This window comes from Gobio gobio, assembly GCF_949357685.1.
Source record: "Gobio gobio genome assembly, chromosome: 14".
Taxonomy (NCBI): Eukaryota; Metazoa; Chordata; class Actinopteri; order Cypriniformes; family Gobionidae; genus Gobio; species Gobio gobio.
The window spans coordinates 12,061,280-12,133,368 of record NC_137107.1 but is presented as its reverse complement, the minus strand read 5'-3'; the positions used below and the strand labels follow the sequence as shown (position 1 = coordinate 12,133,368).

The following is a 72,089-nucleotide window of genomic DNA, read 5'->3' as shown; positions in this document are numbered from 1 at the left end:
GTGACGACGAAGCCGTGAATGGAGATCCTCGGAATTCCATGACGTCAGCATGAGTGCGTCGGTACAGATGAAAATGATTGTCTAAACAAATGGCTAATTCCACCAACTCATCCAGGTGCGAGGGAAAATCACGTGCAAAAATCTCATCCTTCAGCTCATCATTCAAGCCCTCCAAAAAGCGTGCCGTGAGTGCTGCCTCATTCCAGGTGGCAGATAAAGTCTTAAAGTCAATCGCATAATCGGCTGCGGAACGCCCTCCTTTACGAAGAGACGCCAGCTGGCGAAAAGCCTCGCGACCAAAGACAGAACGGTCAAACACTTTTAACATCTCCTCCTTAAATAAAGCATACTGATCACAGCAATCAGCCCCCACCTCCCAGACTGCCGCTCCCCAATCCCAAGCTCAGCTCGTGAGAAGGGACACCACATACGCAACCTTGGTGCGGACCACTTCATACATAACGGGCTAAAGAGAAAACACCACCTTACACTGGGTAAGAAATGCCCGGCACTCGGTAGGCTCACCGGAGTAACAGGGAGGATTGTTGATGTGAGGCTCGGCTGCATGATGCGTCCCAGGAGATGAGGGCTGTTCTTGACGCAGGTGGTGTAGCTGGCCGGTCAAATCCGTCACCTGGGCAGCGAAAGCATCCACGGTGTACTTGGCGGCAGCTAATTCATCAGCATACCTGCCCAGTATAGCTCCCTGCAGCTCGACCGGAGCTGCTGTCAGAGTGCAATCTCCTGTCTGTGTGACACACACACAACTCGTACACACAGAAAGCCACTTCAGACAGTGCTTGAACAGACAAAAACACAAGATTATGACTTTCTCCTTCTTTCTGCGGTAGGGAGTTTCACTCTGGATATCAGCGGTCCGTTTTCCCTTTAGGGACGAGGACCTCCTTCCCCGTCTGTTGACAGCAGGGGGCCTCTGTGTACTTTTTGACTTCACTGGCCTTCATGTCATGGATGTTGCGGCGGGGCATACTCCAGCCACATAATCAAACCTCCGGTTCCAAGATACTCCCATAGGAGTACATTTTGAAATTCACTGCCGCAGCAGTGCAGTGGCGAGAGCATCCTATTCAATCTTCTACAAGCCCCAAGTTGTTCACACAGCAGCAACAAATGCAAGCACATGCTTTCAAAAAGCAGCAGAAACCCGCTCATAGCTCCACATGGTGGACATAGTAGGAAGAAGCGTTCCAGCACAGCTCATGCAGAAGGCCTGTTAAATATCATTGCCACAGTTAATTCATGACTCCAGGTTGACTTTAAATCCTTAAGCATTTTTTATCATGCTAAAGCCAACTTGCTGTCCCAAATTTATTCTGCACTTTTTGGGGGGTATATCAGAGCTCGAGTGAAAGCTGCTTCATCGAGCCCCTCATCAGTGGACAGCAAGCAAAATAAGTTTAACCTAATATATTAAGATTATATGGGCAAAAGAACTTGTTAAATAATAATAATTTTTTTTAAAAACAATCCAGAGTACAACTAATTGAGCACATATTACTGTTTTTCCTCATTGTTTGTCACATCTTTTTGAAGTTGTAAACTGTGTCCCTATAGTTATTTATTTTGCAGCATCGGGACTTTCACAAGAATGTCTGAAATAAAATTCAGATGTAGCTAACTGCAATTTTTAATAAATATTTTTAAATGTCTGTTTAAATGATGTTTTAATCATTTTTCATACTTATTTTATTAAGACAGGATTAATTCTATTAAAGGAATAGTTCACCCCAAAATTTTAATTTCCTGATAATTTACCCAATGCCATCCAAGATGTTCATGTCTTTCTTTCTTCAGTTGAAAAGAAATTAAGTTTTTTGAAGAAAACATTCCAGGATTTTTCATCATATAATAGTTTTCAATTGCAACCAAAATGCTGAAGGTCCAAATCAATGCAGTTTCAAAGCGCTTCGATGGGCTTCAGAGGCTATGCGTGATCCCATATGAGGAATAGGGTCTTATCTAGCGAAACGATCTGTCATTTTCTAAAAAATAAATAAAAATGAATATACTTTTTAACTTAAATTGTTCATCTTGCACAGATCTGCGAGGTGCTAAGGATGACGTAATCACGTCGGAAAGGTCACGGCCTTTCGCAAAAAAAAAAAAAAGGTAAAACAACAATATCGGACGATTTTGAAGTTGAAAATTTAGTGTTTTTGGTAAAAGCCGTTTGTATTAGTCTTCACACAAGCGCTTTGTAAAAACGGGGGTGGTACTTCTGCATACGTCTAGCGTTACCTTTCCGACATGATTACGTCATCCTTAGCACCTCACAGAGGTGCACAAGATGAACAATTTAGGTTAAAAGGTATTATACTTTTTTTTTTTTTTTTTAAATGGCAGATCGTTTCGCTAGATAAGACCCTATTCCTCATCAGTGTTGGGCACGTTACTTTAAAAAAGTAATTACTTATAGTTACTAGTTACTTCTTACAAATAGTAACTGAGTTAGTAACTGAGTTACATCATTATAAAAGTAACTAATTACTAGGGATGGGTCGCGATTTTCGAATATTCGATTAGTTATTTAATTATAGAATATCGAATAGTATGTGCGATTATCGTCCCAAAAAAAATCCCCATGTTGTCGGTGCTGATGTGGTGCTGACGCGTTCATGTAACCAGAGGCGCTGCCAATAACGCTCCTAAAGCTGCCAGTCAGCTCTCAGGGTGTTTTATACTGGACACGTTTGCTGCGGTCCGAGTCTGATTCTTCCCTCCGCCTCCGCAGTGTTGGTCTGGTTTCACACACAACTTGAACCCTGGTGCGTTTGCGTTCATCTTACGTCATCACAAACGTGCACGGGCGTGATAGAAAACAGAACGCGGGTCAATATATTGGGCTTTTTTCAATTAATTTGGTGCTATTATGTGCAGCTGAGTAAACGACACTTGGGTTTACCGTATGTGTATCGCTTGAAGGCGGCTTTGCTGCTTGCAAACAGACTCTTTTGAGGAGACGGTGAATTGCCATTAATTTGCTGCCCTGATTGCACTCTATGCGCTAATACACTGCAGGCTCGCTCTCGCGATCGTATCTCAGCTAAATCATCAACACTATCATCTCTTACGTGTATGTTATTGAACTAATGACATTGTAATCGGCTAAAACGCATGCGCTGGTTACTTTCTTCCACAACAAGTGCGCACGTACCCGAGTGTTGTTTGCACATTCACGTGAATCACGGCTCAGCTCCGAGAGCAACCGAACTCCGGTTGTGTGTTCTCGGGTTCGGTACCTCAGTGCACACCAAGCTCTGTAGGTAAGCTTTCACATTAGCAATTTTTCATGCTAACCGTGCGCCATTCCGAACTAAAATGCCAGAGTAAAAACGCCCTGAGACAACAGAAGAATAACACATCGTCTCACGCGCACGCTGTAGACTTGTGGCATTTATCAGGTAACTTGGGGCGATGTCACATTACAGTCATATGTTTCAGCATGTTACAATAATATGGCTTGAGTTGATATAGCCTATTCCCTAATGAATTAAACAGTTTGTTATCCTACAGAATGAGAGTGTGAATGGTCTCTCTCTCTGTTTATGTGTGTAGCCTATACATGCGTGCATGCGGGGGAGGAGTTGCGATTTTCGAATAAAAATCGAATAATTCCCAGCGATCTTCGAATATCATTTTTGCTTGAAATGCCCATCCCTACTAATTACCAGGGAAAATAATTACTGCGTTACTTTTTTTTTTTTTTCAAATGTTCAAATATGTCAAATAACTTGGATGCCCCCAAAATTAGATATGTTAAATGAATGAATTGGACACTAAATAGAATAAATTATTATTATAAAACATTGTATATTAATGTACACTATTGTAATGTTGCTATGGGACAATGTGAGAGACACCTATCAAATTCAATGCATTATTGTAAATATTATCAGTAGGCTTACTATAGTGTAAATATTGTATAAATATTATCAGTACTATACTTTCCTTTGGTAGTGAAGCTCACGTTATCACCTGGGTTTTTAGCCACTAGTTTTGTGGCATATGATTGTAGCGCCCCCTACCTGTCTTTACTGTCATTAAGTAGTACAGCGCTCCAGATTCATTAGCTAAATGCCTACAGATGTTGAAGTTAGGCCCCTCTGAAGTCACAATGAAAATACTGTTCTTTCATAAAGTTACTTAGCATTAAACTCTATCCCCCGGTTTCACAGACAATGCTTAAGCTAATCCTAGACTAAAATGCATGTTTGAGCTGTTTTAACTGAAAGAATCTTGCACTGACAAATCTTAAAATATGTCAGTGGCATTGTTTTGTCTCAAGATGCACACCAGTAAGTTTTTTTCTTGGGCACGTTTATAAAAGTTACTTAAATGTCCTAATTGAACTAAGGCCTAATCCTGGCTTAGTCTAAGCCCTGTCTGTGAAACCGGGCCTATATGCACCCAAGATAAACTGGTACTTATAAAGCTATAGAAAGAATACAACTCTGGTAAGAATAACAAAATGTAAATGATTTAATTAGAAATAGATAAAAAAAAAGATAAAATATAGATGAATATCAGAATGTTGAGTAATTCACACTTTCACATTTATAAATCCCCAAAATAACAGTATCACACTGATAAAACAATATATCAGGTAATATAAATGACTGAAGTAGTCAATATGTCACAAAACCACTCAAAAGGACATGAACAGGGTTAATACACTGGAATTAATGTATTAAAAATGACTCCCAGAGAGTATAAAACGTCACTCCGAATATTACGTATTTGCAGTGCACTGAATGTTATTAAAATGAACCAATTGGTATACCAATATTGCTATAGGGCTCGGGCGTATGACGTCATTACTTTGCGTGGCGGCCATGTTGATGGCCTCATTTGCTGCTACTCGGACTACTGCGCACTGTTTATAGACGTGCTCCCTCTCAGTCGTGTGTCTTAATTTGGCGTTATTATTGGAAACCATGGTAAACCGTTGCTGTATTGTGGGGTGTAACACTAGATCACATAATCGCCATGGGAAAAAGTTCGAAAATTGATTAACTTTCCACCTCTTTCCTGCTTGGAGACGCAACCACGGAGACCAAGTATCCGAGGTAACAAAGAGTCGTCGGCTCGCTTGGATCGCGCTTGTAAGACAAACTGTTACCTGGGGATATGGTGTTGGCTGATCGCGGCTTTGACATAAAGGACAGTGTGGGACTTATGTGTGCCGAGGTAAAGATCCCTGCTTTCACAAAAGAACGCTGTCAGCTGGATGCAAGAGATGTGGGGAGCACAAGAAAAAATGCCCACCTCCGAATTCACGTGGAAAGGGTGATTGGAACCGTCCGCAACAAGTACACTATTTTGTCAGATAAAGTACCGATTCACATGGTGTTGCCAAGCAAGGACGAAGACATGACATTCCTCTATAAGAGTGTGTATGTATGTTGTGCTCTGACAAACATGAGCCCTAGCGTTGAAATAAAATAAATGTGCATTAAATACAGCCATAAGTGTCTGTTGCATCCATACCCACAATCTTCAAAATAAATATACTTAAATCAATATAATGTGCAAAAGCAAGAAGTGTCACACAATCGCAATAACCGTATAATGTGCAAAAGCAAGAAGTGTCACACAATCAGATATTTTTCAGTGTTTATTTGCAAGTAGTGCAACCCGAGAACACAGAACGGTGCAGAATGCTTCAAGGTAAAAGGTTAACGTTACATAGGCTTCATGGTCTGCAGCTCCTGAACCCATCCATTTGTGAACTGCAAATTTCATATGAATCCAAACCGTTAATAGTTCCAATTTTGTCCATATACCGGTCCCTGGCTTCCCTATTTAACGTATCCCGGTAAATTCCACATCCTTTTCGGGATTTTAACATAGTTTTTCTTTCTCCCAACTCTGCTTCTCCTCGTTCAATTTGCTGTATGTTTACATTCGCGAGGCCATCAACATGGCCGCCACGTCCCAGAATGCAACGCAGCGCCCGAGCCCTATTAAATGTTGTGGGCCCACACACTCACACCAGTCATTCACAACCCACCCCGTTGCAGGCCTGAATCGTAGCTTGTGTTCGTGGTGGCCGGGAAACTGAAAATGGCCTCTTCACTCTCCTGAGCACAAATCAAATCAATAAAGATACCTCACTTTACACGGGCACCCATACAGCGAATCCGGAATCCTGTAGGTGGCCTCCAGCAGCTCTGCGCGCTCTCCTCCTGGTCTCGCGCTGTTCCTCGCTCGCTCTCGCTCTCTCTCTCGCGCCGCTTTGCGCGCTCGTCCCCTTCAGCCGACGACACGCACCTCCCTCGTAGCCAGAGGAACCCCAAATAACGCGGGTATTTGGGGCGCTATCTGGTCCTCAATGTCTCCCTCGTTATTTAATACCACAGCGTGAACAGTCTTTAGTCATAGGGTCTATCAGCCGTTATATTTATAACAGCGCCGTCAGCGATCGGCAACACTAAACAACATATAAAATGGCCGCGATAGACTGGATTACAGGCCGCGATGTTAAACGAACATACCAGAACTGAGTAACAAAACAAAACACTTCCACTTCAACACTTGTGTGTCTTACACAGGTCACTATACACAATTTTTATATATCGATGATTTATCGACTATAAACACTTTTATTCACCGCAATCTCTCAGCGTCACTCTCCGATCGACTGCACTTTGTCTCTCTTCGACTCTCCCGCTCACAGCCCCACGCAGTCTCACGCAGTATCAGAGGCGGGACTTAAAACTCTCATAAACCAATAAAACAAAGGAATACCTAACTTGTTGGTTAAAACCACGTTTTACACATGTCCATAACAATCAAACTTGCTATAAGATCACGTATCCTTAAAGGCAAACATACACACAATATATCAAACGTGAAATTCACTCACATTAAAGTTCTAGATTAGAACCAAACAAAACAAATAAATCTGAAATAAGCCCATTAACTGTAAAACTGTATTCTACTGGGTTACATGATGATGTGAGGCGCTTCAGAATCACTTGCCACCGGCGTGGAGAGACTCTTTCTTCCTGGGCATAAGTTGCACGTTACATAAATATTCTTACCTTTCACTTCAACGAGGGAAAAGTAGCGCTTATACTTACAGTTTGCGAAAGCTACCTTTGAAGTCGTTGGACCTTCGCTGAATGTGTATATGCGTGTGTGTGTGTGTGTGTGTGTGTGTGTGTGTGTGTGTGTGTGTGTGTGTGTGTGTGTGTGTGTGTGTGTGTGTGTGTGTGTGTGTGTGTGTGTGTGTGTGTGTGTGTGTGTGTGTGTGTGTGAACCATAGGCCGTGAAAAAAATAGGTGTGAACTCAACCTATCAACTTCAACCTTGTCTCCCACCCACCAATCATTATCAGTTATGTGTACCACCGCACCCACCCCCAACACGCATGGCTGGTGCGCACGCACACGCACACGCACACACACACGTTGCCTCACACGAGCCTGTTCGGATGAAAAGCCCTTCAGTGAGCTCAATTATAGTAACGCGACTAACGCCGCATTTTTTTCCCTCAGTAACGCTAACGGCGTTGTAACGGGAGAAACAGTAATTCGTTTGATTACTCGTTACTGAAAATAATAATTCCGTTAGTAACGCCGTTTATCTGTAACGCCGTTATTCCCATCACTGTTCCTCATATGGAATCATGCAGAGCCTCTGAGGCCCATCAAAGCACTTTGAAACTGCATTGATTTGGACCTTCAGCATTTTGGTTGCAATTGAAAACTATTATATGATGAAAAATCCAGGAATGTTTTCCTCAAAAAACTTAATTTCTTTTCGACTGAAGAAAGAAAGAAATTGTACACTGTAAAACTTTTCGCTGTAAATTTACAGTAAAATACTGGCAGCTGGGTTGCCAGCCACTTACTGTATTTTTACAGAACAACTTCTGTAAAAAGCATTTACAGTACTGTGCTGTAATTATCAAATACTGTATCCTACTGTAATATCACATAATTTTACAGTATTAAAACTGTTCTCTACATCAATACTTTTTTAAAATACATAATTAGAAATATTATACTTTAGAGTTTCATAACAGTAGTCACAATAGGAAATAGAAAACAACATTCTTTGGGGTTTAAAACATTTATTAAAAAAGATTAAGATAAAATTGCCTGAAATGTTTTTTTTTGGCACAACATGGCCAGTTTTCTTTGAAGTTACTTTTCCTTTCTTTGTTTTTGATCCACGTTCTGGATTGATGTCAAGAAAACGTCTAAAAAAAACAGAAGAAGAAAAAATTATTACATTTATAGATTAAATGTTACAGACAGAAAGACAGAAAGACAGACAGAAAGTCACCAGCTATCTGTTTTAACGAGTAGTCTGTTTGGATAAAATTAAACAACATGAAAAGATGCAATGTTGAATCTTGTGATTAATAAAAAAAAAAAATTCTGCACTGGTTACACTGCACAGCTTAACAATATCATCCCCTCATCAGGTCGTTAATCAGGTCCCATCTAAGTATCATTGGAAATGCAGCCATAAATGCAGCACATTGCCAGAATCCCTTATGACTTCAATACTTTAACTCAATTGCAAGACTACGTGATAATGTTAAACATCATTTAAAATGTGTGTTTGAGCGGTCTTAACTGAACACAACTTGCACTGACAAATCTTAAAATGTCCGTGCCATTGTTTTGTCTCAAGATGCACACCAGTAATTTAAAAAAAATGACATTTTTATAAAAGGTGCTTAAATACCCTAATTTTACTAAGGTCTACACCTGGCATAAAAGGATAGGTCAGTCAAAAATGAAAATTAGCCCATGATTTACTCACCCTCAAGCCATCCTATGTGTATATGACTTTTTTCTTTTAGACGAGTACAATAGGAGTTATTTTACAGTTTTTCTCAGTCGCTTTGGTACATTTCTCGAAACAAACTCACAATTTGCAAAACAGTAAGTGCATTTCTCAAAACAATTTGTACAAATAGCAAAACACCATGGATAACCTGCAAAAGCCAGTCTCTTGCTCAAAATCCTTAGTTCATCTCTCAAAAGTAAATATCTGTGTCAATGAACATGTCAGTGCCATCAGAATGACAAGTCCTTATGTCATTGTGTACGGATAAGACAGTCAAATTGCTTAGTCATATTGTCAATATAACAGTGTACTCTAGAGGGATGTTCTGATGTAAATATGGCTAAAGTTTTGATTACAATTATTGTAAATTGTAGGTTACACCTTAGTGGATGTGGGAATTTGATTGCAAGAAACTGGATAAGATTCGCATATACGCTTTTACTGTTTTGTACTGTAATTTGTTGACAGACCATGTCATTACGATACAGAAAGGAAAAGACAGCACTGCACAGCACAAAAAAAAAAAAGAAAAACAAAAGTGGAAATGTGAACGTCTAACGGAAATGTATAGAAATATCCTTGACATATTATTACAACTTGTTCAACCATTTTGCATGTAAAGACTTATGCTGTGAACTAAAGCCTAAATGTTGTGAGGGGTGAGACTATTCAACAGAGACCCATTATAATACATTTTGATCAACATGACATAAGCAACTGATAATGTAGAAAACAACAGAGAATTGTGCATAATCATTTGCACGGATGTACACAAGCATTTGCAACTTGTTCAAAGAAATGAGAAACTGCTTTTTTGATGTGCACAAGTGACACAATGATGTGAGAATTGAACAGGTACTTTTGAGAATTTCTATTCTGATCTGAGAAATGTACCAAAGCGACTGAGAAAAACTGTAAATAGTGGACAGCACATTCCAGGGCCCAGTTTATGGCTGGGCCCCTCTCTGCCCGTAACAGTAGACAAAGGTTTGCTACATCTTGATTGGATCTTGGTGGACGAACACAAACAAACTGTCCAACGCCATCAGATAAAGATGCTAGGACAACAGCCAGACACCTCTTAGAGGCCAAGAAGAACAACTCTAGTACCAAGTCCAGTAAGGACAGGACAGCTCATTGGTCCACATGCAGTTTCTGCCCTTCACCCAAATCCCTAATGTCCTGGTTTGTGACTGCTATAAAAATTCCACAGGACACAGATCTTTGAATGATTCGGTATAGAAGTCCTTTCTCCATCTGGATCTTAGGACTCTCCCTCTGAAGTATCATAAGGACAGTATCTTGTGTTTTCAGATCAGACCAGACAGGGACTTCCTAGCCTCCATACGTTTCATCACAACCCCAATGGCTGGATCACCTCTTTGAGCTTTTATCAAATCATCTCTACTTAACTGTTCAAGTGGAGCAACATTCAAGTGCTCGTCAAGAGGTCGCCATCCACATTACTTCTTCCTGGTTTGTACTCTACATCAAAGTCATAGTTAACGCAGCAAACTACCTATGGCCTGTGGCGTTAAGTTTGGCAGTTGTTAGCACGTATGTGTGAGGATTGTTATCTGTCCTCACTGTAAACTTAGCACCATACAGATAATCAGGGAACTTATCCACGATGGCCCATTTCACAGCAAGGAATTCTAGCTGATGTATAGGATAATTCCTTTCCAACTGACTCAGCTTTCGACTTGCAAAAGCCATGGGATGGAGACCTTCAGGATGTTAATGATTAAGCACTGCACCTAACCCATCGCATCCACATGTAGGATGTCAGGTTTGCCTGGATCAGCGAAACCTAACACTGGGGCATTAGTGAGGCAATTTATGATCATCACATGGTTTGTCCCTTCTTGCAGCAAGGGTTCTGACTCTTTGAAATACTGCTGCTTCTCCAGGAACACAGTACGTCTGGTCAGGATGGATGGCACAATCCATCACTCCTGCTAGCCTGTTAGCCAGGGTTTTCGAGAGCAGTTCAAGGTCAACTTTCTTGAGCAGGAGGGTTAACACTGCTCTACAGCAGCTGGCCTTCGGCCAAGCTAATTTCACTCAACACCTCCACAGGTCCACTCTCAAATCTGACCAGAAAATTCCACTGGAAGGCCATCAATGCCCAGTGCCTTTCCAGACTCCATTCCTTGGAGTGCCTTGTACAGTTCTCCCATGCTCAAAGCACCAGAGATCTCAGCATTGGCTTCCTCCAATACCTGGGGTATTGGAGGAAATTAACTGTATTAAGCGCCAAGTTTATTTTTATACAAGTTCTCATGAAAAATAACTGCTCTTTTACGAATGTCAGCAGAGTCTGTTAATAGTCCTCCAGACTCTGAACGAAGATCATGAATGGCTCGGCTCTGACCATTCTGTTTCTCCAAGTTGAAAAAGAACTGGAGGGAGCATCCATCTGGTCCACACTCTGGAACCTCGACCTGACCATAGTCCCCTGTGTTTTAATACCCAGTAAATTAGCCGACTGTGACTTTTTATTTAACAGAGAATCTAAATAACCCTGGGCACCAGTTGACTCCTGAATTTTGGTGTTCATACACAGAGTTGTCTCCCTAGTGACGTTTTGAGTATACTATAAACAGAACTGTTTAATTTGGGCTTTCCCAAAATCCCATCACTGTCATGAACACTTAAAAGATCCCTTTGTGGTCCTGAACTCATCCCAAAACAATTTAAACATATTTTTAAAATACCTATCACTTAACAAAGTCATATTTAGCTTGCATTATGCACTCCTTGGTTTAATGGAGGTTAGAAACACAAAACACTGCACCATGTGGTCAGAAACTCAACGTTACAACATTACAGTGATGCTTAAAAACATAGAACCGGTCAAATCTTGCCAGGGAAATCTCAAGAACCAAGAGTCCAGGTATATTGTTTTTGTGTATTATGAAACTGTCTCCAAATATCACATAACTCATGTGTTTTGACAAGCTGGATTCATTGATTACGAGAGGACAAGTGGGATTCAACATGATTTCTGTCCAAGTTCGACACTGTACAGTTAACATCATATGTCCTTTGTCGTCCTTTAAATCAATAGATTTGCCTTCCACATTCACAATGGTGTATGGACCAATATAGTCTGGGTCCAGTTTGCCCCCTTTCTCTGTAATATACTAACCTCGTAATTGTAATTGGCTGATGCTTTACGGCCAAACATCAGAAAGTATGCAGAGTATTTTGCTCACATGCTTTTTTTGTGTGTTGACCAAACTTTGTGGCCTCCAAATAATCTGCCCAGTTTTGTGGCTGCTTACACACCCAAGAAGAGTCATCAACAGTGAAAAATTCTCCATTTATGTGGCAATTAAATCCATCTACTAAATGTAAATGTGGGAGACAAGAGAATAGGCATTCTTAATCTACCATCTTCACAATAGTCAATAGTTTAAGTTTTTTTTAGGAATTGTCAGTTTTATACCTCTGAATTGTTGTGCTGTTCTGTGGGTGGTACAGTGCACATAAACTTCTCTTGATTTAGAGTAAGTGACAGACACCCATATTGATCTATGAAGAATGGAAATTATTAACAATACAACTTAACAATACAGCCTGTGGCCTCCTCTGAACTTTTAGATTTTAATGGGAAAGCCTCACACCACTTTGGGAAATAATCTGCAGATATACTGATAATCATCTTCTGTTGTGTGAGCTTTCCCCGCACTAAATACATGCTATCTCCCATGGCTCAGACACTTGGAAAAAGTGAGATGTTTAATGTGGTTGCTTTCATAAATAGAAAATATTACAACCGTCTAATTTACACTAAATTACCTCAATAGGTAAATAATAAGCTTTGTTCTTGATTTCAGTTTTCTTGGACTGGCAGGCACCACAGTGCATGACCTAACAGACATTAATTTTACTGCTAGCATGTATTACATGAAAAAATGTCTACTCGGCCAAATTTCTGATATCATTAGTCATGGAAGGCCAATAAAATAGTTGGCTGATGGCATCGGTTGTTTATACAATTCCAAAGTGGGAACAAATCAGATTTGTGTGTAAAAAAAAAGAGCACAAAATCGTACCTTTTAAGGTACAAGTGTCCGTCACGGGGTGGTACCCTTAAGGGAACATTTTTGTACCTCTAAGTCAGGGGTAGGCAAGTTCGGTCCTAGAGAGCTGATGTCCTGCAGAGTTTAGCTTCAACCCTACTAAGCCACCACAACTCATGGCTCCCAGCATGCATTGCAGAATTAAGTATTTCACCATTGTTGAGATTCATATGCTGATTCTTGATATCTGTGTGCGTCTAAATTTTTTTCTCCCTAGAATTATTTAAAAATCAAAATTCAGAATGCCTGATCTGTGAGAAAGTATTGTTGGTGAATATTATTTATTGATATTTTTAGTCAGTGATGAGTTTAGTCAACCATTTTTCTTCATGACAATTTTTGTTTATGTTTTTTTTTATTTTAACAGATTTTGTGTTTTGTTAACACTGTAACAAAAACTCGCATAAAAATCTAAGAGTCAAACTGCCCAACTAAAGAAAACACTGATCACCATAATGGTGTCCAAATATTTTCAATAAAACCAACATCTAAACCTCTGTTAATTCTCAATAAGAGCTTCTATAGATATCTTTCAGGGTTGGAGTCAAACTCTGTAGGACAGCAACTCACTAGGACCGAACTTGCCAGCCAATGGTTTAATTGTATCCTAAGGACCAATTGTGTACCTTTAAAGGTACAGTTATACGTTTTGTTCTTCAAGGAACAAAATTTTACCACTGTACCTTTTTTTCTGAGAGTGTTGCCTTTCTTTAAAGTACTTTTTATTTTTTTGACAGACCATCAGGTAATGTTCCAGCTTTTTTTCAAACCATACAACAACTGGAAAGTTGTTTCATCCATTTTTGCAATCAAACGGATTTAGGTAGATGGTCATCAAATGACTGACACTGCGACTGAATTAAATGTAAAAAATAAACTGAATCCATTTTCTCCAAATTCTCTGGGCAGCCAAAGCAGAGAAAGGGGAGGTAACCTAGCCTAGAAATCTAGACGCACCCTAGCGGCAGAAAATATATTTTGCCACGTGTGTAGTCTAGCAACTCTCGATAGACCCGAGAGCAGGAAAAACAAAACTCTGGTCAGGCCAATCACAGCATGTGTAGAATCGGTGGGTGGGCGCGGAGGTTCTGCGTGCTACTAGTAAACAAAGAAGCTGATGAACAGCGGTCTTTTGAATCGGCTTTGGCCGTGACTAAGACTTGGAGTTAAGCTTTTCTTTGAGAAAAGAAACAAAGAACGGCACTGAAGTCATTCTTAAGAAAATAAGTTATGTTTGAAGTTTTTCCAACCGGATACGGCGAAAGTCTATCAACTAACGTTAGCTCGGCTTCACCTTCTTCTTTGCTCTGGTTGGTTGTGGCGCTCATGGCGCTATCCAATTGCGTGCAGAGGGAATTTGAAAGACAACCGTTTATCCCGCCCCTCGGATTGAGCCCTGTCAATGGTGAGTTTCCAGACCCAAGCCAGGGTCTGGCTTGTCAGGCTAGAGGTAACCGACATACAGGGAAGATTTCAGATCGGTTGGTCTGAGCTTTGATTTTCTCAAAGGCAGTACAGGATACACAGGGCTTGGTTCACCTAGCTCCATTTCTAGCCACTGGGGGACCATATACAGGCTAGGGGAACTCATTTTAATGTTAAAAAACCTCATAAAGTGAAATTTTCATGTCATGGGACCTTTAAGTCTCAAAACCTAGCAGTTTCTTGCAAAAATCTTTAAGTAAAATCTAAGTTATACATTTCAGACATTCTTGAGAAAATTTCAATGCTGAAAAATAAACAAGTAGGCTACAATAAATAAATAAATAAGGACAAGTTTAAAGTTTAGTTCTTGTATTTGTGTAAATAGTGGTTATATGTTTCTTATACTTTTACAGCACTAGCCTACATTCAATGAATGAATCCTGAAGAAGAAGAGAGGTTGCAAGAGAGAGAAAATGGTTAATTTAAATAAAGATTACAAGGGCATGTTAATTAAAATGAAATAAATAAAAGTAATAAAGAAGAATTGTCCCTTTTGATTCTATGGTGACTTCAGTGTAACTATTAAGATTTTTGTTTTCGTGTGTCTGACGCAAGAGGGCGACATATATACATGGTCTTAAATTTGATTTCACTCAAGCTTATTGTCTTATATTGGCTCGTTGAAATTGACTGAATTTGACACGTTCATTTCCATTGCCATTATATAAAGAGGAAAGGTTAGGCCTATTAGTTTTATTTCGCGCTATTTTTCTTTGTATTATTCATATTGGTAGGCTAGGAAGCACCATTGCACAAATCAGCTGAGCATTCAACATCTTTGTTTATGACATTTACAGTTCCATAGGGAAACGAGACAAATCCAATCAGCAAGTGGTTACCACAAAACAGTATTTCGAAAGATCGTCAGCTAATTTTAAAATTATACCACGGAGAAGGCTTTGCTCATTAATATTTCTCGAACCGTCATGGAGAAGCCAGTCACATTACCTATTTAATATTCATGATCCACGCCTTCAATTACAGGATTCGCCAGAGAACTGGCGCCCGCCAACCGACGCTGTCTTTCAGCCAATTAATTTGGAGCATCCGCGTTACGTAATTAATATTCATGAGTGTAGTCTTTGCCATAGTAGGAATCGCTTGCGGGTCCCCGCTCCGTTCTGTCAGGGATTTTAACTACGCAAGTGCGCACTCTAAAGGGAAGCTGCAGTGTGCCAGCCCCCTCCTCACTAATGTTTATGTGCTTTTGTCAGCTGTGTCTTGTCTCTTGCGCAAACTCCGGACTTCGAGCCCGAATCTCCAGCTTTATCTTCAACTATCTCAAGCTTTCTTATCACGTCGTGTCGCTCTACTGACCCACCCCTTTCGGACCTTGAGCAGACCCAACTCGGTCCAGACAATTTTTTCCCTATTCCCTCCCCCTCTAACTGTGAAACATGACATTAAATTCCAATAAAAACGAACCTGCTGTCACTCTGGAGCGTGTCAACAGCGCGCGAACGGCTCTCTCCGATCTCTATCTGGAACAGCTGCTGCAGAACAAACCCAAGTCTGACAAGGTAAGACGATTCGCTTTAAACAACAGACGGCGACTCGTTTCCTTATTTCAGCATTTACACTTGACAATCGGATGTTGACTGTGTCTATCGATAGTGTTTTATCAGTGTGACAGATATAAGAGTTTCTTATATGTACATAAGGGATGAAGATTTGCTGGTTTAGACTGGTGCAGCCCGGTTTGGCATCAGCATCACTGCTGCTCAGAACAACTTTCCTCTTTATACCATTAGACTGAATTTTACCTGAAATAGTTCGCAGCATAACTATCCGAAAATGTACAGGACTCACATATACAGGCTTTGAATACATTATTGAATATTATTTTGCATGACGCATCGTGATGTCACGTTGAAAGTGGCTGGGAAGTCCGACTCTTTTCTGCGAATCGGTTCGTTCGAACACTATTAACCGATAAAAAAAAATTCTTTTGATTCTTTTAATACCATGACGTTCTGTCGTTGTCACGAGGTCCGTGCAATCAGTGCATAGATATTACAAAATCTATTCTAAAACATTAAAAATAATCGAATAGAGACATATTTGTAGGCACATTTGTTGTTTATTACGTTTTTATATAACTTTTATTAATAAGCGTGTTTGTTTAAATTTCACGCGAGTAAGTCAAATGTATTTCCTGTACGTTTTACGTATTTTATTTCTTCTGTTTAGCTATTAAGGTCTTCGCTCAGACGAATTAGTCTGCTCTGTGAACAAATCTTTCAGATCGTTTTGGTGAACCGGTTCAACGATTCATTGAAAAGAAACGATTCATTTACGCATCACCCCTCGTCGTTTCTCTGAAACAAATTGTTCTATATTAGTTAGTATGTCATTTAATGCTAGTGGGGATTGTTTTACTGTGTCTGTAAACATATTCTTATGCTCTCAGATAATTTAAGACAGTCACTGTTTCTACTTTTTGCTGATGTCATACTCTAATCACATCATCTCAAAATCTAATTACTAGTTTATAGTAATTTATAAATAAATAAGGAAGTTGTATTGCTTAACGATTTCTCTTTTATAGCTCAGGACACCTAATAGAGTTCAGTTAGTTTATGAACGTTGTCTCTGATTTTTTTTTCGACACGAGTCAGAAAATACATAAAATATGAGTATAAGAGTTTTAATATTTAATGTAGATATAATAGCTCAGATGATTTGAGGGAATTTCATTAGCAGTGGGTCTGGGGTCTTTTCCTGGAGAAAAGAGAACTCAGAACTTTAATTGAGTTCCTTTCTAGGAGAAACAATAGAGACAATAAAGTGATCTCATTTATCATTCCTATGGGCTGGCAGAGATAATAATCACACCATATAACATTCAGCCTAAAAACACAATCATACTTTGACTGTATTGATAATTTAATCAATCATCGTAGTAATGTCTCAGATTCACACGTCAACTCATTATCATTACCAGTCTCTCTACTCTTTACTTTTATGAGCTAATGCTGTTAACTGCTTTTCCTTTGTTAACAGCAGTGCTGATGATTGTTCAAAAGAAGTTCATCCTGTGATTAGGGATGATCTGATTATGTCGGATTTCATTTGCCGTTTTTTTTTTTTTTTTTTACAACCAAATAAGATTATTTCTTTTCAATACTAATTGCTGATTTTTTTTCTTTAAGCAACAGGCAAGAAAGATTGAAAAATGGTGCATGACTCCGATCTTTCGAATATTTCTATTTAATAATTGTTTAAACGACATTTCTCCAGAGCGGCTGTACAACCGAATCAAATTCTGTTGCATTATTTTCCTGTTTAACACTGTGAAGCTGCTTTGAAACAATCGGCATTGTAAAAAGCGCTATATAAATAAAGTTGACTTGACTTAAAGGGTAACTTCAGTGATTTAGCATTAGGCTTTGTATCAGTAGAGACCCGGTAGTATATTCAAATTATGGTACATTCCCCCCTCATATCCCCCTTGAGACGAGAGAATTATGCAATTTTATTTCTGGAAAAATTCCTCCGATGACGCAAATATCGTAATTTTGCGTCATCTGAGGATTTTTTGGCCAGAGGCTAAAGACTACAGCCACTAGATGGAGCTGTTCCGCATGTTATCAACCCGCCCATAGGGGAGAGATCTCACGCACAGAATGTAAGACACAGACGCCCGCGCGGACAATCATTATGCTGCGTTCACACCAAACGCGAATAGAGCGTCTGGCGCGAGTGATTTCAATGTTAAGTCAATGGAAAGGCGCGTTGTCTTTGACTTTGAAAATTTTGAACTTTGGCGTGAATTCGCGCCGCGTTAATTAATCAGGAGCCTGCTCGCTGCGGTCACGTGGTAAAGTGACGTCATGAGAAACCCTGCATAATTTAAAAATAGAACTATTGTGTTACAAAATGTAGTTTTAAGACTTTTTCAGGTGAGAATGTAGTTGTTTAAAGCTCAAATCTGTGGTTTATTTATAAAGAGAGCGCTTATTTTAAAAAATGATCTTGTGTTTTTGGAGTTGTGAGATCCAGGCGATCACCGGGCACTCAGCGCTTATTAACCCCAGCGAGAGCAGCCTTTCCTCGGCCAGTCCTTCTGACATCTGCCGCTGGCTCTGATGTCCTGTAGTGGTGCGTCTTGTGTAGATCTAACGGCCGATCTTTGCTCTCATGAATCTATAATTTGTTGTCTGCCAAATCGTTTTGACTGAGGGCAGAGAAGTTTCATAACTTTATATTTTAAGGATATTTAAATATACATGCAGTGAAAATAATGCTTAATATATATTTTTTATGAAAATGAAAAGAGGCAGAGTGGTGTTTTAACATATTTCTCCTGGAGTGCCTTGAACGCGCGTCCAACTCGCTGCGAACGCGCGAATGCATTCAAAATGTTTGCGCGTGAAACTAGACGCGGTAGACGCGATTTTGACGCTCTATTCGCGTTTGGTGTACTGTGAACGCAGCATAATAACGGAGCGATGCAGAGCAAAGTGAGTGTTTCAACTTTTCAATTAATTCCTGTGATAGTTTAGCTTCCATATGCGATCTGAAAACGTGCCAGACTGGCTCTTAACATTACCTCAGCTCTGCTCAGCTCTTCGTGAGGAATGAAATCTTACACTGCTGCATCTGTGCCGTGACTTTCGCTCAGCTCACTCACGATTTATTGAAAAGACACGTTCAGTTTTTGATTGTAGTGTTTATTCTCTAACTGAACTAAATGATTGTATTACTATGAAGATCAAAACGACGGTGTACGGAGTGGCCTCGTAGGGCAGTGAAGCAAGTGCATTCTGGGAGTTGTTGTCTTTCATCCACATGAGACAAAAATACATTTTCTGTCTTTTCTCAGTCTAGAAGGCACCAAATTAAAAAAAAAAAATCCCATTTCTATACATAAATGACCCAGTTTAAATACAAAACTTAATGCTAAATCACTGAAATTACCCTTTAATCTGTTCTTTTTTTAAACTAAAACAGGCATTTCAGCTTTGAAACAACCTAGTTTGTTTCTTTTCTCGTCCACCACGTTAAGCCAAGCTGAACAAACATTCACTGTCTCGTGCTTGGTGCAGACAGGTACGCTCGAATAACTTCAGATAGTGCAGGAAAGCGGCTACTTGTGCTGCAATAGACCAGATCTTGTTCTCTTCTTGGTATCTGTGTATGTTTGTCACATTTAAAATACTCATCGCGTTCTTCCAAGTGATGGACTTCCAAATGTCAAATTAAATATATCATGCAGAATATCCTCACTAATTCTTCTGTGATTTACCTTTTTCTTTGTCCCTTTGCAGTCATTACAGCTTGCAATCTTAACATCCTGTTCACAGACTTTGTAATATGACATTTTGGGAAATTATTCCAATGAAGTTTGTGTGCATGTGTGTACAGAACTAATGGCCAGTCAACCGGTGCATCTTGACCTGGGACATTATGCTATGAAGACATTTCCAGTTGTGAAGGTCTAGTGAAGTAACAAGGTTAATGATTGTTTCCTGAGACAAACTGTTCAAGTCACTGATGATGTGACAATAGCACTCATGTGGCGAGGATAGGATTAGTGGCAGGAGGCACAATAGACACACTATAGGGCTCGCAAAATTTCAAAATGCCTGGTAGCCCTTCGGGCAGGCACTCATGAGATTTTGGTAGCCGGAAAATAATTTAACTAGCCCAAATAAAAAAAGAGCATTTTTATGTAGAGAATTGGACTGGAGTCAAAATATCAATCAAAAACACAAATAAAAACACATGTATTTGGTTCTAACTGAACTGAAATTTCTATGAATTTCTATCCTGACCTGTCTTTTTTGGATCAGCAGAACTGAAATACCGTAAATCCATGTAACTACACAACTACACACACACACACAGTGTCATCGATTTTCACAATTTTCTCCACTGCGCATGCAATCTCTTTCATTCAGCAACAAAAAAAATACATGTAAAGTAGTAATTTCTTTGGCAAAATTACATTTCCTTAATAGTCTAAACACACTCTTAAATTGTCACTGTTTCCGTCAGTGCAGCTTCCCGAACACACAACACTAAATATGTTCAACCCAAGCTAAGAGTGGATATAGGCTTTATTAGTTTACTGTCATATATACACTGTGTTTCACAGAGTTGCTAAGTTATTAAACATTATTTGTTAACAGTTTAAAATAAGGTTGTATTAGTTAACATTAGTTGATGCATTAGTTAACATGAACTAACCAAGAACAACACCTCTGTTCAGCATTAGTTAATCTTTGTTAATGTTAGTTCATAAAAGAAAAGCTATTCATGGTTTGTTCATGTTAGTTCACAGTGCATTAACTAATGTTAGCAAGATTTTAATAATGCATTAGTAAATGTTGAAATTAATATTAACAAAGACAAATAAATGTTTTATAAGTGCAGTTCATTATAAGTTCATGTTAGCTAATATAGTTAACTAATGTTAACTAATGAACATTATTGTAAAGTGTTACCCAATTCATATTTAATTGAATAGTATATCAAACATAATATTTAATATTTTTTGAATAACTCCTTCGTGTTTTATATACTGACCACTAGGAGGTGTTCTAGGCGTATGTTTTCCTTGATTGGTTTTCCGTGAAGAGTTGAAAATGGAAGTAAAAAAGGAATGCACGTTCGTTGCATTTTACCATGAAATGAGAGTTGTGTCTTTATCAAACAAACACAATAATGGTTTATCTCTCATCACAATTAATTCGAATTTTATTTATTTTTTAGTACTTGGCCCGCCCGATCGGTGGATATAGAACACCAGGCACACGTTAGCAGCGCTTATTTTTTTCCGGCGCATGTACACCGCACTCAGAGGCGTTTAAATGGTTAAAACTACAGGCATATTTTAACTTTTAGGTTACTTGTATCATGTAAACTACCTTTATACAGCATGTCACATGCATGTGTTTGGGACAGAGGGGAACATGGTCGCATTCTCAGCAGATATATGCTGCCCATCATCAATCAAAGCACGAGACAGACGTGGGGAAGAGGAGAACATTGGAAAGGGTGACAGAATGGACAACACTCGTCTGTATAGTACACAAGCGCAGCACTTCAGCTGCGCGCGAAAAACGCTGCCAATGTGAAAAGCACAACGGGCGCGCGGCTCCGGCCCGCTCTCCATACGCACAGATTCTGCGCTTGTGCGGTGTGAGTCCGATCAGCTAAACTTCACTGCGGTCAAATCAGCCTGATCAAAACTTCTGCGACCGTATTGTTCCTTCAAATAACAAGTCAAGAGAGTGAACAATGCACATCGAGAAAGGAATTTTATTTAACTATTTAAGATAGTCATCGGCAGTGCGGTGATACATTTTGGTAGCCCGACTGGAAAACACATTAGGCCCATTGAATTCAGGTGTTCCAATCACTTCCATGGCCACAGGTGTATAAAATCAAGCACCTAGGCATGCAGACGCTTCAACAAACATTTGTGAAAGAATGGGTCGCTCTCAGGAGCTCAGTGAATTCAAGCGTGGTACTGTGATAGGTTGCCACCTGTGCAATAAGTTCATTCGGTGAAATTTGCTCACTACTAAATATTCCACGCTCAACTGTTAGTGGTATTATAACAAAGTAGAAGCAATTGGGAACAACAGCAACTCAGCCACGAAGTGGTAGGCCACATAAAATCACAGAGCGGGGTAAGCGCATGCTGAAGGCGCACAGTGCGCAGAAGTCACCAACTTTCTGCACAGTCAATAGCTACTAGGGGTGTAATGGTACACGTATTTGCATCACACGCTCAGCAAAGCAATGGAGCTCTTCATACTAGAGTTTACAGTACGTCAGATGAGCTGATTTGAAATCGTATAGATCGCTTGACGAGAGCGAAACTCTCAAGCGCTCATTCAGAGTGTTCAGCGAGGAAAAATATATTTATGCTAAACTTATTCTTAGCATCCAACACACACACACTGGCGAGTAAAATCAGAGAATTTATTAGCCAATGGCTAATGATAGATATTATTTAATCACCCAGAGGGACGATTTACTTGCATATGCGAGTGTTTAACTCGCATTGTAGAGGGTTGTACTAGTATGACCAACTAGCAATTAGCCAAGGGGCAATCAGTCTTACTTGCAAGACTAATCTTAGCGGTTTATGCAGCCGGCCTCTGGTGCTTTAATCCATCTCATTTGTCCACTTTTGACTGCTTGTCTGTCCTGATTACTTTGAGGGGAGGTCTATGGCCGGGTCCCTCTGTTTTCATCAAAACACCAGCGGGAAGGTTACCTGTCGATGAACATTAATATTACGTTAGAGTTCTGCTGCCTGTGTTGTTAGCAAACAAAGATGCTGCATGTGCATGTATATGTATGTGCTTTTTCAGATATATTTCGATGCAATGGATGAAATAAGCTCACACAACTTTCATATGCTTGCAAAACAAGACAACAGAAAAAGACAAGAGCAGCCACTTTCTTTTATGCAAGAATAGCCGCAAGACCTTTCCGAAAGCTGGGTTCACGCTACAAGTCGGGACAGGACGTGTGCTCGGTATGACGTCCATCTACGAGGATCCAATGCTTCCCTTTCGTGTTTCAGAAAAAAACTAATTTTGCTTCAGCCTGGCAAAGTTTAAAACCCGCCTTACCAGCACGCTTCCCAACAACACGTCCCACAATGATTATGTATTATTAGGTCAGTAGGCAGAGAGCAGCCGGTCTTTTGTGGCTGTTCAACTACATGAGCGTCTACACTATGCAAGCAATCCGGTCGAATGCGTTTCAAACTACCTCTATAAGTGGTCGAAAGTGGACTTGCTCAAAACATTTTAGACACTGTTTACACCTGTATTTAACATCGTCCACTTGTGTGATTGGATCAACTAAAATGCATTTTAATACCAGGTGTGAAAAAGACCTTTGATTGTCTTAAAATCTGCTCTAAACAAGTTGACAAACGTGACCTATTCTGGCAAAATGAGTCGGAATGCGCACAGGCTAATTAACGAGCTACAGGCAAAACAAGTGAAAGTGAATTTGAGGTTTTCACAAAAATGTGTTAATTAAAGGGATAGTTCCCCCAAAAATGAAAATTTGATGTTTATCTGCTTACCCCCAGGGCATCCAAGATATAGGTGACTTTGTTTCTTTAGTAGAACACAAATGAAGATTTTTAACTCCAACCGTTGCAGTCTGTTAGTCGTATAATGCATATAAAACATGCACAGACAAATCCAAATTAAACCCTGCAGCTCGTGATGACACATTAATGTCTTAAAGGGATAGTTCACCCAAAAATGAAAATTCTGTCATCATTTATTCACCTTCAGGTTGTTCCAAACCTGTATGAGTTTCTTTGTTCTGCTGAACACAAAAGAAGATATTTCAAAGAATGTTTGTAACAAAGCAGATAGAGCAACCATTGACTACCATAGTGTTTTTTAGTATTTTCTACCTCTAATACACCACTATGTCCAACAGCCTTGAGTGTGCTCGCACTTCCGGTGAGTGAGGTCTGTACACGATCTGGCGAAGTTTAAGCAAGCCAAAAATTGTACAGACCTCACTCACCGGAAGTGCATGCGTGCGATCACTTCCATTCACATGCTTGGTTAGAGTTAAAAATCTTCATTTTTGTTCTATTGAAGAAACACCTATATCTTGGATGCCCTGGGGGTAAGCAGATAAACGTCAAATTTACTTTTTTGGGTGAACTATCCCTTTAAGCCTTCGTCTAGCAATCCCAATGCTCCAAACAGCAATTAAACATTTAAACAAATATTTGTACGTTTTCTGTGAAGAGTACCTCGGCTTCAGACAGCGTGCGATCCCGATATACACATACTCAGAATTACAGTATTTCAAAATATCTGGCAAATATATATACACAAACATGATCTGTTATGTCTTATGTGAACGTTTGGTTAACTGTTGGGGAAAAACATCTGATGTGTAACATTATATTAGATCTGTGCGGTACAGTAGGTCTTAATATATAGGCTGTCTTCATTAATGTTAATCAAACAATTGTGGTATCATTGAAAAAAAGTTTCCCCTATAGATATTTGGTGCTTTGTTGTGTGACAGATTTGGTGTTATTAGCAGGGATTTGGCTGCTAGGTGATTTTGTTTTGGAACCTTCAGAAAACTTTAACTGGATTTTTCTCAAAACTAACTTTGCTGATTCTATCAACTACACAAGAGGTGTAGCTCAGTCATTTTTTGTCTTATCCCATTAAACCACACATCATTTTGAAAGTTCGTTTTAATACAGAATGCACAATAACCCATTTTTTTTTATTTGCTCATTGCGATTTATTTTTCCAGCACGTGTCACAAATACAAATAATTGGTGTAGCAATAGCATATACATCTTTAGTCACTAAATCTATAATGTTTACAATAAAGCTTTTATGTTAAATCCTAAATTGAAAACATTTTATAGTACAAGTAAAGATGGAAACAGATACATTCTCATGCTGACTGTCCTGATATGATATGTTTACAAAGTTAGACAATTCAGCGCTAATATTGGCCAATAACATTATGGCACCAGTACATAATGAATTGTCATATATAGATCAGAATATCATTTGTAAGTGGATCTTTTGACTGGACAAGTAAGCTACCCTGGTGTATACCACCTAGAAAACTTTAACTCTTTTTAAAAGAGAATCATGGAGTTAATAAACAAAGCAGTTTGTTGCAAATCTACTCAACATTGTTTAACCAACATCTCATCAGAATACTAAACCCGTACATTAGTAATCCTGACAGGGGTGTCTATTCGGCTCAGATTATGTGCTTATGTGATTGCTGGCAGCATCACCCTCTTAGTCATAGATCTACAATGCCCCACTAGTCAAACTGGAGAAGCACAAGCTTTCTATAAATAGAAGCCATCATTTTCTCTGCAGATAAAAGGGGGGAAATCTGGAGAACTGTCTGGAACTGCTTGTGTAAAACACAGTGTCCCTGCATTGTGTTTGCTTTAGATAAAAGCAAAAGACATGTAGCTTCCTTGTTCACACATGGGTGATTGTAAGTGCAGAGACTTTAGTACATCTATGAGTAGCTGGTCTACAGTGGAGCTGGATATTTCCCATGTAAACTTTCATTACCATAAACAGTGGAGTTGGTCAGGCAAATTCGCTGCGTGACCAACAGAAACACTGCTTGGTTTAAAAGTGACTTATGTGTGAGCTGCGCTTTATACATTGTGACAAAAGACCATTTTTTGCCAACATGTGAGTGAGCACACTTTTATATAACTATAAATTAGCTGGACCATTTTTTTAAAAGTTATTGTTGGTGTAATGAGTTTATGGAAACTTTATATTTAAAGTATTCTAATGTAAATGCATCTGGTTAAAGAGTGGTGCAGGACAGGTATGACGTCATTTTGTAGGCCAATCGAGAAAAACCCAATAGGATTTTCCCATAGGCTTTTGTATTATCGCTAAAAACAAGTTTGTGATCAACAAAAGTTTATAATTCTTGCACGTTTTGTCCAGCAAGATCATTTTCACAGATGAACACAACTTTTATGAATTTTGAAGCCTACATGCAGTCGCCAGAAGTAAAAAGCTAAAGGTAAGAAACCCGAATAAGTTGGCAAAACAAATTTGAGGTAATCAGTAACATAAAATTTTTTACGTTGAGAAATGTAAAGTTTAAGTAAGCAGAACTTGCAGATTTTTATTTTGTACTCGTACATTTTAATTGTTCTTAACTTGAAATATTTGAGTAAGCTAATAAATACATTTAACTTAAAAGTATAGTTTAAGCTCAATTTAAATATTTTTTGTGGTGAAAACTTGGATAGCTTTAACTAGCTAATTCAATAAATGCTACCTTGCTAATTGGTTACACAATGCTTTGGTAGCATTAGCATTAGCATAGCACTTGCTGAATGTGGACAGCATTATAAAACATTTCACATATATCTGTTCTCAAACTAAGCTCATGCTCCACTCGTCACCATGATGGAAACCCTACGAAAAAAAAAACATAGGTAACAGAAATGCTTCTAAACTAACATAAGTCAGGTCAAGTGAAGTCACCATTTCTATAGTGCTTTTCACAACACAGATTGCTTCAAAACAGCTTTACAGTGATGATAGGAAATTAATTTAGTTTTATATGAAAAGCTAAAGTAAGTTTTTGATTGATTAATTTCTGTTGTAAAAACTGAATACAAACAATAATGTAAATATTATTATTATAAGTGTGAATCCAAAAAATAAAAGCGCATTTAAAAATAAAACAAGCATGATTTCATCTCTTAAATGTCTTAGTGTGTGTTTTGGTCATAATTTAGACTTTTTAAATCTAATTTCAGCTTTTTATCTCATAATTAGGACTTCTGAATTTTTATCTCAGAATTTTTTTAAGTCCTAATTTCAACTGTTCATCTCACAATGACTTAGCATGTCATATTTTTGACTTTTTATCTAATAATGAGGACTTTTAAAATCATATTTTTTACTTTTTTATCTAATAATGAGGACATTTTAAATCATATTTCAACATTTTATCTCTTAATTATGACTTTATGATAATTGAAATGAGCTGATCAGTGATATAGTTGAATATTTAGTGTCCCCAACTGAGCAAGCCAAAAGCCAAAGGCAACAGAGGCGAAACAAAACATTAAACACTACTAAATTTACCACTTTCCATTAATCTTGCACCAAATACATTATCCCCCGGTTTCACAGACAAGGATTAAGCTAGTCCCAGACTAAAATGCATTTTTGAGCCGTTTTAACTGAAAGCAACTTGCACTGATATATCTTAAAATATGACAATGCCATTGTTTTGTCTCAAGATGCACACCAGTAATGCTTTTTTCTAAAGCATGTTTATAAATGTTACTTAAATGTCCTAATTGATCTAAGGCCTAATCCTGGCTTTAGCTAAGCCCTGTCTGTGAAACCGGGCCTATATAAGACTAATTTTGGCATTTACTCTTCCTCTTGAGTGTCATGGCAAAGCATGCTGGGAAATAGAAATCCCAGTCCAGTTTCAGATACATTTAAGTTTGTCTAAATTAAAAGAAACAAGTTCGTAAAACTCAAAACAATGAAACAATTCAGATTTCTTAAAATATGTCAGTTTTGTGAAATCAATAGAAAAAGAAAGTTCTAAATACTCATAAAAGTTTATTTGATTGAACTAATTTGTTTAATGTCAGTTGGCTCTACTCAAACCAATTAATTATTTTGAGTGTTAGGGTTTACAGTGTATAAACAAACTACACCACGGCCCTAAGCTTCCGACAACTTGGTGATCTAAAAACATTTTGTTTGAGTTAGAATAGTTTATAAGAGCACAATTATACTTGTTAGCAACCGCCCTTTTCAAGACATGTAACAGCTTCAAAAAATCATGAGTGGGGTAATACAGATGTATTTTATGTCGTAGAATAAAACGTGAAGTGTCTTGAGCCCGTGTTCACCACAGACCTTATTTCAGCCATTTACACAAAATTCCATTCAAAAAGCCCATTGACTTCGGGACGATGGAATCGGAAGTGCTAAAATGCTAACTCGCTTATGCGTTTTGGTAAGTGACGTCATACCTGCACCACTCTATTCGGGCCAAAAAAGTAGCTACACTTAATTCCTCTCAAATTGATATGTTGATCGAGCCACATTAAAAATCAAAATACAAATATTGAGCATATTGGGAGAAAAGAGAAAATGTGTCTGCTCGACACTGGCACCATCATGTAAGTTTTATATTTGCATATAGCGTGTGAATATGTAAATGTGTTATGCGGAGACCCGTTTAATTGTTTTTAATCAGATAGGAGTCCAATCGAACAAGATTCATGAAGTGACCCTTTCAGGCAGGTTGGTCTACATGGTATGGAAGATGACACAGCTAAAACTCAGTAGTGTTGTTTTGGCTTGTGTTCGCTTAATGCAGTCTTCATGCTTGGTTCCCTAGGGCTCAAAACTGGAGAGTCAACACACTGCAGGTCTATCACACTTGTTCTGGTGAAGTGCACTGCAGTGCGTACAGTATCTCCAGAGCTCTTCTTTGTTTTAGATCAGTTTGCTTGCTTCGGAATAAAAGACTGTAGAGTTTCAGAATGCGGAAAAAAAAAAAAACCGCATATGCTGGTTAGGTATGTTTTAAAGGCATCTGGTTTGAGCTGGTTTATGCTGGTCCTTAGTTGATCATGAGCTGGTTTATTTCGCTGTTGTTTTAACTGTGGTTTTACTGTTGTGTTTTGATGGTTGTGATTGTCTTTATGTGTTTTTTAGATATTGTACAGCACTTTGTTCAATGGCCAGATGGTGTAAAAGTGCTTAATAAATAAAAATAAACTAAATGAATAAGCTGGTCCTGAGCTGGAGCTAGTTGCTTAGGACAAGCTTAGACCCGATCAGACATAACGCGTTTTTCAGGTTTTAAACACAAGGTCTACAGAAATGCCTTTTAAGGTTGATGTTTTTTAATTTATAAAAGAGCAGTGTGCTGCGTTTTTTTTTTTTTTTTCAATATATTTTCAGGCAACCGGGAACTTAACTGTCAATTTCGTCACCGCCCCTTTTTAGGGGAAAATAAACTAGACATCCCATAGACTTCAATACAAAATAGCGGCACAAAACAACGTCCGTACACAGCCTGCAGGCGTGAATAACTTAAGAAATCACTAAGATTTAACATGTCAAGTAATTATATGTCCACCCTGCCTGCCATAGAGCGTGAAAGATACATCCACACACTTAATTTGGTCAATTTAAAAAACATGTCCCTTCATTCTCCCACTGTCAAAATTTTTATTTAATTTAAGTAAATGCACTTTTGTGACCCAGGATTACAAAACCATAAGTGTCACGGGTATATTTGTGGCAATAGCCAACAATGGGTCAAAATTATAGTTTTTTTCTTTTATGCCAAAAATCATTAGGATATTAAGTAAAGATCATGTTCCATGAAGATATTTAGTAAATTTCCTACCGTAAGTATATACAAAATTTATTATTAGTAGTAATATGCATTGCTAAGAACTTAATTTGGACAACTTTAAAGGCAGGGGTCCAGGGTCACACTTTTGTGAACAAACATTTAATTAAACTGACAATCATCATGCTGCTGATTTAAAGGGATAGTTCACCCAAAAATGGGTGTTAATAAAGGCCTTCTGAAGCGAATCGACGCGTTTGTGTAAGATAAATATTCATATTTAAAACTTTATCAAGTAAACTTTCGGCCGACCGCCTTCCGTGGAAAAGTGTTGAATGTTGAAAGTGAAACTCAAGATGCGTACGTGACGTCATGACGAGCCTACCTGGTCGCTTTAGTCTTTCGATCGGCAGATCAAAATTTTTCCATAAATTGAACAGGGAAGGCAGTCGGCCGAAAGTTTACTTGATAAAGTTTTAAATATGGATATTTTTCTTACACAAATGCATCGATTAGCTTCAGAAGGCCTTTATTTACACCCCAGAGCCGCATGGAGCATATTATTCAATGGGCAGATGCACTTTTTATGGGCTAATTTTCATTTTTGGGTGAACTATCCCTTTAACACACCTTTCTATTCTCCTGGTAGGATACTCTGCTCTTGTGCAGGGTCAGAGTTACCACGCTGCCTATGGCGAGTGTTTTTTTTCTTTGCTTGGCAGTGGCATCTGTTAAAATAGACGTAAATAGTAATAAATAAATAAATAATAAATTACTAATAAATGCATAATTACTCAAATGAAATGAATGCTCTAATTTATTATTATTATTTTTTCTCATAGTGTACAAAGATTAAAAAATAAACCATCTGAAATGTTTGTAAATGACCCAAATTGGATAAAAATCTATTCCAAATAATACTAAAATAAAGTACTTTATGTAAATAAACCATCAATTGTATATAAAAGCACAAAAACTGTCAATCTAGGACATATATCTATCATGGAAAACACTGCAGTGGCCGCACCACATGATATTTGGTAGCTGATATTTTTAAATTCACTCAAAATTTACAGGCATAGAATTGGGCATCTAAACAAAACAAGCTAGATTCCCACAAAAGGTCACTATGAAATTTATAATAAAAATATATATTTGTAGAACTAATTTAATATTCATTGTTTTTTTGAGGTCTCACCACATGATATCCAAATGTGGTAACTGCATACCAGCCGTTAAAAAGGTAATTTTTTTCCAAATTTAAGGAGTTACAAGCCCGCTTGCTGCTTCAATGGGTCCTTGGCAAATTGGTATATGATGCAACTTCCTGTCTTTGAATGGATTTCAACATAAAGTCCAAAAATTGGTAGTTCTTGATGGTCGCACCACATGATATTTCATAAAATGGACATCATCGGACGATGTTTGTTTGTATATTATGAATAAAAACATAAAAACAAATGCTTTGCAATTTTGTGCAGGATTACAAAACACTTTGGAAACCATGCCAAATAGTGTAGAAAATAAATTTGAATACATTTAGATTAATTTCAAAGATGTTTCCAAAACGGAAGTTATGGCCGGACGGTCGCACCACATTATATTTACATGATAAATGATTTCAAATATTTAGGAGTGTCTTGGTTATTGCTGTTCCTTTTTGTGTTGAGCACTGAAAGTCAGGTGACTGCTAAATGTCTGAAAACAGAGGGGGGTTTTCTTTGTCTGTTGAGTCACATGATGACAGTCCTGACACAGTGAAACTCTAAAGTAGGAAGTGTAGCGAGCTGAATAAGGAGATCACGTCGCAGACCACAATTTTGCCATTGGGAATGCGGATGTGTTAGGGCCTGCCACAGATTGTCATCGGCCTCATATACACTGCATTTGTTTGGCCGTGTACAAATAAAGTGCCCACTTAGCATTACAGTCAGTGGTTGGATATGGGATTTGCTGGAAGAGAAAATGACCTCTGGCTGCTGTAAACTGCACTAGCTGTAGTCATTCCGACACTGAATTCTACTTGAAGTGTTGATTTCACAAGACTTGAGTCAACATGTTTCTTTGCATGGACATGCATTAGTAGGTTCTCTTTAGCTGACCCATGCATTGATGTTTTATCAGCCAAATCATGGCATGCAACCTTTGCTCAGGATGTTTGGCTGTTTCCAACATGTGACTTCCCTGTTCCCTCTAATGACGACAGCTTTGTCAGCAGTGTGAAGCGAGTTTACGGGAGGCTTTACTGATGATTGGTCTCCTGGATGGTATGGTTGGTATCAATTGGCAGTGGAAGCTGGTGGGGTTTAAAATAGTGGAAGCGTAGTAAATTATAGTGGACTGGGGATCCAGAGGATTTTTCTTTTCTTAACTGCTTTAAGGTCCGTTCACACCTAGAATGACAACTAAAATATTAACGTACTGTAGTACACTAATGTACTGTAGTTTTCCTGCTTTAAATGCTTGAGCTTTATAAAGTCCGGTGTATTCTGATTGGCTGTTAATATTTTTATCATTTATCAGCTAGAAATGTAGTGATTTCTAACCAATGATATAGTTGCTCGTTCTCACTGTGGTTGTGGTGTGGACTTCTCTATTTTTACAAAATTAGAACGATTTTTAAAGCTTTATATTTTTAGTTAGTGTCCTTGGAGTGAACGGGCCCTTAAAAAACGTTTTTGGCCACACAGGAATCCATCCTACTTTCCGTTTATATGTCCATGTTAAAAGAGCTTGTTCGGCTGTATGTCCAGCATAGGCTTGGGTCTTCCTTCCTTCCTTTTAAATTTGTACTGTATAGCTGCTGCTTAAATGGAAGCTTGCTAAATTCATGTCTACCCTCCATAATTAGCTGCTAGATATTCTCTCTCTCTCTCTCTCTCTCTCTCTCTCTCTCTCTCTCTCTCTCTCTCACACAAAGTAAGTTCTACAGAGGTCTACTATTAAAATTAAAACATGGACAAAAATTCTGTGATAGTCTGTGATTTACATTTCTTAATAGGGCGGGGCAAAGCTGTCACTCACATGAGATTGACCAATAGCAAACCACAGCCATCTAACGTTCCAATCAATTCACAATATTCTCGTATACATAACAGAGAAGAAGACTGTCGCAACTTTTGTTTAAAGTTTGTTGACTGAGAATTGATAATTTTTATTAATATTATTATTATTATAAGTGCATTCTAGTTACTGTACAATAGTAATACATTTCCGTCACAATTCCTTCAAAACCGAGCTTAATGTGAACTTTTATTTTGACGGGTCAAATGCTCTTGAAGTGACCCTCGAGGGACTTCTGGAGATGAAGTTCATGTGAACATCATGTGAAGATGTAAGGTGGTTCCTAGAGCTGAATTAAACTGTATGACTCAGTTTAAGTCTTAAATGTTGTTCATACAATTGGAAATGGCATTAAAAAAAACTGCTCTTTTCCACACAATGTAGGCAGTGATTAAAAAAAGTAGTCTGTATGACTCATGCATTATATTCAAAGCCTTCAATATACATCTAATCACTTTATCATGAAAAACCCTGGAAGTATCTTTGTTTGTATACCAAGTACACCACCAGAAAGCAGTGTTTTGTACCCTAAACAGGTTTGACTAGAGTGTTCACAACAGTGTGTGCACTGACATTTGTAAGTTTAACTTGACCCAACTTGTGTGTTTAAGGGCATTGAGATGTGATATTACATTTGCACTACCTCTGGTCTTAATGTGTTCAGGCAGATGCTGCATTTATGCTAAATTGAATTAAGTGTAAATGTATATGAGGAAGCAAGCGTTTCAGGATTGTCTTACAGTGCATGTGTGTAAATGATCATACAGTATGTGTGTGTTAGGTGTGTAAATGGTTTTCTGCAGAGAATCCACACGAACAGGAAACACTAGAGCACTGATTTGATTTCCTTAATTTAGTGTCCCAGATTTGGGACTTCCCTTTTGTCCTGTTATCTCACTTACACTAATGGACCCAGTCATAATACCCTGTTACTTTCACTGTCACTATCCTATTTCGCCTACAGTTACTGACTTAAAGTACTTTTCTCATGGAGGTTTAGACAAAAGCATCTTTTGATAGTTGATTATGACCTGAATGTCATATATTGTTTCAAGTCAATTATTTGTATAGCGCTTTTCACAACACACATCATTTCAAAGTAGCTTTACAGAAAATCATGATGTTAATATTTATAATATCTTAATATCTTCATGCATATAGTCGCATTTAGCAGATTAGAGCTGGGCGATAATGTCGATTAAAAATTGTGACAATATCGCAGATGAATCACATTTATTTGTTCCATTTGTTAAACAGTTTACAGCCAAAACTTGTCATGTGTCAGGGATTTCAATGTTTTTACTCTGCTCTTTTGCATTAAAACTTAAGGTGTGTCAAGATAAAACTGAATGATTCATGACTTATGACAAGAAGGATTTGTCTCATTCTTTGCTTTCAAAAACAACCTCTTTCAACAGACATGTTAAAGAATGCTTACAATTTTGTGCATGGCTGCAGTTATCTAATTTGTTCATATGAGTCTTATCCTCTGTTTCCAAAAGCTTAAGATCACTGGGCCAATGGAAGGGGCCAGCTATAATACATGTTGATGAATTGCTAATTTATTCAACCATGCCATTATTTTTGCCAAATAATAGCCATAAATTATTACATGAGGAATGGTAGTTGTGGAGGTAAAGTGTGCAATTGGCTCAATTACTATTTACTCCAATACTCCAGTGAAAACAACAGACTTCTCTCTGGTGATGCAAACAAATTTGTTTTGGAGATCTCCTACAATAGGTTTACATGGATCCAAGGTCACTTTAACTTTCTCACAATATACACTGCAGCATCACCTGTTTTCTCACACTGTCTGAAATGGTTTAAAAAAGGATTCTGTCTCTAAACCAGCAGCTGACCGATATTGGTTTTTTTGATGGCCGATGGGTGACCGATATAATATACATAATTAATATTTATTTTTATTCATATTTATTAAATTAGAAATATGAAAATATTTTTTTAAACTTTAAAATAAACATGCTTATACTTTAGATGGCAACTTCTTGATTCTTCTTGAACTTCTTGATCATATTACAGTATTTTTCACAAGTAAAGTAATTTTTTAAAAATATGAATAAAAAGAAAGTCAACTAGGGATGCACTGAAATGAAAATTCTTGGCCGAAGCTGAATAATAATAAAACACTTGGCTGAAGCCGAATACCAAACTAATTTTTTTCATTTATTTTTCATATTTTTTCACCATTGCATAAATTACATTTCTCAATGGATCTTACTCCATTGTCCCTCATGTGGAAACCCCATAAAGACATAGTGGATTTCACAATGTGGGAAAACATCATACTTCATCACAATATTTAGCTGACACCAGATTACGCTGGTCATCAAAACCTGACATCAGCCAGTCTTCAATCTTAATGTCTTGAAAGCCGAGTTCCAAAGTCCTGATCATGTAATTGTAGTATTGTAAACTTTGCCCTGAGCTCGGGCCATTCATGCATCGTCATGCATTTTTTTAATATCAACTGTTCTTATATCACTGCTTGAAGGGTTGTAAAATTGTCTTCTTAGTATGATTAAAATGACTGACTGCTGCCCCCTATGTCCACTGCTGTGTCTGTGAAAGCAGATGATTTTGCAGACGATTGATAAACTGAGCATCTCTGCGATATCATTTTGCTCAAAAAAAAAAATATTGAGGGCAGGTTCCCAGAAATAGGTTCACTCTAGTCCTGAAGGATAAATAATTACAGCATGACAGTATTGACATGAAAAGACAACTGTCCATAAAAGAAAACTTTTTTACTGAGAATGCAACACTTTAAGCTTGTTATGAATTGCATCTGTGCAACAACACAAAATCAAGCTTTTGTAACTAAAATGGGTTTATGTACTTAAGTAAAAAACATTTAAGCCTAAAGCTACGGTCACACTATGCTTTGGGCATTTGAAATTTCTTCAAACATGGCAATGAATGAGATATGATGGCACGCTCTGTGGCGCCTTTTGTAAAAACATAAATTCAACAAAACATTTATAAATACAAGATGTAAAATACACAATCTACTCCACTTTCCTGCAATGCAGACACGTTTGTAGACAAATCTAGCTATAACGGTTAAGTTTCTAAGCTACTTTAGTGATAAATCACAGGACATCGTTGACAATGAGTTTCTGCGCTCCTCTCTTCACGTGATGTGCGAGCTATTGTCTGTATGAGTGTTTGTGTGTCACATAATACACATCCGATGGTCTAAAATCGCTTCAATGTTCAAACGGAAAGTGCATTTCTTTGTGATTTTAAAATACTTGAAGGAAACGGTTCACTTTCAGTAGTTATTGTCTATGGGGCAGATTTCTGCTTGTTTGGCTTAGTTTGTTAAAAACCCGACTATCTGGCGTAAAGTATACAGAGATGATTATAATCATTGAAATGTATGAACAAAAGATTTGCAACTTTATTCTTATGTGAATAAAAATGAATAAAGATGGGAGTGTTGAACCACTAATGAAAAGTTGGATGTAGGAAAAAAAACATATTAACATATTAATAACAGAGCACTATATAAGGTACCATTATTACCTTCTGATGAAGTTTGTTTAGTCATGCTAGTTGAAATTAAGCCCCCTCATCAGACAACATAACCATGCCAACCAGTTCCCAGCATTGCAGGATTTAATGAAGTGTTAAGATGTGACCGTTTAATCGTTAACCCAGGGCAGATGTCCACAATGATTTCTTAATTCTCCTCCTCCATCATACCACTTTATTTTATGCCTAGACATGATATATGTTTGGTTACACTTTATTTTAAGGTGTCCTTGTTACAGTGTAATTATACATTTAAGTACTGACTCATAGTAATTAACATGTACTCACTATAGGGTTAGGATTAGGGATAGTTGCATGTAATTATGCATCATGTACTGTTTATACTATAGTAAGTACATGTAACGTTTATGATAAGGACACTGTAAAATAAAGCGTTAACCTGTTTTTATTTTTAGCTTACATTATAAATCATTTCACATTACACAAGGATATGTCAGTCGTGAATGTTATGTTTCCTTCCTAATATCTCGTCACAGATACATGGATTCAGCTTAGACAAAGATAATCATTAGGATTTCAAAGGTGCAGTTCCTGTAATACAGAGCTTAATGTGCTCTGTGTTTGCATTCCCAGGCCGCCATGCAGACCTACGACAGCAAAGGACAGGAAGTCTTCAGCAACGGCAGCGCCGGTCATATTAACGGCAAAGACGTAACCAAGATGAGAGAAGTGGCCTTTGAGAAGAACCCCTCAGAGCCACTGGTATTATATCTTTTTTTTTTTCATGTGTTTTATGTCTTTTGTATTTACGAAATTAAATTAATTGAATTCATTTAATTATTTGAATTATTTTTAAAGGTGCTGTATGTAAGTTTTTGACTGTAGTAAAGCATAAAAATACCACAATATGTTTGCAAATGCTACAGCCAGTTATTGTCGGAAAGTCTGTTTTTGTTTTGGTCTGTGTGATTCTGCCCACTACCAGTTTACCCAATAGTATTTTGCCAGTTGGTGGAAAACACAGCGTATTGCTGCCATGGAAGCCAGCAAACAAACTGGGTCCGAGATCGCAGATTCTACCCGACCTAAAAAGCCTCAGAATCCATCTAAAAATCTCTATGAACGAGAGCATATTAAAATGCGTTATCAACTCATCATAAATCAACTCATCAACGTACAGTGTGTAGATGTTATTTTTTTACGCTGGTGCAAGCTGTTAGTAAATCTGGCTCCATGTCTGCTAAACTTTGAAATGAAAAGCAGTTTTAAAGTGTAATATTGTGTTCTGTGTCTATTCAGGGTGTAACTCTTAAGCTGAATGAAAAGCAGAGGTGTACAGTGGCGAGAATATTGCATGGAGGGATGATACACAGACAAGGTACAGTGGATTCTTGGTTTGTTTGTGAATAATTATCCAGTTTCCACTAGGGATGTCCTGAGCCAATCTCAAGGATCGGTGTTGGGGCCGATTAAGGTTTTTTTTTTTTTTACTGATTGGTATCGGCTATCCTAAGGCTGATGCTTTCACCTTCAAGTGAGTTTGCAAACTGCATCTAAAAGGAAAAGAAGCTGCTCAATTGAACAAATGAGGTCTGCTCTAGTGCGTCACACAAACACACATTCGAGCTTCCATGTTTTGCATATCTGTGATATGTCTGCGCACACACAAAGACATTCAGAAGCACAGAAACTTGTTCTTAACACTGCCGCGACTTTTAGATATTACTAAAATAGCTTTGCTACTGAATTGCTCTATTATATTTCTCTGCAACGAGGGGGTTACATTGCATGTTTTGAAGTAATTAAACTCACAGCTTCATTGTTTATAGAGAGAAACGCTGAACAGACACAGGTAATTCACACATGCATCTCTCATCTCTCTCTCGATAATGAATTTTTAAAAATGCTATAATTCCTTCATTTAAAATGTGTGCGTCAATTAAAAAAAATTACACATAGGGCAATAGAGGACAAAACTGTCCATGTCAGAAAACTGTCTTGGGTGCACAGACTTAAGTTTGGTCTCATTTTAGAAGACCCGTGGCAGATTATTGTTGAAGTAAAGTTTAAAAAGTGAAACCAAAAAAAAATTATTTTAGAGGTTTAAGTTGATGAAAATTATGTATGAACATAATTATGGTGAGGGATTATTGTGTGGATTTGTTTTTCAGGGGTTTAGCTTGGCCCCTTAGTTTCAGTGAAAGGAACTCTTAATGCTTCAGCATACCAAGACATTTTGGACATTTTGGGATGGCCTCTTCATGTTCCAACAAAACAAGGTCCATAAAAACATAGATGAGCGGGTTTGGTTTGGAGGAACTTGACTGGCCTGCACAGAGTCCTGACCTCAACCCGATAGAACACCTTTGGGATGAATTAGATGTAACAGGTGTATATATATATATATACACCTGTACATTTTCCCAAGCAGTAGGAAAATACAAGGATCGGATCAGACCGGGGACAAAAACACTTGACACTGTTTTTTCTTGTTTTAAACAGGTTCTTTACATGAAGGTGATGAAATCGCAGAGATCAATGGGAAAAGTGTTGCTAATGAAAGTGTAGACCAACTGCAGAAGATTCTGGTGGGTTGTTTTGTCATTGGTGGATGCACACTGAAAAAGAAGTACACTTTAGCATTCTTTTTAAAAGTGTGCTTATTACAGAAATAACACTTTAAAAAAGAAAGTACTGAAGTGCAAACTGAATGTAATGTTTTCGTACACTTAATTGCATGTTATTGTAACTTTAAAGTAAACTTTAACTTGACATAAAATGCAAGTGTACTTGAGTGTGTTAAGAAAATACTTTTATTTGATTAATATTATATTATCGGCAAGTACAGTTCTAAAAAAAAAAAAAAAAGACTAGATTTGAAGTACAATTGAAGTGCACATTCAGTTTAAGCACACTTCTTTTTCACAAGGGGTGTTGAGGAGTAAATGTGAAAGTAGTGACCTACCTACATTACTCAAACTGTGGCTTTTCAAATTACTCATAACATTTTCTCACTAGTAGTGTAGGATGAAAAAAAAAAATATTCACATGCTTTTTAAATGTCACATTGTGTTATGATAGTACACAGTGAAACAGATGAATCTCATGAAAATACCAAGTCTTTCACATTTGTTTTGTAAATGCACTGTAAACATAAAAGCATATATAATAGCAGCATTTGTGTATGACAGACAGGATGATTTTCATTACTGTATACATAAATAAGAATGAGACGTTTTTGATTACGCTGATTAGAATTTGCTGTGAAACTGCAAAATTACCTGAAAATTACCTGCATGTAGTTACATCTAATTAATTTATGTAGTTACATTTATAATTACACTGTTGACACTTCCCTTACACCTAACCCTACCCTTAAACTTACCCATACCACCACACCTGTCCCTAACTTTACCCTTAAACTTAGCCATACCACCACATCTGTCCCTAACTTTACCCTTAAACTTACCCATACCACCACACCTGTCCCTAACTTTACCCTTAAACTTACCCATATCACCACACCTGTCCCTAACTTTACCCTTAAACTTACCCATATCACCACACCTGTCCCTAACTTTACCCTTAAACTTAGCCATACCACCACACCTGTCCCTAACTTTACCCTTAAACTTACCCATATCACCACACCTGTCCCTAACTTTACCCTTAAACTTAGCCATACCACCACATCTGTCCCTAACTTTACCCTTAAACTTACCCATATCACCACACCTGTCCCTAACCCTACCCTTAAACTTAGCCATACCACCACACCTGTCCCTAACTTTACCCTTAAACTTACCCATACCACCACACCTGTCCCTAACTTTACCCTTAAACTTACCCATACCACCACACCTGTCCCTAACTTTACCCTTAAACTTACCCATGTCACCACACCTGTCCCTAACCTTACCCTTAAACTTACCCATATCACCACACCTGTCCCTAACTTTACTCTTAAACTTACCCATATCACCACACCTGTCCCTTACTTTACCCTTAAACTTACCCATATCACCACACCTGTCCCTAACCTTACCCTTAAACTTACCCATATCACCACACCTGTCCCTAACCTTGCCCTTAAACTTACCCATATCACCACACCTGTCCCTAACTTTACCCTTAAACTTACCCATATCACCACACCTGTCCCTTACTTTACCCTTAAACTTACCCATATCTCCACACCTGTCCCTAACCTTACCCTTAAACTTACCCATATCACCACTTTACCCTTAAACTTACCCATATCACCACACCTGTCCCTAACTTTACCCTTAAACTTACCCATATCACCACACCTGTCCCTAACTTTACCCTTAAACTTACCCATATCACCACACCTGTCCCTAACTTTACCCTTAAACTTACCCATATCACCACACCTGTCCCTAACTTTACCTATATCCCACCTCAATATCAGCAAAAGTGTTTGCAATACAATATGAACACAATCAGTACATTGTACACATTTTTTGATGCAAGTACATAGTAGTAAAGGCCTCCTAATATAAAGTGGGGCCGAAACTTTTTGTGTAATTACTTTATTAAAGGCTTTATAAAAAGGTACTTTATTAAAATACTTTATTTTGAGCAGTTTTTAAGATAAATTGGCACTCTGAGATGTTTTTTGTGGTCATGTTACTCTTGATTTGATGTTGTTGGATGCTGTTTAACATTACAGAAAGACACAAATGGTGTTGTCAGGTTGAAAATCATCTCCAATCAGCAAAGTCGCCATATGGCATGTGAGGTGAGTAAAACAGCAGCTAAATCAATCTCACATCATTACCTATTTCCTTTTTTCTATGATCACAATCTACGCACCTCGCTTTACCCTTTGATCTGTAAATATGCGCTCAAATGTGATTTGATTACTTCTTTCTTTGTCTATTCTGTATCCTTGATTAAATTAAGGTTTGGGGTTTATCATGGGAATGGGAAACCATGAAAGACACAGGTGACTATTTAAGCATCAACTGTAGCAGATAACTGTACACTTACTTTTCTCATTAGATGAAATAACTTCAAACCCTCTTCTGCCATCTGCTGGTCACACAGCGCCAAACTGCACTGCGGTTGATTGTGAAACCTATTAAAACATTGTTTGACGTTGTGATGAGCTATGGCACTATTCTAAATCCTCTTTCACCTATACAAGAAACCTTTGTGCTACTTTAAAAAGTCAAAACGTATAGTTATAGAGTTTTGCTTATCTTTAGACTGTATTGGCACTAGCTGTAGATATTGTCACTAAAATCTATCTATCTATCTATCTATCTATCTATCTATCTATCTATCTATCTATCTATCTATCTATCTATCTATCTATCTATCTATCTATCTATCTATCTATCTATCTATCTATCTATCTATCTATCATCTATCTATCTATCTGTCTATATGTCTGTCTATCTCCATCCATCCATCCATCCATCCATCCATCCATCCATCCATCCATATGTCTGTCTGTCTGTCTGTCTGTCTGTCTACCTATCTATCTATATGTCTGTCTGTCTGTCTGTCTGTCTGTCTGTCTACCTATCTATCTATATGTCTGTCTGTCTTATATATGAAATCAGCATATTAGAATGATATCTGAAGGATCATATGACAGGAGTAAATCACAGGCATAAATTACAAAATATATTAAAATAGAAAACAGTTATTTATCATATTTGCATAATATTTGCTTATTGTAACAATATTGCTATTTTACTGTATTTTGATCAAATAATTGCAGCCTTGATAAGCATTAAAAAATGTATTACAGTTTTTCTCAGTCACTATGGTACATTTCTCAAATAAGAATTGAAATTCTCAAAACTACCTGTTCAATCTTCACATCATTGTGTCACTTGAACACATAAAAAAAACAGTTTCTTAATGGTAAATGGACTGCATTTATATAGCGCTTTTAACAGACCTACGGCCATCCAAAGCGCTTTACATTTTTGCCTCACATTCACCCATTCACACACCGACGGCGGTGTCAGCCATGCAAGGCGCCATCCAGCTCGTCGGGAGCAGCTGGGGTTAGGTGTCTTGCTCATGGACACCTCGACACTTGGTCAGGTGGAACCGGGGATCGAACCACCAACCTTCCGGTTTGTAGACAACCTACATGAACCACTGAGCCACTGCCGCCCCAATGATTTAATGATTTAATGATTTGAACAAGTTGCAAATGCTTGTGTACATCCATGCTTTGTACAATGATTATGTACAATTCTCTGCTGTTTCCTACATTATCAGTTGCTTATGTCAAGTTGATCAAAATGTATTATAATGGGTCTCTGTTGAATAGTCCCACCCCCCACAACATTTAGGCATTAGTTCACAGCATAAGTCTTTACATGCAAAATGGTTGAACAAGTTGTCATAATATGTCAAGCATATTTCTATACATTTCAGTTAGACATTTCTACTTTTGTTATTCTGTTTTCTTTCTTTGTGCTATGCAGTGCTGTCTTTTCCTTTCTGTATTGCAATGACATGGTCTGTCAACAAATTACAGTACAAAACAGTAAAAGCGTAAATGTGAATCTTGTCCAGTCTCTTGCAATCAAACTCCCACATACACTAAGGTGTAACCTACAATTTACAATAATTGTCATCAAAATTGTAGCCATATTTACATCAGAACATCCCTCTAGAGTACACTTATATTGACAACATGACTAAGCAATTACTTATCCGTACACAATGACACAAGGACTTGTCATTCTGATGGCACTGACATGTTCATTGACACAGATATTTACTTTTGAGAGATGAACTAAGGATTTTGAGCAAGAGACTGGCTTTTGCAGGTAATCCTTGGTGTTTTGCTATTTGTACGAATTGTTTTGAGAAATGCACTTGAATGTACCACAGAAATGTACCAAAGCGACTGAGAACTTTTGACTGGTTGTATATGACAATTACTTAAAAGAATAGTTTAACCAAAAATTAATGCATTACATATATATATATATACAGTATATATATTAGTGTTAGTTATAGCTTCAACTTAAATTGAAATGAATTCTACCCCAGGATGATATTTATATACATAACATGATTTACACTAGTAGGACATGTTCCTGGATCAACATCTTTTGTTGACCCTGGAGAAACCGACCCCTAAAATTTAAAGGCAATGATTGGCTGATAAATCATCTTTATGTAGCACTTGTGAGTGAGAGTAATGTTTTGTGGATAATATTTTTGCAGATGTATATGAGGGCACAGTTTGACTACGACCCTGCCAAAGACGATCTGATCCCATGCAAAGAAGCTGGCCTGAAATTCCAAACGGGTGACATCATTCATATCATCAATAAGAAAGATCCAAACTGGTGGCAAGGAAAGGTGGACAGCTCCTCCACAGACTTTGCAGGACTCATCCCTTCTCCAGAACTTCAGGAATGGTACGTTCTGACCTGCATCCGTTCCCTGTATTTGATGACAGATCAACATTCGCAAGTGATTAGTAATGTACATTTAAGATCTCCCTTTCTTTCACAAGCTAAACATTTCTGATGTTTCTCCAGGCGTGTAGCAAGCAAAAGCAAAGCGACACGGGAAGCCGGACAGTCCTGCAGCCCTTTTGGCAAGAAGAAGAAATGCAAAGACAAATACCTTGCCAAACACAGCTCAAGTTAGTGAATCTCACCTCTCTATCATTTCTAAGGCCTGTTTTCACATCATTATTTTGAGAAAATGGTTTGCAAAATAGGCTTTTATACAGCAATATTTCATTCCATGTAGATTCATTTTCTTTTTGGATGTAAAGGTGACACTCCTACTAATGTAAATGTGATTTCACAATGAGTAATTCTCCAATGCCATCATCCAATAACCATTTTATGTCTGTAATTAAAAAACACTCAATGTAGTAACCCATAAATCATGTTTTCTGTATAGAGCTGCAGCTCTGTTACACAGCCCAAATGGTGTCTGAGTTAAAGCAACAACATGAGTCTGGTCTTGTAGAAACAGGCCTTAGATAGATGCACTTGTCAAGCATTAACTGATCATTTTTTTCTTCCTTAGTCTTTGACCAGCTTGATGTAATATCCTATGAAGAAGTAGTGAGACTTCCTGCATTCACCAGAAAAACTCTGGTTCTGATAGGTAAGCATCATCATCATACCTATTAACTTTAAATATTATGGCTCTGTTATCTTTGACACAGCTCAGACCAGCAGGGAATTCTTGGGAATGGAGGATTTACGTGTTCACAGTGTGATTGCACAGTTAATGTATTTTCCAAAACGTAACAAAACACTTGATCAAAAACATGAACGGAACAACCAACTAACTAAGATAAGATCAGGCAATGAACAGAACAAACACAGGGCTCAAATACACAGAGAGATAATCAAAGAAACTCAGGGGTCCGTTCTTCGTACGTCGCTAACTCAGTTAGCTGGATTTGATTGTTGATGATTTGGCATGATCTTGGATTGTTTGGTTCTTCGACGCTCATCCCGGACTTGCTGTCAAATTAACAGTTCACCCCAAATTAAAATTTCCTGATAATTTACTCACCCCCATCTCATCCAAGATGTTCATGTATTTCTTTCTTCAGTCGAAAAGAAATTACGTTTTCGGAAGAAAACATTCCAGGATTTTTCATCATATAATGGTTTTCAATATCAACCAAAATGCTGAAGGTCCAAATCAATGTAGTTTCAAAACGCTTTGAAGTGTTTTAAATGGTACTGCGCGATCCCATATGAGGAATAGGGTCTTATCTAGCAAAACGATCGGTCAGATGAATGAGCAACTTAATCCAGATATTTTAATCCAATCCACAAATTGTGTTTTTAATTAATTTGGTGCTATTATGCGCAGCTGAGTGAACGACACTTGGGTTTACTGTATGTGTGTTGCATGAAGGCGACTTTCTGCTGCTTGCTAACAGTCTTTTTTGAGGAGACAGTGGATTGCCATTCATTTTCTGATTGCACTCGCTCACTCATCCCATATGTTTTATTGAATTAAATACATTGTAATTGGCTAAAACGCCTGCCTACACCAAACACTGATCCTTAAACCTCCTTAACCAATGAAATTAGTTGCAGGGCGTGATTTCTGGTGAAGTTGTTTGGGGGAAAAAAATTGCGCGCAGGCAAAACCAAAAAACGAGTACAAAGCAAACAGACATTATGGGAGCACATAATATCATGGACCCTTTTCACAGACTGTGATGATGTGTTTGCACAGTTACTAACGTTGTAAATCTAGCTCAAAATATAGTGTTATAAATATACTTATAGTATGGAAGCCCATTTCCGCCACTTAAAAAAAAAATTTGAGCATAAAAAGTCAAAATTATGACATACTTAAGTCATAATTATGACATAAAAAGTCTAAATTATGATTTACCAAGTCGAAATTATTACTTTAAAAGTCATAATAATTACATAAAAAGTCAAAATTATGACATACTATGTCGAAATTATGAGATTAAAAAATCGCAATTATGACTTTAAAAATCGAAATTATGACTTTCTGCTCATTGATGTGCCGTGACCCGACACATGATGAGTTCATGAGAGCATGAATGAGTATTTAACTGTAGTTTGAGCTGCTAATGATGAAATGATTGTCTTATTATCTGAACGGCATTAATATCTCCGAGCAAATGCGCTATTCAGAGGATTTGAAGAGCAAGCTTTAGCGCAGAAACAACAGAATGGATGTGAGGTGGCAGCTGAACATATTCTGATGTGTTATTATGGAAATATGATCCAGAACACACACCATCAGAATCTGCTGTAATGCAGGAGTGTGTCCAGTAATGACCCTTCCAGTGGGATCTGATCTGTCGGTACAGTCACCTGAGGGTGGCGCTGTTCTGAGATCATATTTCATAATAACGCAGCAGAATATGCTGTAATGCAAGATTTCGTTTGAGAATTAATTTTATTGATGCTTGGTTTTGATAATATTAGGCCTATATATTATATGAAATAATAAATGAATAAGGCTATATATGGTTAATCTGTTACAACTTCAGTTCAAACACACACACACACACACACACACACACACACACACACACATTGGTTGAATGGTGTTGTAACAGTGAATTCTGCTGCTGAACAGTTGCAACAGAAATATGAGGTTGAGATTGAGCAGTTTTCATTATACAGTAATACTCCTGTAAAAAATTATTATCTTATATGCTTCAATAAATGGCGCATGTGACAAATTGACCCAAAGTAGCTCTTTAGTATTGAACCAGAATCAGAATCAAAAGCTTCTTTGCTATGTTTGCACACACAAGGAATGTGTTTTGGTGACAGAAGTTTCCAGTGCACAGAGACCACAGTACACAGATAGTACAATAAAGAATAAAGACAATAAAGATAAATGAATGAGATGCACATATGCATAATAAACAAAAATAGACTAATGTGTATGTACAGGTGTGCTTTAGAACAGAACACAATAGAATTAAGGGAATGGAGGAAGAGGTTCTTGTCAAATAAGTCTAAGTTACACATATTTATCATTGGAGGCATTGGCATGTCTTACTCTGTTTAAAAGCATAGAGAAAGATGACATTATGTTTGCAGCTGAGATTTAATGATGCAATTATATTACTTTATTAGAATTTGTAACAGATTAAATACATCAATTAATTTATTATTTCATATAATATATAATATTATCAAAACAGAGCACGTGAAGGTCAATACAATTAATTCTGTAGGGAAACTACAGCATATTCTGCTGCGTTATTATGAAATATGATCTCAGAACAGCGCCACCCTCAGGTGACTGTACCGACAGATCAGATCCCACTGGAAGGGTCATTACTGGACACACTCCTGCATTACAGCAGATTCTGATGGTGTGTGTTCTGGATCATATTTCCATAATAACACATCAGAATATGTTCAGCTGCCACCTCACATCCATTCTGTTGTTTCTGCGCTAAAGCTTGCGCTTCAAATCCTCTGAAGAGCGCATTTGCTCAGAGATATTAATGCCGTTCAGATAATAAGACAATCATTTCATCATTAGCAGCTTAAACTACAGTTAAATACTCATTCATGCGCGCGCAACTCATCATGTGTCGGGTCACGGCACATCAATGAGCTTTTAAAGTCATAATTTTGATTTTTTTATCTCATAATTTCATCTCATAATTTTTATCTCATAATTATGACTTTTAAAGTAATAATTTCGATTTTTAAAGTCATAATTTCGATTTAGTAAATCATAATATCGACTTTTTATGTCATAATTATGACTTAAGTATGTCGTACATTTTTATGCTCAAATTTTTTTTTTAAGTGGCGGAAATGGGCTTCCATATTATAGTGTTATAGAAGAAAATATAAAAAAAAACTTATATTATATTACCTTGGCATTAAATTCCAGAAAACTAGTTAACGCTGCTATGTGAGTGCTTCTAATACAACTGCTGAGGGAGTGATGGCTAATAGTTCTCTCTCCTGACCAGTCTATTGATATATTTTTTACTTTTTTGGAAAGGCATCAAAGCGCTATTAGGTTTCTTTTTTGAATGGGAATACAAAAATATATTTGCTGAATTTTCCATTCAACATTATCGAAGCTATGACAATTTCAGCTTCTGAAAACCCCGGAAATGTTAAAGAGAATCCATTTATAAAATAGAAATTTCCACGTAGATCCACAAAAATTATCTTAATATTCAAAAATGTGCAGTTAAGTTTACGGCTAAAATGTGTAATTTGATGTTTTGCTCTTGTTTAAAGGTGCACCTGGAGTTGGAAGGAGCCATATTAAAAATTCACTGCTGAGCAAATATCCTGAGAAGTTTGCCTACCCAGCACCACGTATGTACAGTCCAGCTGCATCTATTCCTGTTTTAATTTATTAACTCCAAAGTCTTCCACCTGTATTTAGGAATGTTAATATTTAAATAGAGCAAAACTAAATTATATATGGTCGCAAATCCATGTATGGATATCATGCTGAAAAATCGAGAAGCATCTCGCTGCAGCCTGCAGTTTACATCCAACCTGGCCTACATCCAAATGTGACGTCAGAAGCCACGGCCATGTCCAAATGCGTCAAACAGTTCAGCGGAAACTCCACCCTGCAGCCGATTCTTAAGATTTTATTGGCCATATCAATCATAGTTCTGATTGCCTACACCAAACGCTTATCCCCAAACCTTCCCGTCACTGTAACCTTAGTCAAGTCACCTTTATTTATATAGCGCTTTTTACAATGCAGATTGTTTCAAAGCAGCTTCAAAGTGTTAACAGGAAAATAATGCAACAGAATTTGATTTGTACAGCCGCTCTGGATAAAACAGTGATGTCATCCAGCTCAGTTAAATTATCATATAGTGTCAATGCAGGCAGATCGGTAATATAGTTGAATATTTAGTGTCCTCAATTAAGCAAGCCTAAAGCCAGAGGCAAAAGAGTGAGGCAAAAGCAGTTAGAAGAATGGAAGATAAACTGAAATTCACAGAATTTCAACACAACTTCTGTTCTTGTATTTGAAGGCTGCTATTGAATCATTGAAGGTAAACGTTATTGAGAAGCACATATTTACATAATCATCTAAACACAAATGTTCGCAAACAGTTTACCGTTGCTCACATATTTAAAAATAACTTCAATGGTAATATATTGGGGCCTTAAAGGGATAGTTCACCCAAAATTTTAAATGTTATCATCACCCAATACATTTTAGTTCACCCAAAATGAAAATTCTGTCATTATTTACTCACCCTCAAGTTGTTCCAAACCTGTATGAGTTTCTTTCTTCTGTTGAACACAAAAGAAGATATTTTGAAGAATGTTGCTAATGTTGCAGGTTACTGATATTCTTCGAAATATCTTCTTTTGGGCCCTATTTTAATTATCTGACCTCTCCACTTAGGGTGCCCTTAGACCTCTGCTCTGCTCTGCTCTTAGGGTGTGTCCGAATCCCCTTTTGCTAGTTTAACAATGGAAAAAACTGTCGGCACGCCAAGCGCATGGTCCAAAAGGGTTATACCTAGTCTCTTAATGAGTGTGTTTTGGTGGGTGTGTTTTGGGCGTAATGTGCAATAAACCAATCAGAGTGTCATCTCCCATTCCCTTTAAAAGCCAGTTGCACTCGCACCATGGCGGATTTGCTATTTACATGGTGGAATTTGTGAGTGGAAAGACTGAACGCTTCTCCAGAGAGGAATCCTTTTATTTTTAATATTTAAAAAGGTTTGTGGGCTGCTGCGCATCCCTGTGTGTGTAATAAGCAGAGCCTATAGGTGCATATTACCAACGGTCCCTTTAAATTTCTCAAAAATACTGTGACTTTTGACTTTAGACCAGGTTTGTGTTGGTCAATGACGCAGTCGTTTTCGGTTCCTCAAAATAGCCACTCACCAACAATGTGCCTGAACACACCTGGTTTTCAGACCAGCCCATGGGCGAACAGATGGCACGAGTGCATTTGCTATTTAAACAACGTGGCGCAAGACGTGAAAATGATAACTGCGTCCGGATGAAACTAGCAAAAAAACACTTAAAAAGCCTGCCATTATTTTGTTAACTTTTTTTTTGTCCAAACTTTTTGGGTTACTTGAGAAACAAAACTGAATAAGATCTTAAGACTAAAAGAATATTTATACATGTATTATATATTCCCTGAAAACAAGTTATACAGAGTTTTGCTTCTTAAATAAAATGCTTCTTATTTTAAGAATGTTTACTTGAAAGCATGACAAAATAATGAATCATAAATACAAATTTTCTTTGCAGACACCACTAGACCTCCAAAGAAGGACGAGGAGAATGGCAAAGAATATTACTTTATTTCCAACGATGAAATGACCAAATCTATCGTCGGGAATGAGCTACTTGAATACGGCAGTTACCAGGGACACATGTTTGGTACTAAGATCGAAACTGTCCTCAAGATTCACGAACAGGGGAAAATTGCTATGCTGGATGTGGAACCACAGGTAATGCCACACTGTTGAGTCAGCTGTCAATGAAATTAGCATAGCATTTTATCCCTAACTTTTCTTAAAAATCTAGTTTGTTTTTATTTTGATGAACATCACTATTTCTAGCTTTGTCATTTGGTTTCTCAACTCTTTTTGTTTTGTTTTTCTTCCAGACGCTGAAAGTGCTCAGAACGGCAGAGTTTGCTCCTCTTGTGATGTTCATTGCTCCTACTAACACGGCTAATCAGGTTAGAAACTGATTCATTCAGGCTTTAAGTCCCAGGGGCCAGAATCACAAAATATTCTTAAGAATAAAAGTGTTCTATAAAAAGTTGCTGTAAAAAGTTACGATTATTTTGTTTTCCCCAAAATACTTCTTAATAGGGGTGTAACGATTCGTTTTAACAACGATTCGATTCGTATCACGATTTGAGGTTGTCGATACGATTCAAGGACGATATTGGTTCATTTAGAACGATACGATCCGAAACGATTCAGTGACTTGAAATCGATTCAGTAACTTTTTAGCCAAAAATTGTGTGACTGAAATAAATATCTGGATACTGCTCAGTGCAGGTGAAGTTTCCTAGATTCCTGTTGTTTCTTGTAAGGGAATCAGGTATCAATTAATTATGGATATAAACAAACAAGTAAACAACAATTAATGGCAAATGCATTCAAATTTTATTTGAATAAAGTGCAACCAACAGTTTAGGTTGAATTAAAAGGAAGTTAACCTTTTCTGCTCTCATTTTCAATTTTCAATACATTTTCAATAAAAGCACAGTAAGTGCAACCAACATTTCAACAGTAGGTTAACCTGCTACTTCTGCTTTTGTTTTCCAACATAAAAATATTACAATATTAGTATAAAAAATAAAGTGCAACTAACTACTCTTCAGGTTTAATTAATAGTAGGTTTACCTGCTATTTTTGCTGTTGTTTTACAACATTAAAATAATACAAATACAATATTAATATCAAAAATAAAGTTCAACCAACATTTCTTCAGGTTGAATAAACTGGCTGAACCTGCTACTACTCTCAGTTTAATAAACAAACAATATTTTACAAAGATAAAATGTAACCAACTACTCTTCAATGACTCTACAGATTTCTTTTTCAAAAATATCAACATGATCTGACCGCAGAACACTTCTCTGTGCGTTCACTATGTCGCCAGCTGTACTAAAAACTCGCTCTGCTGGCACACTGGTGTCAGGAATGCACAGGTAACATTTAGCAAGGGTTGAAAGTACAGGTAAAACGTTACTAACTTAGCTCTTTCTCCTGGTGGCTTGATAATTTCTCGCACGTTGGCTTCTCTGTCATCCGCCATGCTATGTTTTGTTTTCTTAGCGCTGCTGCTGGTGCGTGCGTTGCGATGATGTCACAGATAGGCAGACTTAATGGAGTAACGTTTAACGGCTTTATCATTAAAAGTGCTAAGAAAAAATATCCATATAAAGTCCGACGTGCTTAAATCCAATGCGTTATTTCCCATGATCGATACAATCGATTGATTACCTTTTAAAACGATGTTAAATCGATATATGTCGTCCGGAAGGCCATCTTGCCGAGCACAGATCGATGTAGTTAGATCATAGGAAAATAAATCGATACATCGATGTAGTAGATGAATCGTTACACCCCTACTTCTTAAGAATGTTTTAGCATTGTTCTTCAGACAAATCAAATTCATGAAAATAATCTTCTTAACTAGAGCTGTAACTAATGAATATTTTGGTAATAGAGTAATCTGTCAATTATGTTGACGATTAATTGAGTAATTGGATATAGTGAACAATGGCCATTAAAATGACGTACAATACATATATAATAACAATGAGGCAATAATGATTGGTTCAAATAAAGTATCAAAAACAAGTAGTCTTATGGTTTTGTTGAACAACATGAACTGAAAACGCTGGACACGCACCGTTGCCATGGTGGGCAAGTGATGTAACCAGTAGGCGTGGCTTGGGAGAAGCAAGTGCATTCTGGGAGTTGTTGTCTTTCATCCACATGAGCCAAAAATAAATTTTCTAACTTTTCTCAGTCTAGAAGGCACCAACTTCTAAAATAATTTCACATTTCTACTACATAAAAGACCCAATTTAAATACACATTCATCTTTCCAGCGGAGAAGTATCCCTTTAAGTTAATTTAAGACGTTATTTAACTAATTTAAGACTGGTCTTATGAGAATACTCTACAAAACGGGCATTTTGGAATAATTGTGAGTGTTATCGTTGGCTCAAGCGCGAAAGAGATGCTGCACTGTGTGTGCGCGCGATACTGGCTCGTGTCTTTCTGTGCGTTGTGTGTGTCACACAGACAGGACATTCACAGACAGTTCTCTTTTGTCTTGTCACACTTGAATGGTTTAAAAGCATTTGCATGAATAAGAGCGTGATCATATAATGTAACGCTAGCCAAAGGATGACAGAAAAACTGATGCTGCATTAAATATTTTTAATGCGTAAACGGAAATAATCAATCGCATACATTAATGTGCTAATTTTGACAGCACTAATTAGCTACATTATATTGCATATTACTGCTAATAGGGTGGTGCGGGATTTCTCTGAAGTTACACAAATGTTGACAATTACTGATCAGTGATCATGATTATGCGTGACAACTTTTCGATCAATTAATTCAGCAAAAGAGGGCGCATTGAAAACCACTGCTCTAGAGAGAGCAAAAACACAGCCTTTGAGGTTTTTTCATCGAGTCGGTCAGTGAGTCTTAAGAAAGACAAAAAAGATGTTCTTAAGAAAATGTTTGTGAATCTGGTCCCAAGCCTACCCATGCTTATGACCTGACATTTATTTTTCCTGTGTATGTCAAAATTTCCATTCTACTTTTCAGTCGGAGGCGTTGCAGAACATCCAGAAAGAATCCGATGGCATCCTCAGTGCATACCGCCATTTCTTCGATGAAATGCTCGTCAACAATGATGTAGATGAGAGTGTTAAGGGAGTAGAGGAGGCCATCGAGAGAGCCTCCTCGACCCCACAGTGGGTACCAATCTCCTGGGTGTACTAAAAGCCCCAGTCCCTTTCCCTAATCTCCCCTCCAAAAATACCATACGAGTGAACCACACTCACACGGTCATCAAGACAGTTTGCACATGAATAAGTGGTTTATTGAATGTTTGAAAAAAGCAATAAGTTTGTTCTTTTTGTTTAATATGTGAATGATTTACAAATGCCAGAGTGGTGTAACTGTACCAGTACAGTATATATATATATATATATATAACATTAAGCGATGACATTGTTAGCGATGCAAAAAGGACCTCTACTGTGATTCAAAATGCCACTCAGTTCATAAAGGTCTGTTGGTTTTTGATCTTCCCTGGAGTTTATTGTTTTTATACCATGTGCCATGGTGTTCTTCTTAAATATAATTACATTTAAAAAACAGGGAAATTGTATCAATCTATATTTGAAAGCAGGTTTGTCTTGTCCTGAAATGTTTCTCATAATGATATATGGATTTACCTCAAGTCATAATGTAAGGCACTTTTAAAATAACTGAATAAACGTCTCCCTATACTTCAATTGTGACTCCATGTGTTAAAGAATGGAAAGCGTTTCGGTTACTAACATAACTTTGGTTCCCAGAGATAACGGGAGCGAGCATTGCGTCAAAAACAACCAAAACAGACGGGCTGACTACAGAGACATGAAAATGCTCTATCCAAACCTAAATGGTTGTAATTCAAGAAAGCTTTGGAATACAAACCAAGTTGGTCTTGTTTTAAAGGGGTGGTTGATTTATGATTTTACTAACTTTGGTTAGCGTGTAATGTTGCTGTTTGAGCATAAACAACATCTGCAAATTATGACGCTCAAAAGTTCAAAGCAAAGGGAGATATTTTCTCTTTCCCCGCCAGCGTTTTTTTTTTTAAGTTGCCAGCCACCGCCAGGGTTTTTGATAATATTCACAAAAGTGTAATGGCCCATAGAATATGTTTTGTATGAATTTCTGAGCATGCAATATATCAAAAGAAAGAGTAGAAATACAAAAAAACGTTTTATTCTAGCTTCATGCATTCCTTTTTTATCAACGCTTAAATATGGGTACGTTTCTTTAAAAAAAAAGCAACATTTTGAACAAAAAGCTGAGAAAATCGGGTTGACATTTCATTCAGTAACATTAGGCAGTTTTGATTTATGATGTTTAATGTTGATGATCACGTTATTTTACATATGCTTACATACAATCGCTTGTTTTTTTGCATCTTCCTCGCTTGTGTTATGATCAGGAGATCCTGTACTCATTCAGAAGATGTGTAATAGCGCCCCCTAGCATATAACAGTGAAAACACGGAAACACAGAAATTTTTTTGTTGGGCACATACACCATAAAAAATATGGACGATATGGACTTCATTCGCTTCTGCTGAAGTAAGTGAAGCCTCTGGAGGTCAGAATATGGTGCTGAAATCTTGCACAGATTTGGGACCGAGTCTGTGCAGTAGTGACTTCGGGACTGGAGTCTGAGCAGTAGAGAGCAGGAAGTAGAGGCGCGATATCAAAAGCCTCTAACGTAAAAAGGGGTGAAATATATTTTACTAGCTTTTTACAGCTTCACACATTAATAACCAGACTGGCTTTATTTCTGTTATATGTCTACATAAGCTCTTATTGAGAATTAACAGAGGTTTAGATGTTGATGTTTTATTGAAAATAATAGTTTAGTTAGAAGTCATCATTATGGTGATCAGTGTCTACTTTAGTTGGGTAGTTTGACTTGACTTTTTAACATTAGTTTTTCTCTGGCTGCTGTAACTGTGTTTGTTATGGCAAGAAACGCAAGAGAAAATGTGATCAGATGATATTGTCTTACTTGATGATAAAGATATGATCATCATATAGTAGTCTATTTCACTGATGCTACCCAGAATCTAATCTTTTGATACATGATCGTTTTGCAGTATTAATTATAGCGAGCCTGTAATTCTACATTGTCCACTAAACATTTTGATCTCCAGCATCTATAAGACTCACTCAGACATCAATAATCAGCAAATGAATCTCAACAATGGTGACGTGCTTAATGCCACGATGCTTTCTGGGAGCCATTGACTAGTTTTGTATGAAGCACCCAGAATGCATTGCGGCATGAAGTCATCAACATTATTGAGATTCATATGCTGATTCTTTAATGTCTATGTATCTTTAAAACTTTTTTGGTGCACAATCCCTCAGATTGGAACACTGCTGCACAATCACAGGACTATTACAATCAATAATGAGAAATTAATAACATGATATCTAAACAAATAATAGACTCTGAATCAATCATCAGTGAATCAAACACTACATGATGATCATATCTTTATCATCATCAAATAGCTGACATCATCTGAACACAATTTATCTTGCAGTTCTTGCCATAACAAACACAATTACAGCAGCCAGAGAAAAACTAATGTTAAAAGGTCAAGAGTCAAACTACCCAACTAAATAAAACACTAATCATCATAATGGTGACTGCACTGTCAACAAAACATTAACATCTAAACCTCTGTTAACTCTCAATAAGAGCTTATGTAGACGTCTGACAGAAATAAGGTCAATCTAGTTATTCCAACCAAAATTCAACGTCTGCCCAACGTTGGAGCTTGACGTCAAACCAATTTTTATTTTCAATCAAAATCCGACTGACGTCACATTGACATACTGTGCCTGCTGTGAAGGAGGGAAAGCCTCAAAAGGTAATTGCAAAAGAAGTTGGTGGTAATTGGAAGAAAAATGTACACAAGCAGCAGTGATGACCGCAGCCTGGAGAAGATTGTCAGGAAAAGGCCATTCAAATGTGTGGGGGAGCTTCACAAGGAGTGGACTGAGGCTGGAGTTGCTGCATCAAGAGCCACCTCACACAGACGGATCCTGGACATGGGCTTCAAATGTCGTCAGAAGCATCTTTCCTGGGCTAAAGAAATAAAGAACTGGTCTGTTGCTCAATGGGCCAGTCCTCTCTTCTGATACGAGCAAATTTTGCATCTCATTTGGAAACCAAGGTCCCAGAGTCTGGAGGAAGAATGGAGAGTCACACAGTCCAAGATGCTTGAAGTCCAGTGTGAAGTTTCCACAGTCTGTGTTGGTTTGGGGAGCCATTTCATCAGCTGGTGTTGGTCCACTGTGCTTTATTGAGTCCAGAGTCAACGCACCCATCTACCATGACATTTTAGAGCACTTCATGCTTCCTTCTTGGTCTGGTGATAGCCAGACAAGCTTCCTTCAGAAGACAAGCTTTGTGGAGATGCTGACTTCATTTTCCAGCAGGACTTGGCACCTGCCCACACTGCCAAAAAGTACCAAAACCTGGTTCAATGACCATGGGATTACTGTGCTTGATTGGCCTGCAAACTCACCTGACCTGAATCCCATAGAGAATCTATGGGGATTGCCAAGAGAAAGATGTGAGACATGAGACCGAACAATGCAGAAGAGCTGAAGGCCGCTATTGAAGCATCCTGGTCTTCCATAACACCTCAGCAGTGCCACAGGCTGATAGCATCCATACCACGCCGCATTCAGGCAGTAATTCATGCAAAAGAGTCCCAAACCAGGTACTGAGTACATATGCATGATTATACTTTTCAGAGGGCTGACATTTCTGTATTTAAAATCCTTTGTTTATTGATTTCATTTAATATTCTAATTTTCTGAGATTTTGATTGTGGGGGTTTCATAAGCTGTAAGCCATAATCATCAAAATTATAACAAATAAAGGCTTGAAATATCTCACTCTACATGCAATGGGTCTGTTATATAGTTTCACCCTTTAAGTTGAATTACTGAAATAAATGAACTTTTCCACGACATTCTAATTTATTGAGATGCACCTGTATATTGACCACTAGATGGAAGTATAGGATTGTGTTTAAGAGAATAATTGGCGTCGAGAACTAGTGCACTTGCTGAATTCAGAACCGCGTACTAGCATACAGCTCTTACATTTTCTGCCATTTAAAGATAAGGTAAAAATGGTAAAGTATGTATAAAAAGTAGTATGCTAGTACACGTCCGAGTAAAAACAGTCGAAGGTCTGGTCCGAGCTTGGTGCATGGATCTCTTGGAGGAGATACATTATATTTTAGTATCAGAATAATGAAGCAGCTCTGCAGAAGACATTGTGCCATTATTCATTTCAGTTGAGGTTTATTATTATTATTTTATGATTTATTATTATTCTCATTCGATAGTGTCACGATAGGCTACTACACAGCAAAATCCCCAGTGTTAAATTAACACTCCTCAGTGTACATATGTGTCCACACTACAGGGTGTTAAAAGTAACACTTAAGAAGTGTTAAAGTTAATGAGATAATTAAGTGATTAATTAAGTGATGATTGACCATTAGTGATGAGAAACACAAGAACTACAACTGACTTCAGCCACAGCTTTAGATGAAATCAACTGAAGATAAAAGAAGACATTAAATCTCTGAAGATCTCAGCAGAGGAGGATTAAACAACTCCACAAACAGCATTACCAGCTTCACACATTACTAACCAGACTGACTTTATTTCTGTCAGACGTCTACAGAAGCTCTTACTGAGGTTTAGATGTTGATGATTTATTGAAAATAATAGTTTTGTTTGACGCCACCATTATGGTGATCAGTGTTGCTTTAGTTGGGCTCTTGACCCTTGACTTGTCAGCTTTTTTTTCTCTCTGGCTGCTGTAACTGTTTGTTACAGTGAGAACAGCAAGAGAAACTTGATGATGACAAGTTGATGACAGATGATGTTGGCTTGTTGTATATGATACAGTTGTTATCATCATATAGTGCCTTATTTGCTGATCTCCTGAGAGTCATTGATTATAGTAGCCTTGTGACTCTACAGCAGGAGATCCAGCAGTGTTTTCATCAGATAAACTGATCAATGTTTAAAACATGTACATAAATCTTGTTTTACGGTTTAATAACACATCACACAATAAGCACTTCTAACTCCTGCGAGATTTTCTCACACACAGACATCAAGAATCAGCCTATGAATCTCAACAATGGTGACAAGCTTCATGCCGCAATGCATTCTGGATGCATCATGCAAAACTCATCCATGGCTCCCAGAATGCATTGAGGCATGAAGCATGTCACCATTGTTGAGATTCATAGGCAGATTCTTGATGTCTGTGTGTGAGTTACTCTCGCAGGAGTTAGAAGTGATTAGTGAAGAATCTGCTTTAAAACCTATTCAGCTCTACTGATTAAAACCAATCTGGATCTTTCCTGGAATCACAGTAAAATCAAAGTTAATCAGTGATTTAAATCACTATACAATGATCATATTCTTATCACTGAGTAGCCGACGGCATCTGATTGTGTTTACTCTTGCTCTTCCTGCCATAACCAACTCAGTTGTAGCAGCCAGAGAAACACTAACATTAAAATGTCATCAAACTGCCCAACTAAAGAAAACACTGATCACCATGATGGTCACATTAAAACAGTTCCAACACAAAATAAACAAAAAAGTAATTCTCAATAAGAGCTTCTGTAGATGTCTGACAGAAATAAAGTCAGTCTGGTTAGTAATGTGTGAAGCTGGTAATGCTGTTTGTTGAGTTGTTTAATCCTCCTCTGCTGAGATCTTCAGAGATTTAATGTCTTCTTTTATCTTCTGTTATTTCATCTAAAGCTGTGGCTGAAGTCAGTTGTAGTTCTTGTGTTTCTCATCACTAATGGTCAATCATAACTTAATTAATCACTTAATTATCTCATTAACTTTAACACTTCTTAAGTGTTACTTTTAACACCCTGTAGTGTGGACACATATGCACACTGAGGAGTGTTAATTTAACACTGGGGATTTTGCTGTGTACAGTCAGCTCGGTTGTATTTTCTTAATTGCCTACAACAACAAACATTTTATAAAAACAAAGAAAACACAATTACATATCATCTCTAAATCACTTAAAATCTCTAAATAACAGAGCACAACTCGATAAAAAGGAAACAGAAACTAAAATAAATAAATAAAAAGACAACAACAAATGTTCAAATGCTTTCAAGTTGTCTCCTTCCCTCGGTTGTATGATTGTATCCTCTGTTGTATTTGGGGTGTTTTATGATCGTTTTGTTATGTACATTCTGCAATTAAAAAAAAATAATAATACATAAATAGTAATTTGGGGTGTTTTATGCTCGTTTTGTCCTGTGAAGGCGCTAAAGATCACAACCATCTGACTGACATCACAGGAAGCTCAAAGGCGAACCTGATCTGATGAGGGTTGTGGCTTTTCCATTAACTAGTTATACAGTTTCATTTAGACAGTTTGCTGCGTGAATTGTGTCTATACTGGGATTTTCGTTATATTTTCAAGCTCGCTGAGGATGGCTGAGCCAAGTGGGAGATATCAGCAGGTGAGTGAGCTCAACGGTGCCTCGACGCGGTTGTATTTTAAGCAGACCAGCGGCAGGCGTGCACGGCGGGCAGTGTTTTCATGAAACACCGAGGCTCTGACAGACTGCAGGCCGCAGTGTTTTGAAATGAATAACAGGGCCATTTAAATGATTGCGACATAACAACACTTAGATTGCGCGCAGTAAACATACAGTGTTTAACCATTTCGTTATTTTAAAATATTTGGTAATACTATAGTTTCTTGCTTACGTCAAAGTTTTCATTCATGTAATATAGTATTAAGCCACGTATCTCATTTACCATGCAAGCAAATACAATTAATGCAGGGTGACTGTAAATTGGCTGATATGTAACTTTTATGTAGAAATAACCAGTTTTGATAAGTTGACAATATATCTGGTTAGATCACTGGTGACTAGTGGAGACCGATGTAATGTAATATCCCACTAACGTTACAGCAGACATGTTTGATCATTTTTTATTAAACAACCTAACGTTACTCAATGACATATTTTGTCAAGTTTATTACACTGGCCCTTATGTGGTACCAAGGTGCAGTCCTGGTATCAGATGGTAATACCATGGTATTTTGAAATATACTACTGATTATCATAATCACATACCTTGTCCAAGCTTCTTCAAAATTGTGTATCATGGTGAAACCATGGATTTGGACATATAACATGCCTCAATGATGTTGCTATAGTACATGTCTGGAAAACAATGTAACTATTATAATACCTTGGCACATTTTCTCCGGTTTCACAGACAAGGCTTAAGCGAGTCCCAGACTAAAATGCATGTTTGAGCTGTTTTAAATGAAAGCAACTTGAACTGACATATCTTAAAATATATCCGTGCCATTGTTTTGTCTCAAGGAAGATGCACACCACCAATAATGCTTTTTTTCCTAACGTATATAAAACTTACCTACTTAAATGTCCTAATTGAACTAAGGCCTAGTCCTAGCTTAATCTAAGCCCTGTCTGTGAAACCAGGCCTGTGTATGGTTGAAGTTTCTTAAATGTCCATCTTGAAATATTATTAACAATGTAAAGGTTATTCCTACATTACTTTATATATATATATATATATATATATATATATATATATATATATATATATATATATATATATATATATATATATATATATATATATATACTAAAAAAAAACATTAAAATGTCACAGAAATATTAAAATTTAAAATATTAAATTCTGATCAAATGACAGAAGGCAATGATTTTGATAAACAATATTTTTCAGCAAAGTTTTGATCATGTTGATAATTTAAAAACCTTCAAAACTCTTGCATCACATTTGATACAGTGGGCTTTTCAGGGTTAATATTCTTAACACTGTGTCAACAAAAATTTTATTCTGGCATGAATTAAATGAATAAAAAATAAAGTTGTGCATTGTCTTGATTCCTTGAATGTTTTATGTAATGAAAAACTTTCTTGGAACGCATGTGAGTGTTTAGTGTCATTTTGATGAGTGTATGGAAAATCATATGAGTTTCAGTTTATGGTTACATTTGTCACAGTTTCTGGGAGAATTTACGGAATTAACATTTAAATGCAACCCATTCATTTAGGCTTGACTTGTACCAAAAATGATCACCTGCCTTTTTACATCAGGATTGTGTTTACAGTGCAACCATGTCACAATCTAACTAGGAAGGCAAAGTTTAGGATTGCATGCAGCCAATGAACTGTCTCTTGTGTCCCCAGCTGCCCAATGAGGAGGAGCCAGAGGAGGGGCCTCAAGTGGCCAGTGATGCTCCGCCCCCTTACAACAGTATTGCAGCTGACAGTGCAGGTATTTTAAAGGGCTGTTTGAAATCTGTTGTATTTTTTATAATACATTACATTGAACCACTGAGTCTCTCACAGCCACATTCGCGAGTGCTCTTCACAAAGATATTATCGCAAATGCGATTAATCGCTCAGTCCTAGTTTTCTGTTTACATTTTTCTGGATTTCGCTTTAATGGTTTAGTTAAAACATAGTCTCGCATAGCCAGACCTTTCAGACTAATGTCTGCAATCGAGACTAATGCAATGCAGACTAATGTTTTGCGATGGAGTTCAGCAAAAGATCTGGACTCCATCGCAGCTGGACCGCCTGGAGACCATCTGACTGACCAATTACAGTGGAAAGTAAACAATAGCAGTCCGTTTTGTTCTCCATCATGTTTAGGGGCATAAAATATAAAGTCAATGTCCTTCCGTTAAGAGACCAGTGTGTAAAAACTTTTGGCGTATTTTCAAAGAGTCTATGCCTTGAACTTCACATGCTTTTGTTTAGTTAATCCTGATAAGTGTCTTGATCCTGACCTACAACTGTGATCCTGATTGTCACACGACAGTGTACGCTAAAGAACGAAACACGCGTCTCTCGGGAATCCTGTAGATTGAACCAATTAGAAGATAACTTCGAAACTCCTAAAGCGTTTCCCCTTTTTGTGTACCTTATGCATCAGACGTTCAGGCAATGGTCCATGAGACTAGTTCAAATGTAATAATCAAAAAGGATGTCTAATCAGTTAGAAATGCTAACAGTTTAATCGTTCATTAATTTTTGCAATATTATTGCCATATAAATATCTTTCTGTGTTGGGTTCATTTTTCTGGATTCTGTGGTTCTGTGTGGTCACTATTATGAATATGGGACTACTGATACAAACATCTTGTATTTTCTATGTACAATAAGCAAAATAATTGCAACTAAAAGAAAAAAACGTGAAGATAAGGTTAGAATTATTAAGCTCACTGTGTTAAAATGGCAGTCAGGCAAGTCTGAATAATAAATGAAAATGAAAGCAAAAAAAAACATTTTTGAGTGTTTACTCACAAAAGTATGCATCAAATATGCAAAACAGGGAAGCTAGAACTGTTCTCACGCACATCTGGGGACTCGCTTATAAAACTTTCCATAAATGTATACAATTTTTTCGCATTTATTTTATTAAATAAAAACTGTAATATTGTGAAATATTATTAAAATGAAAAATAACTTATCTATTTTAATATATTTTAAAATGTTATTTATTTCTGTGATGCAAAGCAGAATTTTCAGCATCACTACTCCAGTCTTCAGTGTCACATGATCCTTCAGAAATCACTCTAATATGATGATTTGAGCTCAAGAAACATTTATGATTATTATCAGTGTTGAAAACTGTTGTGTAAAACATATTTTTAGGATTCTTTGAATAGAAAGTTAATCAAAAGAACAGCATTTATTTAAAATAGAATATTTTGTAAATGTCTTCACTGTCACTTGTGATCAATTGAATGCATCCTTGCTTGAATAAATGTATTAATTTAAGTTCTTTCCCCCAAAAAATTAATAAAAAATTCTTACTGACCCAAAACTTGAATGGTAGTACAATGTTGCAAAAGCTTTCTATTTCAGATAAATACTGTTTATTTTATTTTATTTCTATTCATCAAAAAATCCTAAAAGAATCCTGTTTTCAACATGAATAATAATAATAAATGTTTCTTTTTATCATATTAGAATGATTTCTGAAGGATCACGTGACCCTGAAAACTGGAGCAATAAATGAGGCCTCAGGAAAAATAAAAATAACCACTTTTCACTTAATAATAATAAACATCTCAAAAAATGTGTTTTAGGGTTTCATGACCCTTTAAGTGTACAACCCTTCTTTTGAATTTTTTTATTTATTTATTTTTTCATACAAAAATTCTACATTGTGGAAATCATAGTGCCCTGATTAAAGGAGAGCTGTAAACTTTCAGCATATTTTTTCATCACTATGCACTATATTACTATATTAAGTAATCGCTATTCATATTTGTTTCCCCTTCTCAGCATATTTCGATTACAAAGATGCAGCATTTCCCAAGCCCCCATCTTACAATGTTGCCACCTCGCTTCCATCGTACGATGAGGCTGAGAGAACCAAAGCAGAGGTTACCGTCCCACTGGTGTCAGGTCGAGTAAGTACCACGAATCAAACCAGCTCTTGGACAAAAGTCCTTAACATCACCACATGAAGTACTGTTTTAATGTTGTGTAGTTTCCCCTGTTCACTGCTCTGTTTCTCTGCCACACACTGCTTGCGTACAGCACAGGGAACGACTGGACACATTCGATGATGTAACTCGCTGTGCGCTGGAGGTACAGTAACAAGAGTGTGTGAGATTGTAAAGTGTGATGGTGCAGGTCAGGGCTGGCCCAAGCCTTTATGGGGCCCTAAGCAGAATTTTATTTGGGGGTCCCTCTGTGCCACCAATACGAATGACTATTGTCAATTCTTGATAATTCGCACACCCATTATCAATTGTATTAGTTGTAGCTGTGTTGCTTACATCTTGTCTGCCATGTTTTTACCCTTATACATTTTTTAAGTGTAACAGTAGCAAACCCACAAGAGTGGTCAGGTGTTAATTTGCACTTTAATATTCAAAGTCTTACAGTACAACTGTTCAGACTGGGATATGTACGATTAAAAAAAAAAAAAAGTTTTTAAAAGAAGTCTCTTATGCTGAATATGCTCACAATATGCTACATTTTCCCCCAGGATTCTTTAATGAATAGGTTCAAAAGAACAGTATTTATCTGAAATAGAAAGCTTTCAAAGAATCCTAAAAATAAATGTACACAACTGTTTTCAACACTGATAATAATCATAACTGTTTTTTGAGCAGCAAATCATCATATTAGAATGATTTCTGAAGGATCGTGTGACACTGAAGACTGGAGTAATGAAACTGAAAATTCAGCTTTGATTACAGGAATAAATTACAATTTACTATATATTCTAATAGAAAAAAGTTATTTTAAATTGCAATAATATTTCACAATAATACTGTTTTACTGTATTTTTGATCAAATAAATGCAGCCTTGGTGAGCAGAAGAGACTTCTTTTAAAAACAAGAAATGTTGATGGATTTCTTTCAAACGTTAAACAGAGCTTTTATTTTGGCAAAAACGGAGGAAGACCTTAATGCTGCTTTTTATTGACAACAACAGATTTATAAAAGGATTCTCATTATGAATTTGGGAATTTGAGATAGATAGATAGATAGATAGATAGATAGATAGATAGATAGATAGATAGATAGATAGATAGATAGATAGATAGATAGATAGATAGATAGATAGATAGATAGATAGATAGATAGATAGATCTATATCGATCTATGTCTGTCTAACTGTCTAATTCTGTCTATCTATCTGTCTGAAATATTATTAATGATAATAATAAACATCAAAATAATAGAGGAAAATATTAAACAAGCTTTGATACAAACGTGCCACTGACCCATTAAATGCAGTGTGAACAGAATCTACATGCCAGCAGCTATATCACCCTGTAGCCCAAGAAAGGGTTGAAGCCTGGTCAGTGCCTGGATGGGAGACCAACTGGAAAAACTAGGTTGCTGCTGGTAGAGGTGTCAGTGAGGCCAGCAGGGGGTGCTCACCCTGTGGTCTGTGTGGCTCCTAACGCCCCACTATAGTGATTGGGACACTATACTGTAACAAGCACTGCCCTTCGGATGAGACGTTAAACCGAGGTCCTTACTCTCTGTGGTCATTAAAAATCCCAGGATGCCCTACAATAAAGAGTAGGGGTGTAACCCCGGTAGAGCTGCAACTAACGATTATTTTTTCTGTCGACTAATCTAACGATTATTTTTTCGATTAGTCGACTAATCTAACGATTATTTTTCCGGATTAATCTTATGATTCTTTTTTACTGATTATTGTATTTCAAAGAGGGTAGTGAATTTGTATATTATTTTAACATGAAATCAATGAATGATGACAATATTAATTGTATTTCAGGAAGGGTAGTGTACATAGTATGCCATTTTATAATGAAATATATGAACACAAGAAGCTTTTTAAACATAATATATAATGATACTATTCATCATAAAATGTATACAGATTAGACCTAATTAGGAAAAGTTGTTTACTATAGTAGTTGAGTATGATTTACTTATTGATTTGTCAATAGTAAACAAAAATGCACTTGTATTTATCTGCAAAAGGTTCACATACAGGAGCTTTCAGCATAGTTTTAATGTATAACTAGTCGTCTATTTTGAAGATACATGTGCATAAACAACGACTAAAGCTGCCAGAAGTTTTTGCCCAAACTTCAGACACATTTAAATGATTAAAGCTAGAGGCATATCTTAACTTAGATAGTTTAGATTTGCATAGCCAAACAGATGCAAATACTAGTGCCCGACCGATTTATCGGTCTGCCGACATTAACTTTAAACATTGAATTGATCATTACTGAATTAAACATTCAAGTTCTACTATAAAGCAGCACTCCGGTGTGCTCATGTTTTTATTTGCGGACGTCTGACCTTGACAGACTGAACTGAAAATTCCCATGTCAAAGAAGGCGGAGCCTCAGAGCTACACCTGCCTATTACGTAATCGCCACAGACCAATGGTGTGGCACAAAGGTGCTTACAAGGAGCCAAACTGAACTTTTCAGGAAAATTCTAAACAAATTTGAAATCTAGAAACAAACTCCGAATAAACTTCTTTTTTGCCTGATTTAGTTCGAAATGATGTCACACCAGATCATTCTTCAATTTGGCTTTAAGTATATCAGGGCCTTTCTACCAAGGTCACTCTTTAAAAATGTTGCTTTAGTGTCACTTATGTTTATGTGTGTCTGTGGTTTTTGTTTCTGTGAATTTTCTGCGCAGTGCATCCAGTCACATTTCTTTTCTGTCACTATTAAATTCTGTTTTCTTATTTAAACGATCACATGATATTTCCCAGTGTGTTGTTTTAGTCTCGTTTCCTTCGCTGTTGTACATTCAGAGTTGATACACATCTCTGTCTCTGTGTTTTCCTCCAGGATGATGACTTTGTGGCCAGAGATGACTTTGAGGATGCTGACCAGCTGCGGATAGGCAACGATGGCATTTTCATGTTGACATTTTTTAGTAAGTGTTTTCAGGGATGATGGAGGATTCCATCCAGTTTTTGCATTTCTCTTTGTTCTTTTATCTCCTTACGATCAAGCGGGACTTTCCAAACATAAGTTAAGGCATGAATGTTGACAGCCAAAGAAAGACACTAAAAGGAAATGATGGTGATGCGGGTCATGTTTTATTTTTATCTTGGTTTTAGTTCTGGGAATGTGATTATGATACAGGAAAGATTTCTAGAATAAACAATTCCACATGACCTTTAGAAAATCTGATATAATTACAATTCTATATACATTCTTTTTCCTCAGTGGCATTCCTCTTCAACTGGATTGGCTTCTTTCTATCATTCTGCCTTACAACCTCAGCAGCCGGGCGTTATGGCGCCATATCTGGGTTTGGTCTGTCACTCATCAAATGGATCCTCATCGTGCGGGTATGCTGCCGCCTAGACAACTGCAGCTAATTTCACACATTTTAGCATATCTACTGGTTAACCAGTTTGGCTTGGCTGGGTTTGTGAGAACATTACACCGCTTATCTGACTAAATGAGTTCAACAGGCTGTGATGTATTGTAATGTGTTTTCTTTACGTCTTCATGACATTACAAGCCTGAACATGATTGGTGTTTTATTCATGCTTCTCTTTCTCACTTCTTTGCATTCTCAGTTTTCCACTTATTTCCCTGGTTACTTTGATGGACAGTACTGGTTGTGGTGGGTGTTTCTGGTGCTTGGTAAGTAAACACAACTTTTTTTTTTTCTTTTTTTTTGCTGCTTTCCAGTCGAAAGACATGAATGATATCAGTTGCTTTTCTTTGTGTGCAATGTTTTGGTTGTAAAGTAGGCTTAAAGGGTTAGTTCACCCAAAAATGAAAATTCTGTGATTAATTCCTCACCCTCATGTCGTTCTAAACCCTTAGGACCTTCGTTCATCTTCAGAACACAAACGAAGATATTTTTGATGAAATCCGAGAGCTCTCTGACCCCTCCATAGACAGCTATTTAATTAACACTTTCAAGGCCCAGAAAGGTAGTCAAGACATTGTTAAAATCGTCCATGTGACTCCAGTGGTTCAACCATAATTATATGAAGCGATGAGAATACTTTTTGTGCGCAAAAATAACAACTTTATTTAACAATTTCTTCTAGCCTGTGCTAGACTCTTAAGCTTGGTACATACCTTGTTTTCTTGAGGTGGCAAGAACAAGAACAAAGTTTGTTCTGGCCAGGACATTCCATACTTCACGAGAAAACCAGGTGCCGAACATTTCCATTTCTTCGCATTAACCTCGCCCACTTTACATTTCTGACCAATCACACAATAGTTCTTGGACACCCACAAGAGAAAAGTTCTGCTCAGATGATGTGTCGAGAATAAGCTGCAAGAACTCCCAAACCAGGGCTGCTAGAACAAAATGACGTCATTTTGTTCTCTCAGCCCTGGGAGCGAGAACTTTTTTTCTCTGTTCTTGCGTAGTATGTAATGACCTTTACGGTATTGATGCAGTGTAAACAGTACAGCGCTTTCTAGTTCTACGGCAGAAAGACTAGTGCTTGTGGTACTCACGTGAACAGCGTCCGCCAATGGTAAACCGGCTTTCTGGAAGTGCTGCTCTGTTTACACTATGTCAACAGCGTAGGAGACTGACACAGGCTAGAAGATATTGTTGAATAAAGTCTTATTTTAGTTTTTTTGCACACAAAAAGTATTCTCATCGCTTCATAAAATTAAGGTTGAACCGCTGGAGGCGCATGGACGATTTTAACAATGTCTTTACTACCTTTCTGGGCCTTGAAAGTGTTAATTAAATAGTCTTATAGGTTTGGAACGACATGAGGGTGAGGAATTAATGACAGAATTTTCAGTTTTGGGTGAACTAACCCTTTAAGTTGTATTTCAATAAATACCAAAACTTAGCATTGAAGTTTATCTAGTAAAATGACATTTAAAAAAAAAATTAAGTGCCGCATTAGCATCCAAAAAAGTGTTCATTGTTGGCCTAATTAAAATGGAGCAAGAGGTGCTGATATGAGTTTCCATGACCTACAGGCTTCCTGCTCTTCCTCAGAGGCTTTATCAACTACGCAAAGATCAGAAAAATGGCTGACTCCTTTTCTTCCCTTCCACGGACCAGAGTTCTCTTCATCTAGGTTCATTTTTATCAGCCTATGTATGTGTATGTATATTGATATTTAAAAAGTATTCAATTTAAAAGCCCTTTTTCCTATTCTGTTATGAACCCTCTTTTCAGGATCTAATGAATTCCTGATGAATTATTTCCCCTTATATAATAATAGTATTATAGGCTGTCAAATCGATTAATCGCATCTAAATTAAAACTGTGTTTATATATGATTGTTTGTAAGCAATTACTTATTCACGATACATCACTCGCCCCAAATACCTTATTGCTTTTATAAAAGGTTGCCACACAATACAAATATTAAAGCCACAAAATATGTATCAATACAAATTTCTTGAAGTAAAATCCCTAAAAGCCGCCTTCTGCCAGAAAAAATAGTCCCTCTCATACCATGAATAGCAACAGAATTGATATTATTATGCCTTTAGATGGCGGCAAAGACTGTCTTAATGTGAGTCATTCAGTAGCGAAGACTTTTTTATATTAAAAGGACTCAAACTTGTTGTGAACACGGAACAAGAAGCAGCTAACAAATGCTGTCACTGTCAGGACACAGGAAAACCCCTTTACTTGTTAAAAGGACAAGATATTGCAGCGGACATTCAAACTGATTTTTTAAAATATGAACATAGGACTGACCTGAAGGAAAAGGCTAAATATTACAGGTAATAAAACACTGTCACTCGATCTCTCACAATACTCTACATAATACAGTAAGCTTCAATGAACAATATCAGTTGAGAACAATAATGTTTATGTTGCTAAGAGTGTTGTGCAGTGATACACCGAGTGGTCATAGCCATGTTTTATCATGAATAAAACCGCTCTCAGAATCAAGGATTGGAACTAATCTTTTATATATTCACTGATCAGGAATAACATAATGATCTATATTCCTAATATTGCATTGGTCCTCCTTTTGCTGTCAAAACAGCCCTGAACCCGTCGAGGCATGGACTCCATTAGGACCCAAGGTTTCCCAGCGGAACATTGCCCAAAAGCATCACACTGCCTCTGCTGGCTTGCCTTCTTCCCATAGTGCATCCTGGTGATGTAAAAGACCAGACCACCTTCTTCTATTGCTCCCTGATCCAGTTCTGATGCTCACCTGCCGACTGTTGGCGCTTGGACAGGGATCAGCATGGGCACCCTGACTGGTCTGTGGCTATGCAGCCCCATACGCAACAAACTGTGATGCACTGTGTATTCTGACACCTTTCTATCAGAACCAGCATTAACTTCTTGAGCAATCTGAGTTACAGTAGCTCGTCTGTTTGATCCGACCACACGGGCCAGCCTTCGCTCCCCACGTGCATCAATGGGCCAGCAGTTTTGGAGATGCTCTGACCCAATCGTCTAGCCATCACAATTTGGCCCTTGTCAAACTCACTCAAATCCTTACGCTTGCCCATTTTTCCTGCTTCTAACATCAACTTTGAGGACAAAATGTTCACTTGCTGCCTAATATATCCCACCCACTAAAAGGTGCCGTGATGAAGAGATAATCAGTGTTATTCACTTCATAATGTTATGCCTGATCGGTGTATATATATGTACATTTATATGAATATTGTTGGTGTTACAGGGCTTGAAACAACTTTGGCGTGGGATTGCACGTATTGCGCATAATTTTACCCATTCCCACAGATTTTGTGTTCACACATAAAGCCTCTTCTCACTATTAAATTTAGTTTAGATTTTAAACAGTCAAATACGCACAAAATAAAGTCAAAATGCCCGTCTTGGTGAGAATTCACGTAAGCTCAGAAAGAAAACGCATGTATAACTATAATAGATCTGTCCGTCTGTCTCATTTACAGCCTAATTTATCTGCCGCCAAAATTATGACGATATAAAAAAATTCTATATGGATGTTTTTCGCAATGGTATCGATGTCAAAATTGTGGCCAGTGAAAATGCTGAGTGGCTAGTAACTTTGTTAAACAACTAGCCACAGTGGCTGGTGAGCAACAAAGTTAACGTCAAGCCCTATGTATGTATACATAAAATAAATACACACACGTTATGAATGTGATTAATCGAGTTGACAGCCCTAATATATGTATGTATGCATCATAAGTTGAAAATAATGACTGGTCAGTCAAGTAAAGTAAACCCATAATGATATATATATTTTTTTTAATCTACTCTAGTCGTTTGCTGGAAAAGAAACCACATTTATGGGCCTGTGTCGAGCCTTTGACCCAGCGGGGAAAATGTATTAAAAAAAAAGATTACCATCTGTAATCTACTCATCTGAACGGAAGACCGCGGAATTCCAGAGCGATGGAGGAAGAACTTTTATTTTCCACCCTCTGTTTTTGAAAATGCTGTCAGATAGCAAGATACTCTTTTTACGTTTCTAGATGTAAAGTAGTGGATGCTAACAGCTTTGTACCTGTTCTGAAATCATTCGTGGTTTGATGTTGAGTGCTACTTGCTATTTTCAAGTCTGTAATGTATTTAAGAAAAGCCTTATGTACGAGATCTTGTTTGTAGTAACGACATGTGCTGTGCTCCCTGTTGACCAGTAGGGGGAAGTCTTGCTTTTTTTATTTCAGTCTCTTTTTTTTTTCTTCCCCTCATTCAGTCACATTTGACAAGAAGGCAACCAGTCACTGCTGGTCACCATTCACGAGGAGCTTTTCTCTTTGTGAATGGCAGTGAAATGAATTGAATCTAAAACAGTCAATGCTTTTCTTTTCTTCTATTCTCTTCTACTGTTTCTCTTTCTTTCTCTCTCTGCCTCCCTACATGACATGAAATTAAAGTTACTGTTTTTAAGTTGTCGCTTTTGATGTGGTTTAGACATGTTTTATTGGCTGTGTAGTTGTTTGAAATAGCTTATTAAGATCCAGAAGGCATATGAATAGCATCTTGCATCGGCAAATGCAAATTCTCTTTTTACACTGAACATTTGCCGTCGACAAAAGTGCTCTTAGAGCACCCTGTTTGAGCACTTGCAACTTTTTGCAAAGAAAAAAAGCATTATCCGCGTTGCTGTTCAAGCATTCAAACCTTTCTCCTTTTATACTATGAGGCTGATGGCACTGCACATTTTTCCTTTGAATATACATTTAGCCGGATGCCTCTCCCCCACCTCGTGCAGTGGCCATGATAGGGGCCCGTTTGATCTCTCTCTGTCTAATCATGCATGATTTTGCTTTGGCTTGTCTGCTCTTGTCACCTTGGGTCTCGTCCATGACACAGGAAGTTACTCTTTTGTGCTCTGTTTTCCATGCAGCTTTGCGGTCACCCTTTGAATTCCAGTGGATGTGCACATGTATTTGCTTGTAAATAAGATACTGCTATTAAATGTCTCTGGTGTTCAATGTTTGGTGGTAATGTTTTTGGTGCGTCTTTGTCATAGGGTTGAGTACAATTACGAGTAAACATTTACAGTGAGCTTTGAACTTTGATAAACATAAACGCAAAACTAAGAACTTATTCCATACATCCTGTAAAAACTTTGGAAACATTACTATTATCACTCTTATATAAGTCTTATGCTCATCAAGCCTGCGTTTATTTGATCATAAATACAGCAAATATAGTTATATTGTGACATATTTTTCTATTTTAATATGCTTTAAAATATAATTTATTTATGGAATGCAAAGCTGCATTTTCAGCATCATTACTCCAGTCTTCAGTGTCACATGATCCTTTAGAAATCATTCTATGATTTGATACTTAGTTATTATCAATGTTGGAAACAGTTGTGCTGCTTAATTTTTTTTTTATAACCTATGATACTGAGTGATAGGATTCATTGATGAATAAAATGTTTAAAAAATAGAAATCTTTTCTAACAATAGAA

At 37.3% G+C, this 72,089-nt stretch overlaps 2 protein-coding genes across 7 annotated transcripts; both read left to right on the top strand.

Moving 5' to 3' along the window:
• The first annotated feature begins 15,470 nt into the window (after positions 1–15,470).
• mpp1 (MAGUK p55 scaffold protein 1) lies at positions 15,471–53,357 on the top strand. Its single transcript, XM_079834050.1, has 12 exons — positions 15,471–15,919; positions 36,480–36,608; positions 37,146–37,224; positions 38,349–38,434; positions 40,540–40,608; positions 43,071–43,267; positions 43,391–43,497; positions 43,893–43,973; positions 47,597–47,677; positions 49,601–49,803; positions 49,962–50,036; positions 52,663–53,357. The coding sequence occupies exons 1-12, from the start codon at positions 15,797–15,799 to the stop codon at positions 52,837–52,839; spliced, it is 1,407 nt and encodes a 468-aa protein (XP_079690176.1). The 5' UTR covers positions 15,471–15,796; the 3' UTR covers positions 52,840–53,357.
• Positions 53,358–58,988: 5,631 nt separating this feature from the next.
• On the top strand, positions 58,989–71,603 carry ndfip1l (Nedd4 family interacting protein 1, like). Of its 6 annotated transcripts, none has more exons than XM_079834315.1 (9): positions 58,989–59,182; positions 60,917–61,004; positions 63,026–63,153; positions 63,284–63,334; positions 66,049–66,136; positions 66,433–66,557; positions 66,792–66,858; positions 68,176–68,276; positions 70,423–71,603. In XM_079834315.1, the coding sequence occupies exons 1-8, from the start codon at positions 59,153–59,155 to the stop codon at positions 68,274–68,276; spliced, it is 678 nt and encodes a 225-aa protein (XP_079690441.1). In that variant the 5' UTR covers positions 58,989–59,152; the 3' UTR covers positions 70,423–71,603. The 6 variants fall into 6 exon arrangements, with proteins under 6 accessions (XP_079690441.1, XP_079690439.1, XP_079690440.1 ...); XM_079834313.1 differs by having other exon boundaries at positions 58,994–59,182; positions 68,176–68,296; XM_079834314.1 differs by having other exon boundaries at positions 58,994–59,182; positions 68,176–68,302.
• The last annotated feature ends 486 nt before the right edge of the window (positions 71,604–72,089 follow it).

Excerpts from the sequence above, each read along its gene's own strand:
- ndfip1l (XM_079834315.1), top strand. The coding sequence starts at position 59,153 with ATGGCTGAGCCAAGTGGGAGATATCAGCAG. Across the intron at positions 63,335-66,048 it reads TAACTCGCTGTGCGCTGGAG|GATGATGACTTTGTGGCCAG; the intron begins GTACAGTAACAA and ends GTTTTCCTCCAG. Across the intron at positions 66,137-66,432 it reads TTTCATGTTGACATTTTTTA|TGGCATTCCTCTTCAACTGG; the intron begins GTAAGTGTTTTC and ends CTTTTTCCTCAG.
- mpp1 (XM_079834050.1), top strand. The coding sequence starts at position 15,797 with ATGACATTAAATTCCAATAAAAACGAACCTGCTGTCACTCTGGAGCGT. Across the intron at positions 37,225-38,348 it reads AGGGATGATACACAGACAAG|GTTCTTTACATGAAGGTGAT; the intron begins GTACAGTGGATT and ends TGTTTTAAACAG. Across the intron at positions 49,804-49,961 it reads TGCTGGATGTGGAACCACAG|ACGCTGAAAGTGCTCAGAAC; the intron begins GTAATGCCACAC and ends TTTTTCTTCCAG.